The sequence below is a fragment of the Coffea arabica genome, chromosome 4e (genome assembly GCF_036785885.1).
Source record: "Coffea arabica cultivar ET-39 chromosome 4e, Coffea Arabica ET-39 HiFi, whole genome shotgun sequence".
Classification (NCBI taxonomy): Eukaryota; Viridiplantae; Streptophyta; class Magnoliopsida; order Gentianales; family Rubiaceae; genus Coffea; species Coffea arabica.
Window position 1 is genome coordinate 38,654,786 of NC_092317.1, and position 72,089 is coordinate 38,726,874.

At 39.3% G+C, this 72,089-nt stretch overlaps 1 protein-coding gene across 1 annotated transcript; it reads left to right on the top strand.

The window, feature by feature from the left end:
• The first annotated feature begins 32,866 nt into the window (after positions 1 to 32,866).
• LOC113740971 (uncharacterized) lies at positions 32,867 to 34,180 on the top strand. Its single transcript, XM_027268477.1, has 2 exons — positions 32,867 to 33,590; positions 33,708 to 34,180. Exons 1-2 carry the CDS (start codon positions 32,867 to 32,869, stop codon positions 34,178 to 34,180), a joined length of 1,197 nt encoding a protein of 398 aa, XP_027124278.1.
• The last annotated feature ends 37,909 nt before the right edge of the window (positions 34,181 to 72,089 follow it).

A 72,089-nucleotide genomic window follows, 5' to 3' on the forward strand; every position in this document is an offset into this window, starting at 1 on the left:
ACCAGCCTATGTCCAACAAGCTAATAAGCACAGGCGCAAGCTTGTCTTTGAACCAGGTGATTGGGTCTGGTTACATTTGCGCAAGGAGAGGTTTCCAAAACAACGGCAAAGCAAGCTGTCACCACGAAGAGATGGGCCTTTTCAAGTTATTGAGCGCATCAACGACAACGCATACCGCTTAGATCTGCCTGGTGAGTATACTGTTAGTGCTACATTCAATGTTGCTGATCTAAGTCCATTTATTGCAGGGGACGAGTACGATTTGAGGGCAAATCCTTTTCAAGAGGAGGGGAATGATGCGGTTGAGCACGAGGCCCAAAGTGTACAAGTAGACCCTGTGAAGGTGCCCCAAGGCCCAGTGACACGAGCACGAGCTAAGAGATTCAAGGAGTCCCTCCAAGCCTTGGTACATGCCATCCAAACCCAAGAGAAACCGGGCATTGAAGGAATTGAGTTGGAATATCCTTGCACGACTACTAAAATGCTGCTTACAATTGAAGATGCGAGTGTTCAAGCTCCAAACGGCGGGCTGAGCCGCAGTTAAGTACCCTCGCTGAGCCGTACGGGGATCTATAGTTAGTTGGGCTAGCTTTCGGTCAAGTGAAGGCCCAAGGGGCTGGCCGAACTTTCCTTGTTATTTTTCCAGTTTATTATGTCTTAGTCACGGCTATTAATAGCCTCAAGCCGCATGTTACATTCAGTTTTTGAGAGTATTGAATAAAATTTCCAGAATTTCGTCCATTCCTTGTGGCAAATTCCCTTAGCTTGTAAAAGTTAAGTTGAACATCCTAGAGTTGATCCTAGGCTGTTCTTGACTTATCAATCAAGCACACATACTTGATTGTGGCGTCCTCTACCGTTAAATCTGTTCTTGAGTGGTCCAAGTTCGGGTTCAACTCCGTCAAATCTTCATCGTGTTCCTCTAGATCCGAAGTAGCTTCCGCGTCTCGCATCACAATTGGTATTTTAGAAAATGTTCTCATAGGATTAAGGAAATCTATTATACCTGTGAATTTTGTGGTCTTAGATATTGAGGAAGATATGAAAATGCCAATTATTTTAGGAAGAACGTTTTTAGCCAATGCACGAACCATAATTGACGTGAAAAAGGGTAAACTTATATAACAAGTTAATGGTGAGGAATTGAAATTTAATTTGGTTAATAAAGATGGTAGTATAGAGCCTATTGCTCTTGTTTCTAATATGCCATATGACGAAAAGGTTAACCAGGAAATGAATGAAAAAGTTAAATCTATAAATTTTCTTGGTACTAACTGTCATGATGTAGGAGTAAGGGATGCGAGGATAAGGTGTTAATCTTGTCCCTAACTTTTGATGTTTACAAAATAAATGGATGATATTGATATCTCTTTAAGAATTACTTTCAGTTATGAAGCAAATCAGATTCAAAGATCAAGTGCAATTGAAAGAAACAAAGGTTACTGAAAGATGTCGAACACTTGTGAAGACAGGGTCGGACGTCCGATATTCATTACGCAACTTCGGACGCATGATGAACTTGACCACCGGACTTTCGAAAGAATTAAAACATTTCCTCTAACTCACTAACTTCGATCGGACGCAAAACATTAGAGCATCGGACGTCCGATAAACAATGCGACACTTCGGATGCAAAGCATTGGAGGTACCGGACGTCCAAAAAGATTGAAGAAGATTTCTCAATTTCACTATCTGCTTTCGGACGCAAGCATTAAAAGTACCGGACATCTGAAAAAATTGAATAAAATCTCTCAAGCACACTGCCTGCTGTCGGACGCAAGCATCGGAAGTATCGGACGTCCGATAGAATCCTTCAAACTCTTTGTCTACTATCGGACGCAAGCAACGGTAGTACCTGACGTCCGATACTTCCAACGGCTAGTTGATTTTTCAACTACTTTCTATCCGTTGAAAGTATTAATAAAGCACTTTCTTGGTCTCATATAAATAGAGTATCGTCAGAAACTTCAAACAACTTTTGCACACTAAATATACAAAAGATATAGAGTAGTTTTAGTGAGAAAAAACTCTTCGAGAAAGATTTGTAATTTTGGTGGTGTGAAGTTCATTGTAAGTTTTTCATTTGTGAGTGAATACTTCAATAGTGTAGCTCTGTGAGGGTTGTCTTGAGGGATAGTAAAATTTCCTAATTTGACCGAGTGAATCTTGGGGCAAGGAGGAAGTGTGTTTTCCTTTGTACACAAGATTAGTTGTATTTCATTAACTTGAAGAAACTTGCTTTGTGAATTGGTCTTCAAATTTAAGAGGAGTTTGGTAGTCAATTGATTTGCAACTCTTCTTTTCTTATTTATTGATTATTATCTTGTGATTCTTAAATTGCATATCTCTTCTACTTCTCTCAAGTGATATTGTTCCTTCATTGATTGATTCATTGTGTGATCACTTAGAAAAGAGGATAAATTTCATATTGAGCAAAAAAGTGCCCATAACTTAATTAACTTTTTAATCAACCTAATTCACCCTCCTCTTAGGTTGACTTCGATCCTTACAATTGGTATTAGAGTTTGGTCTCTTAGAGATTAAACTCAATCGGTTTAGGAGTAAAGATGACAACCAACAATGCCATGTTTTTTGAAGGGCAATCTGTGATTAGACCTCCAATATTCAATGGGTCAAATTATGTGAGTTGAAAAGAAAAAATGATTATCTTCTTGTAATCGATTGATATTGAATTGTGACTTATTGTTAATGAAGGTCCATACGATGCCTCTATAGTAGATGAAAACACTCATAGATCTAAACCAAAAATAAGAAATGAATTGACTACAGAGGATAGAAATTTGGAATAAAGGCTATGAATATGTTATATAGTGTTTTAGACTCCAATGAATCTATTAGGGTCAAAAGCTGCAAGTAAGCTAAGGAAATTTAGAATAAACTGAGACAAATTCATGAAGGTAGTGAAAATGTTAGAGAACAAAAGAAATCTATCTTGGTTACTAAGTATGAATCGTTTAAGATGGAACGTCATGAAAATATTGATGAAATGTATTGTAGATTCAATGATCTTATTAAGGATTTAGAGGTGCTTAAAAAGGAATACTCCTTAGGAGAGAAAAACAGAAAAATCATGAATACTTTGTCCAAGGATTGGGAAAGTAAGGTGACTGTTATTGAAGAGACTAAAGATTTGAATTCTATGCATATTGAATCTCTTATAAATTCTCTAACATCTTATGAGTTGAACCTTAAGATCAAAGTACAGGAAGAAGAAGATGCAAACGTAAAAAGGAGTATTGCTCTAAAAGCATCTCAAGATGAAGATGACTCAGTTTCACTGGATGATGAAGATATGGATGACAATGATCTAGCTCACAAAAAGTTTCAAGAGAATCCTCAATAAAAGAAAATTCAGAAAAGAAGGTCCTAGCAATTCGAATTTCAATCAATTCAACATTGTAAAAAATAAAGGAAAACAAGAGGCCAACAAAAAATAAGGTGACAAATGTTATGAAAAGCGGTCAACTTGGACACTACATGAGTGAGTGTCCAATGAAGAAGAAGAAATAAGGGAAAGCTGAAAGAAAATCAAGATTCAACAACTTCCAATTTACATGGAATGAGTGCAACTCCGATTTTGAAATTGAAAAGGAAGAAGAATCTGCTCAATTGGCTTTTATGGCTATTAGAGATGATGAGGTAACAGCTTCTAACTCTCAATTTGAAAGTGATGATGAAACTGATGATGATCTTGAATCTTTCATTGAAAAATTGCATGATAGTTTGAAAGAATCTTATGCTAGAAACAAGGAATTAAAACACAAAATTAGTTTTCTTCTTCAAGACAATGCACGTCTTTTTCAAGAAAGTAAAAAGCTGAAAACTAAAAATGATTACTTTAAAAATGGTGAGACTGATCTACAAAATGAGTTTGGTAGAAAAACAAGGCTTTGTGAAATGTTCGAAAAAGAACAGGGTGATTTGAAAAGAAGAATGGATAATTTTAATGAGTTGCTCTAACATAAAAAATAAAATTGCTTTCAAGGAAATGGAACAAAGTCTCATTTTGGCACTTATGAGAAGAAGATAAATTCTGGTGCAAATGATTTTGCTGTTTATAAGAGAAGACAAGATTTATTAAACCTATTTATGCAAATAACTCGTTGGTTATGCATAATTTTTGTTGTCAAAAATGTCACATGAAAAATAATTGCCTTGTGAGGAAGAACATGAGAAGAGGCATGAAATACATGTGGATAGTTAGACATGATACTAACTCTCAAGAACCCAAAAATTAATGGGTACCAAATATTAGTTCTTGAACTCTTGAGTAGGTAAATCTGGTGAACATTATTAAGAAATCAAAGTAGTTCATAGACAGTGAATGTTCAAGACATATGACCGGTGATCCACCACAATTCATCAAAGTCAATCCAAAGTCTAGTGGCATAGTGACATTTGGAGATGACGTGTTTCTACTTCAAAACCATTGTAATTTTTACATCTTGATTTGTTTAGTCTTACACAAATTGTTAGATTGAGTGGTAAGAGATATTATTTAGCCAATATTGATGATTATTTTAGATACACTTGGGGGATTTTTCTTACTCACAAAGATGCTACTTTCAAAAAATTTTCGTTTCCCTATTTGTAAAAGTTCAAAATCTGTTTGGTTGGAATATTGTTAAAATTAGAAGTGACAATGGTTCGGAATCTAAATGTTGTGACTTTTCGAAATTTTGTGATTACACTTTAGGCACTCTAGGGTCATTTGCACTTCATATTAGGATGCATTTTCACTGTTCTTTTGTAATTTTCTTTTGATGTTTATGATGCTCTGAACTGAGTTTTCTTTGATTTTTTTGAATGATTAGTGTATTTTAGTTGATATTACTGAATTTGTATGATGACAAAAAAAGGGAGAAAAGAATAATGCTGATCTAATGATGCTAGATCTTGACTGATGATACTTGCTGGGTTTTAGTGTTCTTAATGATTTTTGTTAATGATTTTTGACTAATGGATGCTGTATGACTTTCCATTGTTATGATGACAAAAAGGGGGAGAATGGATAATGGATTGGATGATGTATGTGTGATGCCCCCACCTTTCCCTAGGGCGAATCCTAGGATATCAGCAGGACGCCTGCCTAACTCTCGTTAGGACTCACTCACTCGTTCGAAGTTAATAAAGGATCACAATTAACCATCGACTTAATTAAGAAATATTTCAAATATACAAGTTGTGACGCCTCGAAAAGTATAAGTGTGAGAACCCGGAAATTTTCTAATTTTCTAGGGTTTATTTTTTTAATCGCCCGCCTTTTCTACATTTTCTTTATTAGAAAAATTCCCCAGATAAAGTTTATGAGCAAAGATAGTTTGAAAATGATTTTTCTAGTATCGGTTAGTTTTTGAGACATTAAACGCGTATTTTGAACGTGGGACCCGCAAGTGCGGTAAATGCATTATATTTTTGACAACTTGTTGGAATTTTGTATTAAGTGATATTATTTTACAAAGTGTTAAGATATTTGTATTGGAGAGACAAAAAGATAAGTTTTAAACCTAAAGGTGACAAGTGTCACCATAAGATTTAGTCTTGAGTTTGACTACTATTCATAACTTTACCATTTAATTAAAATTGGCCAAAAATCTCTTCATTTTGCAAGCTTCTTGGCCGAATTCTCTTGCTCAAAAAAGAAAGAAAAGCTCTCAATTTTCTAGTCTCCAATCTTGCCCAATCTTTCAATTAAACCGATTAATCTTCCAATTACTCCATAAAACCTCTTAGTTTGGTGGAGTTGAGCTTGGTTGTGAAGTTGTTTGGAAAGCTAAGGTGACTAATTGCTCTATCTCTTGTATTGCTAAGGTGAGTTGTGAAGAACCACTTTCCTTCCTCTAATGATGTTCAATTCATGATTGGTGGTGGTATAAGATGCATTTTTATGGATTATATCTTGATTTTTGGTTGAATTTGTGAAGTTTTATAATTATTGGGGATTTTTCTGTTTTCATATGGATATGATTGTGTGGTTATATATGATGATTGGAAATGATATATAATGACTCTATGAGGTGGAAAAAGTGGTTATTGCAAACAATTTCTGTTTTGGAAGAAATTTTGGAAAGTTAGGGTTTATGATTGTGCATTCTGCCTGAATTTATAGCTCATAGATAGATGCCGAATTGGCCTTGGCTTAAAACATGAAAGTTGTAGGGAATGATATTTTAGAGGTGCCTGCAAAATTTCAGGTCAATCGGAGTAGTTTAGAATGAGAAAAGTCGAAATTACTATTGCTGTTCTGGTTTTACCCGAATGTAAGAATTGTGCCTGTAATTGGTTGTTTTGGCTGGAATTTCTTCCGAATGGGTTGTTGAGGTCTTCTGATGAAATTTATCCCTGTTTCTTAGCTTTCAGTTGGTTTTGGAATTTCTGGATTTGGACTTGGATAGCCTGCTTTATGATGTTTCCGCTAGAATGCGTTCTGTGAATCTGTTTTTGTGATTCTGGTGTAGTATCTTGCATTTTTGACCTGGTTACACTCGAAACTGGGTTGAGTGACCTTCTTCAATATTGTAACCCTATCTCTTAGCTTCGAAACGGTGGGTCTTTCACCTTCATCCGACAATCGTAACGCCTTTGGTACCATTACCGCAAAATGACGTCAAAACTGTTTTTCTGGTTTTGAGCTTAACTTTCATTTCCGGACTTTTCCCTAGCTTGACTTGTACTAGTACTACTTGGAGCTTGCTGAATGGCTATTGGATGAACTTGTTGTTGTGTGTGTACCTTTGGGTTGGAATGAGGAAATAATGAAGCCATGATGGCTGGAAAAGTTAGCAAATTCAGGGGAAGTGCTGTCCGAACTTTGAAGGGATTTGTTTGCATTGAGTTTGTGATCTAAGACTTGGATTTGAGCAAGGCAATGTTATATGCTGGATGGTTTCTGAGCCATGGAGGTGAGTGACCCTAAACTATTTCCAAAGTACTTGTGAAACGTTTCTTGCATTATTTACCTTTGAACTGTTTCCAAAGTTACTTTTGAACTGTTTTCTTGCATATCATGTGTGCTTATATGAGAGTGTTCCTTGTTTGATATATTTCCTTGACTTATTGGCTTGTTATTATGGGTTGATAATGTGTTAAGTGCTTTTAATGATTGTTAAAACGAGTTTTCTGGGCGAGTGTGTACTTTATCGCACTCGACCTAAATAAATGTGAAAATTTTATGATTAATGATTAAATGCTACTTGCGCATGAATGTAAGCCTTTTGGGCTGAACTGGCCATTGCCCCTTGTTACCGGTCGTCTCGAGCCAGAAGCGGACTCGGTCGGGCGATTAGGGACCTGGGTGAACGTTTGGTATACTCGAGTATTACCTTTGTAGGTTGGTGGAGGTTGGTGGAGCCTGGACGATGTCCGGGAAAGGTTGAATGAAAAAATGCAATTTCAAATGAAAAAAAAAGGGAAATGACAGGAGAACGAACGTATCCTTTTCATGAATGTTACTATCGCTTTCCATTGTACATGTTTCTTGAATTATTGATACTCCATATTTAATGTTTTGTAAATGTTGTAATTGTTTCTGGACTTATCATTTGATTTATGACATCATTGAAATGAACTATTGTTAAACCGATTTGATTACTGATTTTACCGGTTACTCGCTGAGCTTCTAGCTCACCCCAAAAATATTTTATTCCCCTCCACAGGGCTCGTAGCGAAGGAAGGACTTGTTGTGCTTATTCATGTGTTTGGATGGCCTATATCTTGTACAGTTTGGATTTGGAATCATTTTATGTATAGTTGGGAATTGTTTCCGCTTCGCTTATGACATGTAATTTTTGTAGAATTTGATGTATATTGGAGATTTATCTTGTAATATTTGCGGTTTATTCTTGTAATTCATTTGAGGATTGTAGTGAACGACTGAGTCCCGGCGAGAGCCGGGCAAGCGGTCCGCCAAACCCTCTGGTTCGCCTTAAGGGGAGGTGGGGCTGTCACACAAGTTCAAAACTACCAAGTATACCATTTTCAATTACAACCCATAATTTCCAAGTATAACAAAATTTACACTTCAATGGTCCCCAATAACTTACAAAAGTATACTAGGTTCAACCAAAAGTTGCTAGTTTAGAATCTCCAACTTTCACCTCCAAAGCCTGCTAAGGAAAACAAACTTAAAGGGATGAGTTAATGCTCAGTGAGGCCAAGAAAACAGGTAAACAAGCAAGCACGTAGGACCAATTAATCAAATAGCATATTTGAAAGCATCTTTAACATGAGCTTTCATTTAAATGCACAAGTAGGAAATAAACACACAAGGAAGGATACAGGAGCTTTCAAGAGCTATTTTCACGTCTCGACCGTTTCAAACCATCTGGGGTTGACTCTCCGTCAACTCAAGTAGTAACATGATCGTAGTGCTCCACTTACTTCCTTCATCCAACATAACACCCTCTCGAATTTGGAACCAAATACGCATGAGGTGGTAATACTAATCGAGTATGCCAAACAAGATCTCAAAAGATCAAGTTATAAAATTTTTCATGGTTCATCAAGCTTCTCGACCAAACCCTTGCTGGCTCGAGTTACGAGGTTAACCAATGGGTTGGGGTGTCCCCAAAAGTATAAATGGTCGATGAGACTTCACTCCAATCGACTTAGAATTGTTTAGGGCAGTGAGTCGGTATGAGAGGCACCTCCCACCCGATTAGGGTGTGGTACATCTTGCCGCTCATAGAATCGATCATAGCACTGAGTCAGTATGAGAGGCACCTCCCACCGACATATGGGCCCATCCTAGTAGGTAAGTACACGACTTATAGGCCCCTCAAGGTGCTCCTGGCCTTGTACCTAGAATGGTGAGATTCCTCCTGATCGGTGAGATTCCTCCAAAATCTCTTTTTTCTGAAATTGGAAAAGATTCTATCCAAACTAGGAGTATGAGACTCCGTTTACGAAACTATTCAAATTTGCTCCTGAGTTGATAGCTACGGAGCAAAGGAGGGTAAGAAAGTTTGTACAGGGACTCAAAGTAGAAATACAGCAGGCCTTGGCGGCAGCCCAAATTAACACTTTTACGGAGGTTTTGGAGAAGGCCCAAAAAATAGAAATTACCAGGGCACAAGTAAGGACTTTCCAAGCAAAATGGAGAGGGGCGTCTGGTGGAAATCAAGGGCCGGCACATAGTAATCGGAACATGCCACCCCCTAAAGCCGATCGTGGAGCTGGAGGTAGAAGGTTTATGGCTACATCCAGGGAAGGTATTCCGAGGGGAGCCTAAAGTGGAAGGGGACAGGGGAGAGGTGTCCCACAGGGAGGCCAGACCTCCGCCCCCCAGTATCGTGTGGGGTATTGTGGAAAATTGAACCATACCGAGGATAATTGTTGGAGAAAAACTTAAAAATATTTAAGGTGTGGAAGTACTGAACACCAGATTGCCAATTGCCCACTAATTAGTGATGCTCAGTCGGTTGGCAAATCGAACCCTAAACCAACCAATGTAGGAAGGACCAGGTCAAGGGTGCCAGCCAGGGTATACTCTTTGGACCAGCAATCGGTACCTGAACCATTGGAGGTAGTGGAAGGTATGATTTTTGTTTTCTTTCATCTAGCCAAAATTTTGATAGACCCTAGTGCAACCCATTCTTTTGCTAGCCTCGCATTTATGTTTAGAATTGATGTGAAAGCCGAAAGGCTATCACATGACCTAGAAGTGAAGACACCTATGGGTAACCAATCTTTACTTGCCAATGAAGTGTATAGAAACTGCGATATTTGGATTGGTGAGCGAAAATTAGTAGTTGACCTTATAAGTCTATCCATTAAGGGGTACGACGTTATTCTAGGCATGGATTGACTAGTTCATTATCATGCTCAGGTAGATTGTCGTATGAAGGTGATCGAGTTTTGCATACCGGGTGAGGCAACTCTAAAACTAGATGTGAGGGGTATTCTAGCCTCATCTGCCCTCATTTCGAGAATAAGGGCTAGGAAATTGCTTAGTCATGGGGCACGGGGGTATCTAGCTTTTGTAGTAAACACCCCAAGAGAAAAGATTAAGTTAGAAGATATGCCAGTGATAAATGAGTATCCAGATGTGTTCCCGGAGGAATTGGTGTCATTGCCACTCGAAAGAGAGATTGAATTTAAAGTTGATCTCGCACCTGGAACTACTCCTATTTCGAAAACCCCTTTTCGAATGACGCTCCCTGAATTTAAGGAGTTAAGATTTTAAATGCAAGACTTGCTAGAACGGGGATTCATAGATGAGAGCGAGTCGCTCCAGTGCTATTTGTTAAAAAGAAGGACGGGAGTTTAAGGTTGTGCATTGATTATTGAGGGTTGAATGCCGTAACCATTTAGAACAAATATCCTTTGCCCGTATCGATGGGTTGTTTGATCAATTACAGGGGATCGTGGTGTTTTCTAAGTTGGATTTTCGACAAGGATATTACCAATTGAGAATTAGAATGGATGATGTGCCAAAAACGGCCTTTAACACTAGATATGGGCATTTCGAGTTTGCGGTAATGCCTTTTGGCTTAATCAATGCCCCAGCGGCCTTCATGGATTTAATGCATCGGGTGTTTAAACCCTACTTGGATAGGTTCGTGGTGGTATTTATCGATGATATTCTGGTGTATTCTAGGACAAAGGAGGAGCATGAGCAACATTTGAGAATAGTATTGCAAACCCTAAGGGAGCACCAGTTGTTTGCCGAGTTCAGTAAGTGTGAATTTTGGTTAAAAAAAGTGGCGTTCCTAAGCCATATAATTTCAAAAGATGGACTTACTGTACACCCGGCTAAAGTGGAAGCTGTTGCCAAATGGAAACGGCCAGAGAATCCTACCGAAGTTCGAAGTTTTCTAGGTCTAGCAGGGTACTACCGCCGATTTATAAAGAATTTCTCAAGAATTGTGAGACCTCTAACTAATTTGACCAAGAAACAAGGAAAATACATTTGGGATGTTAAGTGTAAAAATAGTTTCCAAGAGTTTAAGAAGCAATTGATCATGGCTTCAGTGTTAGCTTTGCCCAACGGGAAGGATAGCTATACGATTTATACCGATACTTCGAGAAAAGGGTTAGGGTGTATTCTAATGGAAAATAGGAATGTAATTGCCTAAGCTTCTCAGAAGTTAAAGTCTCACGAACAAAACTATCCAACCCATGACTTAGAACTTGCGGCAGTTGTATTTGCTTTGAAGAATTGGCGGCATTATTTGTACGGGGTGACATTTGAGGTATACACGGATCATAAGAGTCTCAAATACTTATTCTTTCAGAAAAAGCTAAATCTGAGACAACGTCGGTGGGTGGAGTTTTTAGAAGACTATGATTGTACGATTAATTACCATCTACGAAAGGTTAATATTGTAGCAGATGCTCTAAGTCGAAAAGCTTAATTAGCAAGTTTAATGGTGGGAGAGTGGAGCTTATTAGAGGATGTATGTGAATGGAACCCTCGTCTTGAGCCGCGGAAGGTTATTTTTGAAAATATTGAGGTGAAATCAACACTGTTGGATCGGATTAAAGAGAGCCAACGGTACAAAAGTGGGTGGAAAGAGTAAAGAAAGGACAATTACCTGATTTTAACCTAAGTCTTGATGGGATTCTAAGGTTTCGAAATCGCGTCGTTGTACCCAAGAATGAAGAACTGAAAAGGGAGATTTTGAAGGAATCTCACCATTCTGGGTACACGATGCATCCAGGTAGTGGCAAGATGTACCAAGATCTCAAAAGTCTGTATTGGTGGGATAATATGAAGGCAGAGATTGCTCGATTTGTGCAAAAATGCCTTACGTGCCAACAAGTGAAAGTTGAGCATAAAAAATAGTCGGGTCTGTTACAGCCTTTAGAGATACCTGAATGAAAATGAGAGCACATAACAATGGATTTCGTATCAGGGTTGCCAAGAACCCAAAAAGATCATGATACAATTTGGGTGATAGTAGACCGATTAACTAAGACTGCACATTTCTTGCCAGTTAATATGAAATACTCTTTGGAGAAACTTGTTAAACTCTATATGGATGAAGTGGTGAGACTACATGGGGTACCAGTGAGTATCGTATCCGATAGGGACCCTAAATTTGTATCTCGATTCTGGCAAAAGCTGCAAGAGACTCTAGGAACTAAGTTAAGCTATAGTACAACGTATCATCTTCAAACCGATGGACAGTCTGAGAGAACCATTCAAACTCTTGAGGATATGCTGAGAGCCTATATTCTAGATTTTGGTGGGAGTTGGAGCCAATACCTAACCTTGGTTGAGTTCGCGTATAACAATAGTTATCACTCTTTTATTCAAATGGCTCCATATGAAGCATTGTATGGACAATGGTGCCAATCACCTATTCATTGGGATGAAATAGGAGAGAGGAAGATCATAGATCCGGCCACAATAATATGGGTTGAGGAAGCTACGAAAGGGTAAAAGTAATTCGTCAGAGGCTTCAAACGGCCCAAAGACGACAAAGAGCTATGCCTATCATCGGAGGAAGGATTTGGAGTTTGAAATAGGAGATAAAGTGTTTCTTAGGGTTACACCATTGAAAGGAAAAATTAAAGCAGGAAAAGGGAAAAAGTTACAACCGAGATACATAGGACCTTTCAGTATACTCCAGCGGATAGAAAATGTGGCTTATCGATTAGAGTTACCAGCTAGTTTGTCTCGGATCCATGATGTTTTTCATGTTTCTTTACTTAAGAAATATCATCCGGATCTGACTCACATTTTGCCACCAGAAGATATTGAACTGGACGAGTCTTTGACCTATGAGGAACGACCCATTCAAGTACTGGATAGGAAGGTGGAGGACTTGAGAAATAAGCAGATTCCACTGGTTAAAGTTCTATGGAAACACCATGAGGTGGAGGAAGCAACCTGGGAGTTGGAGAAAGACATGCAAGAGAAGTATCCCGAGTTGTTTCGACTAAAGGTATGAATTTCGAGATCCAAATTCTCTTAAGGAGGAGAGAATGTGAGGACTTGTAAAATCCCTCATATGTTTCTTAAAATCCCCTTTTATTTTGAATCCATTACTTTATGCTAGCTTTACTACTCATTCACCCCCTCAATAATTGCAATCAAACATAGAATCAAGGGTTTTTCTTTTCGTTTTCTTGTTATCGTAAATTAGAGTTTTTACGTCTTTTGGTAGAGTGAATAATCGGTGTGGAGTGTGTACTCAATTTGGTGATTAACAGTGAGTTTTAGATAAGAAAAAGTGTATGTTTAGAAGTGATAATAATAAGTTAGTGAACCATAAGTTAAAACACTAGTACATTCGATTCAAGAAAAATCAGTTTGAGTGAGTTTTAGATAAGAAAATGTGTATGTTTAGAAGTGATAATAATAAGTTAGTGAATCATAAGTTAAAACACTAGTACACGCGATTTAAGGAAAATCGGTTTGAACCGATGTGTACCATTCGCTACCGATTGAATGCACCACTTGACCACCACTTTATTATCTTAATATCCTTGTTATTATTTCAGAAATATCAGCCCTTAATTATCCTAGAGAGGGCCGAAAATGTTGACCAAAAAGAAAGGAAAAAGAAGAAAAATTAAAGACTTAATCTTGTAGTGACAAGTGGCAACCATCCAAGGGTTGTTTGACCAACTAATTTTCTTCATTTTTATCACCAAATTCACTTCATTTCCTCTTCATTTTTGTACATTTTGGCTGAGTTTGAGGAGAGAAAACACCAAGTGAGAAAACTCCAACTTCCACCTTGAATCATCTTAGTTTGAGAGAAAACAACCAAGCCAAACCGATTAACTTTTCCTTTTAGTGATTGGAAGACTTGGGGTGCTGAAAGTTTGGGAAGAAAGGGGTGTGATTTGCACTTACAAGCAATTTTTGGAAGGTATCATGGCTGCCTTTCTTTTTCCTCTTCTTAATTTTGCTAAAATTTGGATAGAAGCTCTTAATTTTGGTTTATGATGGTTAATTAGTGAGTTTTACATGATATGGTGGAATGTTAGCTAGGGTTTGATATTTTCAGTTGTGATTCTTGTTTTTATCTAGTATATGATGTTGATGATCTTAGATAGGGACTGGGGGTAGTGATTCAACACATAAACGTGATTTTCAAGTATTGAATCATCAAATTCCAGAAATTGTGAAATGAAACTCTTCTTTTATTATAACTTACCAAGAGCATTTTCTACCAAGAAACTACGAGATTCAGAGAGGGACAGTTAGATTTTGGTACGATTGATATGGCTATTATACTTATTTCGAATCTTGAAGAAATTTCTCTAAACAAAACTATTGCATCCTACTGTCAACTCGTAAGCAAATGAATGCCTGAAGGTGGGTCAATTTGGTGGTGGAAGTGCATCACCAAACTCGAAAAGCTACTTTCATTCTTGCTGAATAACTGAACATCAATCTTTCCAAGGTTAGAAACTCAATTTCCTCACGTTTGCTGCTGTTGGAATTTTAATTTTCTTTGCATCTGTTGCTGCTGTAAATTGGGCTTCCTACCAAACTTTAGTCGTTGGTGTTTGAATTCATTAGTGTAACCTTGCACCTCAATTGTTTGTCAATTTGCTTCAACAAAGTTTATTCCAAAATAGACATCAGCTCTACGTCCCTACTTGTCGGAGATGGTGGCTTGTGGGTCGTCTGACAAGCTTCCGGCCAGTGGGATTTCAGTTTTTAGGTCCTTTGCATCAGTACTGGCAGATGGTACGAAACAAACTGATGCCTTAGCCTTGGGAGAGGTCTCAACCTTTAGAGGAGAGCTAGCCTTGCACATCTCTCGCAGGGAAATAGAGCAGCTTTCTGTTCCGTTTCAGAACTCTTTGGTGGGGCGCTTCTCGTTCAGCAGACCACCCATGGAAGTTATTAAGAAATTCTTTCTTTCGCTGGGTTTACGAGGTGACTGTAAGGTTGGGCTCCTTGACCAGAAACATGTTCTAATCCGTCCGGTGTTGGAGGAAGACTACACCCGTCTTTTTGCATGTAGAATCTGGTATGTTAGCAGCTCGCCAATGTCAATTTCCAAGTGGTCGCTAGAGTTCAAGGCAGACTAGGAATTATCGATAGCTCCAATTTGGGTCTGTTTCCCAGAGTTGCCAATTTCATTTTTTCAGCAGACCCAATTATTCAAGCTTGCGTCTACTTTGGGAAGGCCTCTTAAGATTGATGCATCTACTAGTGACATGCGCCGTCCTTCCGTAGCCAGAGTTTTAGTGGAGCTTAACGTTGCGTCTAATCCTGTGCGGCGTATTTGGATAGGTGATGAGCACTTCGGGTTCTGGCAGGCTATTGAGATGGAAATATGGCTATCTTACTGTGGGTTTTGTAGTAGGTTTGGCCATGCAGAGGAGCAGTGCTTTCATAAAAATCCTTTCTTGCGATCTGATCCGCCAATTCACGAAGTCCCTTCTAAAACTCAGAAACAGCGTCAAATCTATGTTCCAAAAGTAGTGAATGAGAAGAAGAATGAGTTGGAGGTGATGACAGTCCAGAGCAAACCGGCCGCAGATGTCAACAAGGAACAAGAAATGTCTGCTGCTCATGCTCAGAGAATTCCAGAGGCTGCCACTTTAGGGAATAATTCACAGTTTGTTTTGGATAGTATTAATCCTGATGATTTTCAATCGAATATTGGGCAAAATCATAAGGGTAAGGAAAAGATGTCCGATGTTCAATCTTTGGTTTTACCAAACTTGCAAATGAATAAGCCGTTGGTTATACGGGGGCCTCAAGGGTCTGCTGTGGATCAAAATTTGAGTGGGGTTGTATCGCTGATAGGAAAAGCTGCAAAGTCTGTTATTGTCACAGATCGGGTTGTAGTGCCGGAGCATCGAACAGATGTTGGGCTGCAGACTTCGACTTCGAATCCACTTGAGGATGGGGAATTCACTGATTCGGAGTTTGAGAATGACCATTCCATTCAACCAGCTAATGGCGCATTCACAGAGGCTGCATCGGAAGAGAAGGCGATAGCGGCTGGTGACTCCTCATAGCAAGGTAATGGAATTACGTCTGATGTGGCAAACGGTGCATTCGTGAAGGTAGACCAAGTTCATGACCCACGTGATATGGTGTCAGTTGGAGACACACCCCCTGTGGGTGCAAGTACAAGTACAAGAACAGACACAAAATCCTCTTTGCCTCAAGATCCACGGTTTAAAAATGTGCCACAATTTAAAGATGTGTTCGAAGAGTTTAAATGGGAGAAATTACATGGTAGGATCCCCCTCGTATATCAAAAGCCTTTTCTTCATTCAAATACAACATGCAATGGTGACAAAAATGAAGAAGAAGATGATGATTCACAACGCGATAAAGACAAATACCAAGACCAGAAACTAGTTCACAATCAATTTACTCAAGTGATTTCAAAGAAAGGGAGGAAGCAGCATTTAAAAAAAGGTAAAACAATGCAAACACGTCTAGATGTTAAACCAAATTCCCATGCTCACTCACAATCCCACAAATGTGGGGCACCATCATGTGGATGATTTTGTTTGATTCATCTGTTATGTGTTTAGATTCGCAGATTTTTTCATATGTGCATATTATTATTGATCCTTAGTTGTCCCTTTTACTTTAATAGAGGTCAGGTTTGGCCCCCCTCTAATTCGCTGTACTCTTTTCGGATATAAATAAATTAAGGGATGGATCCCTATTTAAATAAAAAAAAATTTCTAGAAATTGTAGGCCAATCTGTCCTGTTTCTGACCTGTGTATCCGAGTATGATAGAGGCTGAATCAGATCTAGGCCAAAACATGAAAGTTGTAGGGAATGGATTTATATAGCTGCCTGTAAATTTCAGCTCAATCGGAGCACTGTAGCATGTGAAATGACAAAATTACCCCTAACTGCTAAATGCCCTATTACGCAGGCAGTGTTCTGTTTTCTCAAAAATTGCATATTTTGACCTTGAAAATGAATGAATTGGCTATCGATGTTGTCATAAGACTTGTAGGTCTATGTCTTAGCTTCGAAACGACATAAAGTGTACCCCAATCCGATAAGCGTAGTTTCAGTTGTGACCAAAATGCTATAAGACGTCAAATCTGCTGTTTAGCTATTTGCCTTTAAAATTGGTTTTCGGTCGCATTGCTAGACTTGTCTTGTAATTGTATGACATTGAGCCTATTTGAAGGGCTATTGTATTAAGATTGTTTATGTGTGAAGTTGGGGCTGAATTGAGGAAAATAATGAAGCCATAAATGGCTGAAAAATAGCTAAATACAAGGGGCATGCGCCCAAATTTTCACTCGAGGGTTAGGCGTGTTACTCGTGACTTGAGCGAAGATTTGAGGACGAATTGAACTTGATTGGTCTAAGGTATTCGAGTCTTCTTTCGTAGAGGTATATAAGTTGGAATTTGACCGAAACTCATATCCTTGGAAAAATAAAAGTAGCGACTAATGGAAATACGTTTTCCTTGTTTTTTCGACTCAAATGGGAATTCCAAAGTTTTAATCGCTTCATTACCAAAACTAAAAGAGCGAGCATGAGATTTCTAGAACATGATAAGTAATATGAATATTCCCCAGATGAGTTTCAATTACTTGATTTTTGTTAAACGAAACGCTTAAGTTTCGAACCTTAATTGATTTCAAAGATCTTAAACGATGTTTTATCGCAGATTTGGACTCCAAACAAGGAGTAATACCTGAACGTGACCCGTAGAAGCACTACATCTTTGGTGAGTGTTTCCAAATACCTGATTGAACTTGATACTTGTGTTCAATACTTGACCAATGTGATTACATGATATGTGATTGGTTTGATCGGGCAAGAGTGTAGTTTATCACACTTGCCCTAATGTGATATGTTCTTGTTCATTGATTGCAATTGAATTGATATACACGCCCATGATTCGTATCTTGTCTAGAATTCCAGAAACCCTGTGGCTAGTTAATCGAGTCGAGCCGGCAAGGGGTTGGTCGATATGATAACGAACCCTGGGTCTTTAGTTTGTCGAGTGGAGTGTTATCTTCTCGACTAATCAGTATACTCGAGTATTACCACCAGTATTTGTCTTGGAGTTCGGGTTCGGTAAGGGGTTTGGTTGGTGGACGGAGATTGGAGTTAAGTGGTGTACTACTGGACTAATTACCTTCCTTGAAAGTTGATGGAGTGTCAACTACTATTTGATCAAACTATGGTGAAACTGGTTTACCAAAGCAACTGTATCCTTTTACGTGAAATGCTGAATATTTAATGTTTGGCCATATGAAGTGTTATTGCTCATTTTTTCGACTTGTTAAGCTCGCTATTTCACTATTATGATACTTTCGCTTTTAAGTAATGGTCAATTTGCTATTTGGAGTATCACTGAGATTTAGTTCACTCTATTAGTTTTGTTTTCCTTACAGGCGGTACGAGCGAGGCGTGGGACTTGTACAGGCTAGCGTAGTCTAGTTTTTGTATTTTGCAATTATACTCGCGCTAACACTCGACTAGGATTGATTGTACTTGGATTGTAAACACTTTAAAGTATTTGGACATATATAAGCCTTGTAGCTAGATTTGAGTATCAATGTATATGTAAGTTTGGAATTGTGTTTTATTGTTTTTCTTTGATTGTAAGTTCTTTTATCGAGTTAAACATGAGTAAGTCCTGGCGAGAGTTGGGCAGACGACTCGCTAAACCCTAGGGTGCGGCCTAGGGGGAGGTAGGGTCGTCACAGGTGGTATCAGAGCCTAGGTTTGAATTGATCAGGGTAGACTGAGTGATTTATACCTGATATCGCTTGGTTATAGCTTGGTTATGATAGTCTAGGGTTTCACACTCGAGAATAGGTGTTTCGCTTAGTTTTATTTGTTTAACTTGCTCATTTTTGTGATGTTACTTGTAATGTAGGTTATGGAGGGTAAAGATGCGAGTAGGGGTGCCGGGCCATCTCGGCCTGTACCTACCGGCCAGGAGCACCTTAAGGGGCCTATATGTCGTGTACTTATCTACCAGGAGAGTCCCGGTGGGCCCGTATGTCGGTGGTCTCCAGCACGCAAGATCCGACATTGTGACTGTTGGAAGACTTACTCCTACTCCGATAGGGTAGTACTTGCAGTTGACGATGAGAGGAGAGGATTGGGGAGCGCCAATCGTAGGTACCAGACGGAGATAGATTGAGTAGCGCCAATCGTAGGTGCCAGACGGAGATGGAGTTTCTTCGGGTTTTTCATACATCTTCACTCCTCCAACCCCTTTTTCCATTTTAAAGGGTTGGGTAGACTTTCGGACGGTTTAGAGATATCACTTGGGTTACCCCTCTTCCTAGCATGAAAAACCTTAGATTGAGACTTAGCATTCTCTACCCTCTGTGCCTTATCCAAGGCATCCGTAAAAGTGGTAATCTGGGCAACTGCTAGAGATTCTTGAATTTCTACATTTAACCCCTGAATAAACCTCCTTATCCTTTTTGGTTCGGTGAGTACAAGCTCAGGGGCAAATTTGGCAAGTTTGGTGAACCGCTCCTCATACTCGGCCACACTTAATAACCCTTGTTTTAACTTAATAAAGTCGTCCTCCCTCTTTTCTTGTATAATTGGCGGGAGGAACTTGACATTAAATTCCCTCTCAAAGTTTATCCAAGTCCAGGGGATTTGTTATCTTTCCCACTTTGCACTAACAACATTCCAGCACAAGCGTGCTACCCCCTCAAATTGAAAAACGGCAAAATTCACTTGCCTTTTCTCGATATAATCTAGAACGGCAAAAATGTCAACCATCCTTTCAAATCAATTTTCCGCTACTTCAGGATCAGACCCTCCATGGAACTTAGGTGGAGCGAACTTCAAGAATCGCTCTAGGGCTCTATCCTTACCCCTCTCTTGGTTCGTAGGTTGGTTGACTGGTTCAGATCCTTGGCGCTCAACTAAGCGCTCGAGAATATCAGTCATGCGATTAATGGCCGTAGCCACTTGGTCACCCTTTTCGTTTCTAGGGTTTTGCTTTGGTCCAATCGCGGATTCCTCACCTCTCTCGGGAGTGCGGGTTTGCCGAAACCTACGCCCAAGCCCCCGTTCACGTCCTCGCCGATTCATTTAGCAAGCTTCTAAACGCATAATAGAAATAGAAAGTATAAGCATGTGAATCAAAAAATAGGTACATATTGCAAGAACACTTTAAGTCAAAGCATATCTATTTGCATAAGTTAGAAGTCATGTCACATGTCGATGTGCATACAACGAGTTAATAGTATCAACTACAGGTCATAGGCAACTAAGTGCCACAAATATAGTACTTGCAGGCAAAATACAAAAGGTCTCACGGTGAGCACCACCCCTACTATACTAGGCAGGATCAAAAGAGAAACCATAAGCCTAGTTAGGAACAAAACTAGAAGAATCCATGCTACCAAGCCACATCATTCAAATTATTATACACTCCAAATTGCATCCAAAAGCCTGAGCTACTTCCTAAATTCTCAACCTCCTCGCTAGATTCAAGGTGAAAGTTCTTGTACAATTAGGGTAATAAGTCAAACCAAATGGAATACAAAGATGTCTCATTTTCAAGTTCAAAATGGAGCCCAAAATTGTTTAAATGGTTCAACTTTTCTTTCGAAATGTTCGACAAGCAAAAGAGTGGGGAAAGCAAGGTTTCTAACCCTTAAACTCACTGGATGGCTATTTAGATTTTCTAATCTTGACTCACCTCCAACCTAACTTAAAGAGTAAAGTCTTATAGTATTTTATGAGTAAAAATGGTGCTACTACCTCAAACACCAAGATCACATTGCACGCAATACACAACCAAATCCCACAGTCCGACATCCTAAACTTTTAAGCCTAGAATACTCTACAAAGATCTAAAGCCTAAACTCTGATACCAACAGTGACGTCCCATTTCTCCCGAGGGCGAACCCAAGGATATCGGCGGAACGCCTGCTCAACTCTCGCCAGGACTCGATGCTAAATCAATTTAAACTCAATAATAACCCATCGATACTAAAAATCGAAGAGATACAGGAAGGTCAATTCCTTTATAAACGTTCAAATATTACAACATAATCTACCCAATTACTTTACATTCCCAAAATATACAGCTTCCAAAAGTCAAATTCTAAACAATTATATTCACAATTCTAATCAAATGGAGCATCAAGTAAGCTTCTCCAGAATTCCTCCCATTTCGGTTCCTGTTAAGGAAAACAAATCTAACGGGGTGAGCGGATGCTCGTGAGGCCAAGAAAATATGCAAGACAAGTAATTCAATAGCAATAGCACTTGAACAATAGTTTAAACTATAACATTCAAGGAATTTCACAATTTATAATAAACACCCTTGAGTAGGATGCAGAAGCTCTCCGGAGCTAATGATTTCTTGCTTTGCCCAAATTCAGTTTTAATACCTTCTCGTGACGACACCCCGTCCCACGGGTAGGTAATTGAGTTCGTAGCTCTTCACGTATTCCATGTATGTTTCTAAGACGACTCGAGAGGTACCTCCTACCCAGATCGGTGTGGTACTTACTATCGTTCAGTTTATAGTTCTGAGATGATTCGAGAGGTACCTCCCACCCGGATCGATGTGGTACTTGCTATCGTCCAGATGCCGATGAGACATCGCTCCAATCGACTTAGAATGCTTTAGGGTTCTGAGACGATTCGAGAGGTACCTCCCACCCGAATCGGTGTGGTACTTGCTATCGTTCTGAGGTCTAGGGTACTGAGACGACTCGAGAGGTACCTCCCACCCAAATCGGTGTGGTACTTACAATCGTTCAGTTAATAGGTCTGAGACGATTCGAGAGGTACCTCTCACCAAATCGGTGTGGTACTTCCTATCGTTCAGAGGTCGATGAGACATCGCTCCAATCGACTTATGCAGCCATAGGATGTTTACCAAGTCAAGTCATGTCAGGTCAAGCAAGTCAGGTCAGGTCAAGACAAGTCAGGTCAAGCATGAGTCATTTATTTCAAATGAGAACGAGTGCGATAAAGTACACACTCGGTTCGGCAAATTTACGTATCATGTATAACACTTGTACAACTAATATCTCAATCACATAAGCATTTAACACATACTTGACACTCACCAAATAAACAAAGAAGAAATGTCACTTGACGTTCAGGCGTCCACCGTGGAATCCTCTCGAAGGTCCTCGTGCGAGCCTGAGCAATTAATAGTGAACTATCATTTATATACCGTAATTATCACGAATGATTGTACGCTTGTACAATCCAAGAAAATCTCACGAAAGCGAGTCTAAATTACTCGCGAATCAAGGCTCAAAAATGGGGTTTTTAAAGCACAAGACAAATCGAGTTTTCATCTTCGAAATCAAGTATAAAACGTTCAAGTGATTTCGAGGGAAAAAGGAGAATTCGAAAAACTCCATTTCCTTAAGTTTCTAAAATTTCAACTTTGATACAAGATCTTTGAAAAATCGTATCTCACTCATTACAAATCCAAAATTGGAAAACTTGGTATCGTTGGAAACTTTTTCCAAAGTAATAATACTTCCTAGAAGACAGTTTTCCATGATTCCAAATGGATGACATTCAAAATGTGGCTCAAAGTGGCTGTTTTGGAATACCAAGACAGATTTGGGTTGATTTTCGGCAAAGTTTGGAAAATCGGTAAAATTCACACAATGCGAATTAGCCTATGAAATTTGGAAATCAATTAGAGTTACAATCAAAGTTTTCAACACAATAACCGGAACAAGAATTGGAGTTTTGAATATTGAGAGACATCAGTCCAAAGTTGGTCACATTTCGCAAACTGTTCCGTCAATTTTCAGATTTAAAGACTATCTTTGAAATATCATTTGGCCATTGATTTGGCATTAGAAATACACCAAAATTGGTACACTAAATCTTCCATGTGTGAACAACATTTCTACCAAGTTTCATACAAAAATTCCCACGGGAAGGCAATCATTAGAACAACCAAAATTCAAGAAATATTTCAAGGCTAATCTGCCTTCTCACTTTTCTTTTGCTTGCAAACGTTTTGTGCAATGAAATCAGTTCTAAATCACTCCATTTTCAAAACCAAGAGTCCATAAACATCCACTAAGCAATTTAAAGGTAATGGACGTCACAATTTTCGAAATATAACTCCCCAAATCAGGTTTGACCATTCGGCCAAGAGAAAAGGAAAAGTTTTCCAGATTCAAAGAGCAACTTTGGGACATCATTTGTATATCGAAATTGTCTTAGATTGACACCAAAATTGGTACAATTCAACTTCCATATGAGGACTACCCCTCTATTAAATTTCATAGAAAAATATGTACGAGAAGTGGGTTAACAAAATCATTAAAACTCCAAGAACTTCCAAGGCAAAACTGCCTTGTGGTCCCGTTTTTTGTTTTCAAAACGTTTGGCCAACAAAATGTCTCAAACATGGTCCATTTGTGCAGAAAATGTCTAAGAAACATCCAAGATATATTCGGTAGGTGATCAACACCAAAAATTTCAAAACAACAAGTCCCAATCAAGATTTAGGCATTTACTAGCCAAAAAGAGGGCTTCAAATCATTGAGTCAGTTTTGGATTTTGGTCACAACTCACTCAATTCAACTTGGAATTGAATGTGGTTAGTGGCGTTGAAAACTACATTCATAAATCTATAATTTTTTAGAAGAAATCGTTCTCAAAATCTGTCCACAGCTAGCTCATATTTGAGCATAAATGTGCTGCTCAAAACAGAGCTCCCAGTGTAGACGCAAAACAGGACAGTCATGTTCAAACGATTGGTATGGACTACTCAGGTGGAATCCGAATGTACATTTTATATTTTTGGAAATCTGGGAATGTCTAGTTTCTATTACCACAAACGGCACTCGATTTCGACATCGGAGCAAAAAGTTATAGCCAAAACAAAAACACTGCCAGACCAGTTACGGAAAAATTTCCAGTTTTTGCTGACTTCCGAAAACACAACATTTGTCCAACCAAATCATGAAATTTTTTTATAAAACTTTCTACACAACCCACACAACATGTATACATCATAAAAAAGTCATTGGAACCACAAAAATTTGCTCTAAGGGCCACGGCATGTACAGGGGCAGAAATGGAAAAATTCCCTCATCACTTCCTTTGAGTTTTCCTTCAACAATACAACCTATTTCCACTAGATTAAACACTAATCCAACATTAATAACATCAAAATATAACAAATCAGTCCATCAAGCCAAAGTTGGAGTTCATAGAGCCCCCACATCCAATTTCCAACAAAAATAAAGCTACCCACATTACTATATGAGCTTATAAGTGCAAGGTAGCTTCCATAAACTAAGAATTGAGAGGTTGATCGTTGATTACCTTTGTTGGTGACTCAAGCAGAAATTTTTGACCCTTGATAGCTAAAGAAAACCATGGAAAGCAAGCTCTTTTCCTAGCTTAGGTTGTTCACCAAGTGTTTAGCAAGTTGTACGTAAAATTTGAGGTGATTTGAGCAAGAATTGTGAGGTGAAATGAAGAGAATTGTTAGTCTTTTTCTTCCATGGAGTGCACGGCTGCTAAGAGGAAGAAAGGAAGAGTTGCAGTGCCACTTAAGGTGATGAAGAGAAGGGTTTTGATCTGGTGTGATGCTTCCATGAGAAACTTAAGAATGTGTGGCCCAAAATGCTCCAAAAGTCAACTAAGGATAGTGCGCGTTTCGTGCTCGATTCCTTTCGAGTTTGTTTCATTTGTGCACTAAACCTCTAATGCACTTGTATTCATACTATTATTATTCACTCTTAATGGTCTAATAATAAAGGTCTAAAGTCCTTCAATTAATCGCGCGCGTAAAAACGCGTATTCCCGAGTTGTGCGTGATAAAGTGGAATCTCTAAGAATTTCTTATAACGATGGTATAACTAACTAACACTTGAGCACTTAAACATAAAAGTACCTATTTTAAGACTAATGTACAAGTCTCCAATTTTCCAAGGTCATTGTACTCTCAAATCGGCTATTGTCTCCAAACGCGTATTCACTATTCTCACTTAACGAGTTTTCAAAAATTAAATATTGGAATCAAGTCATTTTAAAAATACATGTGAGCCATAATTCTATGTAATTGAATATAAGAAGGTTGAAATAAATTATTTGGAGAAAATAGGGGAATAAATATTTAAATAAACAAATAATATTCAATGAAAATAAGAAATTTTACGGGTCCTCACATCCTCCCCTCCTTAAAAAGAATTTCGTTCTCGAAACTCATACCTTGATTTATGAATAACCCCAAATACTTCTTTCGGTCTCTTCTTTAACTTCTCAAGTTGCTTCATTGATTCCATAATCTCTCTATAAAACCTTCATTAGAGGGACTTGCTTGCGTTTTTAATCTCTTCACTTTTCGATCAAAATGTTTACCGGTCCTTTCTTACTTGACTAATTTTCATCTCTTTTACTTCTCCCATTCAAAACTCACACTTATGGAAGTTAACTATTCTCAGGTGCCATTCATGATCTTATTATAGGTCTTGAGACATGGAGCAACAGATTACAGATACATATAAGCCGTAAAATTAATTAAAAGCAAGGTAAATTTTCATATACCATAAAAGATCACAATAGTTACACTAAATTATAATAAGTTCATCAAATCATTTCAAAAAATAGGGGAATCAACAAGATCAAAATGTGTTAAGTTGCAATATACATCAAAAGGATGTCATCATCTATACAAAAGATTACAACCTCTAAAAGTGCCAGTTTATTCTAGGGTAAAACTACAACTCCTATATGTCGAATGGAGTTAGATTTACCCCTACTCATAGAGTTTCTACTAATTGGGTCCCTCTTACAATCATTAGCATTAATCACTCCTTCTTGCACTCGACTGATTTTGCAGTGAATTTAGCAGGTTGTTGAGAATTTCCTTTTCCCTTAGAAGCTTTAGGGCAATTCGAAAACTTATGCTTGGTACTACCGCAGCTCAGATATTTTCTTTGTTTTCTTCAGCACTCGGCCTCAGTGTGGTTAATCTGGCCACAGTATCCACAAGTTACGTGAGGAATCACGGTTTGACCAGTTTGAGATTTCCCTTTTTGTTGACCTCATCTACTCCTATTTCCTTTTGGCGGGGCTTTGCTTGATGGAGTTTCTCCGAATTTTTCATACATCTTCACTCCTCCAACCCCTTTTTCCATATTAAGGGGTTGGGTAGACTTCTCGGACAGTTTAGGGATATCACTTGGGTTACCCCTCTTTCTAGCATGAAAAGTCTTAGATTGAAACTTAGCATTCTCTACCCTCTGTGCCTTATCCAAGGCATCCGTAAAAGTGGTAATCTGGGTAGCTACTAGGGATTCCTGAATTTCTACATTTAACCCTTGAATAAACCTCCATATCCTTTTTCGTTCGGTGAGTACAAACTCAGAGGCAAATTTGGCAAGTTTGGTGAACCGCTCCTCATACTCGGCCACACTTAATAACCCTTGTTTTAACTTAATAAAGTCGTCCTCCCTCTTTTCTTGTATACTTGACGGGAGGAACTTGACATTAAACTCCCTCTCAAAGTTTATCCAAGTCCAGGGGATTTGTTATCTTTCCCACTTTGCACTAACAACATTCCACCACGAGCGTGCTACCCCCTCAAATTGAAAATCGGCAAAATTCACTTGCCTTTTCTTGATATAATCTAGAGCGGCAAAAATGTCAACCATCCTTTCAAACCAATTTTCCGCTACTTCAGGATCAGACCCTCCATGGAACTTAGGTGGAGCGAACTTCAAGAATCGGTCTAGGGCTCTATCCTCACCCCTCTCTTGGGTCGTAGGTTGGTTGACTGGTTCAGGTCCTTGGCGCTCAACTAAACGCTCGAGAATATCAGTCATGCGATTAATGGCCGTAGCCACTTGGTCACCCTCGTCGTTTCTAGGGTTTTGCTTTGGTCCAATCGCAGATTCCTCACCTCTCTCGGGAGTGCGGGGTTGCCGAAACCCACGCCCACGCCCTCGTCCACGTGCTCACCGATTCATTTAGCAAGCTTCTAAACGTATAATATAAATAGTAAGTATAAGCATGTGAATCGAAAAACAGGTACATATTGCAAGAACACTTTAAGTCAAAGCATAACTATTTGCATAAGTTAGAAGTCATGTCACATGTCGATGTGCATACAACGAGTTAATAGTATCAAATACATATCATAGGCAACTAAGTGCCACAAATATAATGCTTGCAGGCAAAATACAAAAGGCCTCACGGCGAGCACCACCCCTACTATACTAGGCAGGATCAAAAGAGAAACCATAAGCCTAGTTAGGAACAAAACTAGAAGAATCCATGCTACCAAGCCACATCATTCAAATTATTATACACTCCAAATTGCATCCGAAAGCCTGAGCTACATTTCAAATTCTCAGCCTCCGCGCTAGATTCAAGGTGAAAGTTCTTGTACAAACTAGGGCAATAAGTCAAACCAAACGGAATACAAAGATGTCTCATTTTCAAGTTCAAAGTGGAGCCCAAAATTGTTTAAATGGTTCAACTTTTCTTTCGAAATGTTCGACAAGCAAAAGAGTGGGGAAAGCAAGGTTTCTAACCCTTAAACTCACTGGATGGCTATTTAGATTTTCTAATCTTGACTCACCTCCAACCTAACTTAAAGAGTAAAGTCATATAGTATTTTGTGAGTAAAAATGGTGCTTCAACCTCAAACACCAAGATCACATTGCACGCAATACACAATCAAATCCCACAGTCCGGCATCCTAAACTTTTAAGCCTAGAATACTCTACAAAGATCTAAAGCCTAAACTCCGATACCAGCTGTGACGCCTCACTTCTCCCGAGGGCGAACCCAAGGGTATCCGCGGAACGCCTGCCCAGCTCTCGCCAGGACTCGATACTAACTCAATTTAAACTCAATAATAACCCATCGATACTAAAAATCGAAGAGATACAGGAAGGTCAATTCCTTTATAAACGTTCAAATCTTACAACATAATCTACCCAATTACTTTACATTCCTAAAATATACAGCTTCCAAAAGTCAAATTCTAAACAATTACATTCACAATTCTAATCAAATGGAGCATCAAGTAAGCTTCTCCAGACTTCCTCCCATTTCAGCTCCTGTTAAGGAAAACAAATCTAACGGGGTGAGCGGATGCTCGTGAGGCCAAGAAAATATGCAAGACAAGTAATTCAATAGCAATAGCACTTGAACAATAGTGTAAACTATAACATTCAAGGAATTTCACAATTTATAATAAACACCCTTGAGTAAGATGCAGAAGCTCTCCGGAGCTAATGATTTCTTACTTTGCCCAAGTTCACTTTTAATACCTTCTCGTGACGACACCCCGTCACACGGGTAGGTAATTGAGTTCGTAACCCTTCACGTATTCCATGTATGTTTCTGAGACGACTCGAGAGGTACCTCCCACCCAAATCGGTGTGGTACTTACTATCGTTCAGTTTATAGTTCTGAGACGATTCGAGAGGTACCTCCCACCCGGATCGGTGTGGTACTTACTATCGTCCAGAGGTCGATGAGACATCGCCCCAATCGATTTAGAATGCTTTAGGGTTCTGAGACGATTCGAGAGGTACCTCCCACCCGGATCGGTGTGGTACTTGCTATCGTTCAGAGGTCTAGGGTACTGAGACGACTCGAGAGGTACCTCCCATCCGAATCGGTGTGGTACTTACAATCGTTCAGTTAATAGGTCTGAGACAATTCGAGAGGTACCTCCCACCAAATCGGTATGGTACTTGCTATCGTTCAGAGGTCGATGAGACATCGCTCCAATCGACTTATGCAGCCATAACATGTTTTCCAAGTCAAGTCATGTCAGGTCAAGCAAGTCAGGTCAGGTCAAGACAAGTCAGGTCAAGCAAGTCAAGTCAGGTCACATTTATTTCAAATGAGAATGAGTGCGATAAAGTACACACTCGGCTCGGCAAGTTTACGTATCATGTATAACACTTGTACAACTAATATCTCAATCACATAAGCATTTAACACATACTTGACACTCACCAAATAAACAAAGAAGAAATGTCACTTGACTTTCAGGCGTCCACCATGGAATTCTCTTAAAGGTTCTCGCGCGAGCCTGAGCAATTAATAGTGAACTATCATTTATATACCCTAATTATGACGAATGATTGTACGCTTGTACAATCCAAGAAAATCTCACGAAAGCGAGCCTAAATTACTCGTGAATCAAGGCTCAAAAGTGGGGTTTTTAAAGCACAAGAGAAATCGAGTTTTCATCTTCAAAATCAAGTATAAAACGTTCAAGTGATATCGAGGGAAAAAGGAGAATTCGAAAAACTCCATTTCCTTAAGTTTCGAAAATTTCAACTTTGATACAAGATCTTTGAAAAATCGTATCTCACTCATTACAAGTCCAAAATTAGAAAACTTGGTACTGTTGGAAACTTCTTCCAAAGTACTAAAAGTTCCTAGAAGACACTTTTCCATGATTCCAAATGGATAACATTCAAAATGGCGCTCAAAATGGCTGTTTTGGAATACCAAGACAGATTTGGGTTGATTTTCGGCAAAGTTTGGAAATTCTGTAAAATTCACACAATGCGAATTAGCCTCTGAAATTTGGAAATTAATTAGAGTTATAATCAAATTTTTCAACACAATAACCGGAACAAGAATTGGAGTTTTGAATATTGAGAGACATCAGTCCAAAGTTGGTCACATTTCGCAAACTGTTCCGTCAATTTTCAGATTTAAAGACTATCTTTGAAATATCATTTGGCCATTGATTTGGCATTAGAAATACACCAAAATTGGTACACTAAATCTTCCATGTGTGAACAACATTTCTACCGAGTTTCATACAAAAATTCCCACGGGAAGGCAATCATTAGAACAACCAAAATTCAAGAAATATTTCAAGGCTAATCTGCCTTCTCACTTTTCTTTTGCTTGCAAACGTTTTGTGCAATGAAATCAGTTCTAAATCACTCCATTTTCAAAACCAAGAGTCCATAAACATCCACTAAGCAATTTAAAGGTAATGGACGTCACAATTTTCGAAATATAACTCCCCAAATCAGGTTTGACCATTCGGCCAAGAGAAAAGGAAAAGTTTTCCAGATTCAAAGAGCAACTTTGGGACATCATTTGTATATCGAAATTGTCTTAGATTGACACCAAAATTGGTACAATTCAACTTCCATATGAGGACTACCCCTCTATTAAATTTCATAGAAAAATATGTACGAGAAGTGGGTTAACAAAATCATTAAAACTCCAAGAACTTCCAAGGCAAAACTGCCTTGTGGTCCCGTTTTTTGTTTTCAAAACGTTTGGCCAACAAAATGTCTCAAACATGGTCCATTTGTGCAGAAAATGTCTAAGAAACATCCAAGATATATTCGGTAGGTGATCAACACCAAAAATTTCAAAACAACAAGTCCCAATCAAGATTTAGGCATTTACTAGCCAAAAAGAGGGCTTCAAATCATTGAGTCAGTTTTGGATTTTGGTCACAACTCACTCAATTCAACTTGGAATTGAATGTGGTTAGTGGCGTTGAAAACTACATTCATAAATCTATAATTTTTTAGAAGAAATCGTTCTCAAAATCTGTCCACAGCTAGCTCATATTTGAGCATAAATGTGCTGCTCAAAACAGAGCTCCCAGTGTAGACGCAAAACAGGACAGTCATGTTCAAACGATTGGTATGGACTACTCAGGTGGAATCCGAATGTACATTTTATATTTTTGGAAATATGGGAATGTCTAGTTTCTATTACCACAAACGGCACTCGATTTCGACATCGGAGCAAAAAGTTATAGCCAAAACAAAAACACTGCCAGACCAGTTACGGAAAAATTTCCAGTTTTTGCTGACTTCCGAAAACACAACATTTGTCCAACCAAATCATGAAATTTTTTTATAAAACTTTCTACACAACCCACACAACATGTATACATCATAAAAAAGTCATTGGAACCACAAAAATTTGCTCTAAGGGCCACGGCATGTACAGGGGCAGAAATGGAAAAATTCCCTCATCACTTCCTTTGAGTTTTCCTTCAATAATACAACCTATTTCAACTAGATTAAACACTAATCCAATATTAATAACATCAAAACACAAAAAATCAGTCCATCAAGCCATAGTGGGAGTTCATAGAGGCCACACATCCAATTGCCAACAAAAATAAAGTTACCCACATGACTATATGAGCTTATAAGTGCAAGGTAGCTTCCATAAACTAAGAATTGAGAGGTTGATCGTTGATTACCTTTGTTGGTGACTCAAGCAGAAATTTTCGGCCCTTGATAGCTAAAGAAAACCATGGAAAGCAAGCTCTTTTCGTAGCTTAGGTTGTTCACCAAGTGTTTAGCAAGTTGTACGTAAAATTTGAGGTGATTTGAGCAAGAATTGTGAGGTGAAATGAAGAGAATTGTTAGTCTTTTTCTTCCATGGAGTGCACGGCTGCTAAGAGGAAGAAAGGAATAGTTTCAGTGCCACTTGAGGTGATGAAGAGAAGGGTTTTGATCTGGTGTGATGCTTCCATGAGAAACTTAAGAATGTGTGGCCGAAAATGCTCCAAAAGTCAACTAAGGGTAGTGCGCGTTTCGTGCTCGATTCCTCTCGAGTTTGTTTAATTTGTGCACTAAACCTCTAATGCACTTGTATTCATACTATTATTATTCACTCTTAATGGTCTAATAATAAAGGTCTAAAGTCCTTCAATTAATCGCGCGCGTAAAAACGCATACTCCCGAGTTGTGTGCGATAAAGTGGAATCTCTAAGAATTTCTTATAACGATGGTATAACTAATTAACACTTGAGCACTTAAACATAAAAATACCTATTTTAAAACTAATGTACAAGTTTCCAATTTTCCAAGGTCATTGTACTCTCAAATCGGCTATTGTCTCCAAACGCGTATTCACTATTCTCACTTAACGAGTTTTCAAAAATTAAATTTTGGAATAAAGTCATTTTAAAAATACATGTGAGCCATAATTCTATGTAATTGAATATAAGAAGGTTGAAATAAATTATTTGGAGAAAATAGGGGAATAAATATTTAAATAAACCAATAATATTCGATAAAAATAAGAATTTTTACGGGTCCTCACAGTTAGGGACAGAGTGGGATGACACGTCCTCTTTTGTTTTTGAATTTGACGTGTTAAGGTAGATGTATATAGGGTTTTCTTTTGTTCTATGTCCCTTGGCTTGTGCAGTACTTTCTAACTCGTTGGCTCTGTGTATAAAGGACATGTTTATTTAAAATGTGTGTTATTGCCTCTGCTTTATGTTTTGAAAATGTTTTATTTGAGCTGTACTTTATTTTGTTTATATTTATATAGTTGATTAGTCAAGAAGCATGGAAGGTAGAAGAAGTCATGATCAGGGAGCTACTTGAGGGCGCGATTCTAACCGTGGCCGTGGGGGTAGACAGGCACAGGAATCGGTGCAAGAACCGAGAGAGAAAAGAGGTGAAACAGTTGAGCCGCAACCTGGACCCCAAGCGGAAGGAGGCGATTCAATAGATGACTAATATCCTTGCTCGATTGGTAGAGCAATAGGGTCAAGCCCCTGTGAATCAACCTAGGGATCCTGAAATGGGGCAAGATAGGGTCCTAGAGAGATTTCAAAAGTTTTTCTCTCCTAAGTTCCTGGGAGGGCCGGACCGTGAAGTGGCTGAGAGGTGGTTAGAAACAATGATCAATATATTCGCTGTTTTAAATTTTGCGGAGGATTGGCATGTGCAATTTGCTATCTTTCAGTTTGAGAGACCAGCGAGAGCCTGGTGGAACGTAATTAGGGCTAAATGGGAAAGAGAGAGAACCGCATGGACCTGGCTGAATTTCATGCGGGAGTTTAACGAGAAATACCTTCCACCGATAGTTCAAGAAAAGAGGGAAGATGATTTCATTAAATTCGCCAGGGAACCCTAAGTGTAGCTGAGTATGATACTCAGTTTATGAAACTATCCAAATTTGCTCCTGAGTTGATAGTTATGGAGCAAAGAAGGGTAAAGAGGTTTGTACAGGGACTCAATGTAGAAATACAGGAGGCCTTGGCGGCGGCCCAAATTAACACTTTTACTGAGGTTTTGGAGAAGGTTCAGAGAATAGAAATTGCCAGGGTACAAGTAAGGACTTTCCATGTAAAACGGAGAGGGGCATCTGGTGGAAATCAAGGGCCGGCACATAGTGATCGGAACATGCCACCCCCTAAAGCCGGCCGTGGAGTTAGAGGTGGAAGGTTTACGGGTACATCCAGGGAAGCCCAAAGTGGAAGGGGACAAGAGAGAGGTGTCCCACAGGGAGGCCAGACCTCCGCCCCCCGAGTATCGTGTGGGTATTGTGGGAAATTGAACCATACAGAGGATAATTGCTGGAGAAAAGCTCAAAAATATTTAAGGTGTGGAAGTACTAAGCACCAGATTGCCAATTGCCCACTAATCAGTGATGCTCAGTCGGCTGGCATATCGAACCCTAAACCAACCAATGTAGGAGGGACTAGGTCAAGGGTGCCAGCCAGGGTATACCCTTTGGACCAGCAATCGGTACCTGAACTATTGGAGGTAGTGGAAGGTACGATTCCTGTTTTCCATCATCTAGCCAAAATTTTGATAGACCCTGGTGCAACCCATTCTTTTGTTAGCGCCGCATTTATGTTTGGAATTGATGTGAAAGCCGAAAGGTTACCATATGACCTAGAAGTGAAGACACCTACGGGTAACCAATCTTTACTTGCCAATGAGGTGAATAAAAGCTGCGATATTTGGGTTGGTGAGCGGAAATTAGTAGTTGACCTTATAAGTCTAGCCATTAAGGGGTATGACATTATTCTAGGTATGGATTGGCTAGTTCATTATCATGTTCGGGTAGATTGTCATATGAAAGTGGTCGAGTTTTGCTTACCGGGTGAGGCAACTCTTAAACTAGACGTGTGGGGTATTCTAGCCTCATCTGCCCTCATTTCGAGAATAAAGATTAGGAAATTGCTTAGTCATGGGGCACGGGGCTATCTAGCTTTTCTAGTAAACACCCCAAGAGAAAAGATTAAACTAGAAGATTTGCCGGTGATAAATGAGTATCCAGATGTGTTCCCGGAGGAATTGGTGTCATTGCCACTCGAAAGATTGATTGAATTTAAAGTTGATCTCGCACCTGGAACTACTCCCATTTCGAAAACCTCTTATCGGATGGCGCCCGCTGAATTTAAGAAGTTAAGATTTCAAATGCAAGACTTGCTAGAACGGGAATTCATACATGAGAGCGAGTCGCTCCAGTGTTATTTGTTAAAAAGAAGGACGGGAGTTTAAGGTTGTGCATTGATTACCGAGGGTTGAATGCCATAACCATTAATAACAAATATCCTTTGCCCCATATCGACTTAGGTGAGATTCTGAAATCGCGGCCATTTTTTTCTTCTTTTTTTCTTTTCCCCAACCATTTGTCACTTCATGCCCCTAATCTATATCAAGATCTTTCCAAAATCAAGAGCCATCTAAGGGCTCAAATTCTGGCCAGAAAAATGCAGCAAACAACTACCATTGATGCTAGGTTTTGGGGGGTATCTGGTGCCTATAAAAAGGCCACAAAATGAGAGGGTTTGGGGAGGACAATTTGGAGTGGCGGCTGGAGAGAAAGAAAGCGAGAAAGGCAAGCAAGAAGGCTGGGGTTTTCGGGGAGAAGAAAAACTGAAAAAAAAGAAAAGAAAACGAGGGAAGAGAGCTTAGGAGCTTAGAAGAAAGCTTTGATCTTGGGGGGCACTGGAAAAGGGCGACTGAAAAACTAAAAAAGAAAAAAGAAACAGGAGGTTCTGGCGAGTGCTTGAGGGTTTCAGGTCAAACCAAAAGAGTGAGAGATAGAGCTTCGGGGAGAGACAAGAATCTAGGGAGGGAAAGGAGGTTTTTGGCTAAGGTTGAAGGGGGCTATGGGAAAGAACCAAGGAATGGAGGAAAACAAAAAACTAGAAAAAGAAAGGAGCTTTTGGAGAAGAAAAAGAGCTCTCGGCTGAGGAAAAGGAAGAAAAAACAAACGGGAAGAGCTTCGGGGGTTTGCTGAAAAAAATGGGAGAAGGGATTTCGGAAGACTGGGAGCAAGAGAAAGAGAGATTGCCGAGGGTTTTTGGGCAAAGGAAGCTACAGGGAAAGGAACCGAGGGAAACTAGAAAAGACTAAGGAAAGAAACGAGAAAAGGAAAACAAGGGAAGAGAGCTTCGGCAGTATGGGCTGAGAAAGAAAACTGAGAGCAAAGGATCTGGGAAAGTGAGAGAGGAAGGGGGAGGCTAGAGAGAGGGCAAGAGAGGTAGGGGGTAGTTGAAGAACAAGAAGGGAGGAAAAGAGGGAAAGGAAAGGAGAGAAAAATCAAGGAAAAGACCGAACGGGAAAGTGCAGAAATTTCTTGACAAAGGGGTGAGCCAGGGTTGGTGGAACCGTCAGTTTCTTTGCCGGATTCTGGTCTATCAAGGGTTTTCGTGATAAAATCTTGCTTTCTAGGTAAACTACGTCAGTTAGGGAAGCACTTTCATGCTATACATTTTTGTAAAAACCCATTGTAACATCCACAAATCGAGACCTCAACCTGCTGCCTTCACCAGACTTAAGGAACGGCGAACGAAAATTTCTGCTCTGTGTCTGACACTCCAGGCGCGAGTTCCTCATTCTCCTCACGTTGATTCAGTCCTCAACTACTTGCAGGTAATGAACACCTTTTAAGTTTGTTAATCCAATACTTTTTATGAGATTTGATTGAGCTATCGCATGAGTTTGTTTCAGTTGTATATGGGTTTGCTAGCTACTCTTTTTATGAGCTCTGTTGCAAAAAAATTTGGCCTGTGATGGTTTTAGCTTACCCACAGGGATTGAAAATGGTTTGATGTTAGATGATTTAGGTAATGTAGTTGGGAAGTTTTGATTCCTGATGGTTCCATCGCTGGTTTCATCCGAAGCCAATTGCATCATTCTTTTTCTTGCCATTTCCCGCATGATTTTCTTTGTTTGATCTTCAATGGCTGTGTATTCATAATAAGATGGTGGTTTTATGGAGTCCAATGAATGTTGGGTTCGAAGCTATGTTTAAATCTATCGCAAGCTTCCTGGGCTACTAATTTGCTGCAAAGTTGCAGTGAAAGGAAACCAGGAAAAAGAAGAAAGCTTCGAAAGCTGCATGTTCCTATTCTGAAATTTTTTTTGCTTGTTTGGATGTTAAAATTCTGTGTTTTGTTACTTAGATTAAAGTTTTGATGTTTGGTTGAGATTTTATGCGAAAGGAAGTTTATATCATGAAACCCAAAAAGGGGCCGAAAATGTTTCCAGATTTGCATGTCCTTTTTCTTGGAATTTTTGTATTTAAGCATGAGAGTTTATGGTCAAAAAGTGAAGAAAGGCTCGGTGATCTTGTTGCTTTGGTCCAAGTTGTTGTTAGTTGAGACATTAGTTTGCATTTGAATAAGAAGGAGATTGCATTTGAGAGCTTAGTTGCAGAGAATTGTTGCTGAAGAAGATGAAGTCGTCGAACCAAATGCATGAAAAATGTCAGAAATTGCACATTACCCCCTAATTTTTCAAGTAATGCTACTTTGGCCCAAAAATTGGAAAAATCAATCAAATTTGGTCCCTTTTAAATGTCAATTTCCTTTGGTATATTTTAATGTGATTTCTGGACAGATTGTTTAGGAATTTTAGGATGGAATTTGAGGATTTAGTGATTTTTGATAAATTTTTAGTTTTGATTTGGATTTTAATGAAATTTTGAGTAATTTTGTTGTTTAATTATAGCAAATAGGTTTTCATTTATTTTTGGCGAATTGTATCATTTTGTTGGTAGGTTTCATCTTAATCCATTAATTTTAATTTATTTTAATTTAGACCCCTAATATTTGTAATAATAATAATTTGACCTCTCAAACTTCTTTAATTCTTTCAATTGAGTCCTTGTTTGTTTTAATTTGTTGAATAGGGGTTGTTTACTTTCATTTGAATGCTTTAATTGATTTAATTTTGTGTTTATTTCCATTTCATGTGATTATTGTTAATTAAAGTGATGCCTTGACTTTTTCTTTTTGTTTTGGAGGGTAAATAAGAAAATTTTCATCCCATTAGGTCACTAATTCTAGGGAGGTACACTCTAATCCTTTATTTTGAATTTACCTGATACTGTGTGCTCCTATGTGACTTTATGTGTGTAATTGCATGATTTTTGAATTTTTTATTTTATTTCCTTTATTTATTTATTTATTTAGTCACGTTATTTGTTTTAATTTTGTGCATTTATTTTAATTTAATTTTTGGTTATTGGAAAGGCATTTAATGCCAAAATTGTAATAGTTAGCTTATTATCTAATTTATTTCATTCTTCACCCCTTTCAGATTGTGGTAGGGCCCCCTAATGTAATAGTTAGGTCCCAATTTGTTTTTATTTGCTTTATGTGTTTTGCATGCTTGTGTGTTACGTGTTACTCGCTTTCTTAGGGTCTTGCATCTGGATATCATGCCTATGTGCTATGTACTATATGTGATCAATGTGTTATTTGCTTTATTACATTTTACATAATTTATTTGATTGTAATAAATGCATGACGTCACCACACTAGTCCAATGCTAGTTGTGGCCCTCGTTTTCCGATTCCACACTAGTCCAACGCTAGTTGTGCCCCTCATTTTCTAATTTCTCACTAGTCCAACGGTAGTAAGAACTTATAGACATGGGCTAGTCCAACGCTAGACCCTTAGGGACCGTTCGCGCGTTAGATCATGTCTGTGTGACAATCAATACACTCATGCATATTTTCAATTTTTTAGGGTTTTTTATCATTTTTTGTGACAGCCCCACCTTCCCCTAAGGCGAACTAAAGAGGTTAGCGGACTGCCTGCCCAACTCTCGCCAGGACTAACGGTGCAGTTAAACACGATCTAAAACGTTCCGGGAAAATAAAAGCGCGCTCAAACAAGTCAAAACCATTCCCAAACGTACAAAAATGGCTGGCTAAAGTTCTTTCCCAAGTCTACCATTCCCTATCCATCCTATATACAATAGTCAAAACCATAAAAAACCCTAAGACTAACTCCTCAGTTCGTTGTCGGGCTAGTGGACCCACCCGACGGGGTGGATTCACCTCCAACCTCGCCCCCCGCACACGAAGCCTCGTCACTCTCCTCCTCGAGCAAATCGTCGCAAAGGTTCAAGATCGACTCGGCTCGAACCCTAACCTTCCTAGCTCTCTTAGTCATACGCTCACGTGCCTCTCCAAGTTGGGCGCAAAGGTCGTCCACCCTATCTTGACCTTCGATCACGTCGTACTCTAGCTCCTTGATTCGCTCGGCTTGTTTCTCGTTAGCTGCCCTTAGTTGGTTCACTTCGGCCTCAAGCCTAGCGTTATCCTTCGCCAACTCCTTTCGTTCCTCTACCGCAGCCAACACTAAGGTGTTAGGGTAGGCGTAAGTGTGACGGCACTCACAACGTCGGAGGCAGTTAGCCGGACTCCAACGTACGACGACCCCTCTTGGCCGAATCTGGTACTTAATCGTCGGAAGCACTCCACGGGGTCGCTCACCAGTAGGGCTACCACTAGGCCCACTATGCCTGCCCATCCTACACCAAAAGAGTAAATAGTCATAAATAATCTTAAGGGACACAATCAAAATAATCCTCAAGTCGAGCATTTCTAACACGCCCAGGCCAATTCAAACCTAGGCTCTGATATCACCTGTGACAGCCCCACCTTCCCCTAAGGCGAACCAAAGAGGTTAGCGGACTGCCTGCCCAACTCTCGTCAGGACTAACGGTGCAGTTAAACATGTCTAAAATGTTCCGAGAAAATAAAAGCGTGCTCAAACAAGTCAAAATCGCAAAATAGTCAAACGAAATTCAAAACCGTCGATGAATAGTGGGTGCCATGTCATATAACTCGAAAAATATTTCCAAACCAAATTGGACACATAAACAGGGTTAAATAGTGTTATACACATATGTTTGTAATTTACAAAACAAACGGAAGATAATTAGATCAAAATATATTTAGGATTTTTCCAACTATCGAGGAGCTTTACAAAATATATTAAAACTAGCTCAACTCGTGCTTCAAAACATCATAGTCCCCGAAAGTGGTTCCTTGTAAGGAAAATAAAATTTAATGGAGTGAGCTTATGCCCAATGAGGTACACTCATGCAGATCAGTAAAATTCACATAAGCACATAGTTGCTCAACCCAAACGTTCAACAAGTAATCTGAACTAACATTACATTTAAAATTCAATAAAAGGATACGGACGGCTCTCAAGAGCCCTTATCCTCGCTTGCCGTACTTGATCTCGCCCTGTTGACCCTCCGTCAACGCTTAAAGAAGTAACCAATACCGTAGACCCCACTTTCTCCACTTTCCATCCACCTCACATACCCCTACTGGGGCCGAACTCCAAACAGTAGAAAATTGGTAATACACGAGTATACCGAAATCGAGAGTCTCATACTACAAGATTTCATATAATAGTCCCCATGGCTCGTCAATTTTCACGACCAAGCCCTTGCCGGCTCGATTCAATGGGCCACCAATGGGGTTGAGCTCAGTGATAACAGTAATGGCCGTTGGATACTCGTCCAAATGACACCAATTCCAATATATTCATATACCATTCCAGTAACACAGTAAACAGTCATATGTAAGACATAAAGTGTGAGAGTGATCAAGTACACCCTCACTTGAACCAATTTCAACGGTGCAAATAAGCATTCAAGGCATCAATTTCAAGTGTAACAAAGCCACATAGTAACAAGCAAGTGAGTGGTTCACTCACCAAGCAAGCAAATGAAATTTCATACACTTCCGCCCAAAGAGCGTCTTGAATCACCGTCACGCCCTAAAACATTCAAACAAGCACAATGAGACTCGGATACGAGTCATAAACCGAATCCACATACTACCAAAAATAAGGCTCCATTAGAAAATATAAGTACCAAAGTAAGCTAGGGAAAGTCCGGAAATGAAAGTTAAGCCCTAAAGCCCAAAAATAGTTTTGACGTCGTTTAGCGTATTGGACACAACCGGCAATACGATTATCCGATGGATGTGCAATTTATACTGCTTCGAAGCTAAAACAGAGGGATACAACTTTGATGAAGGCTACTAAGTCCAGTTTACAATGTATCTAGGTCAAATTTACCAAAACAACCCCAGATTTTCCAGTTCGAAGTTTACGGCGAAATTCATCCAGCAGTCCTGATTCATTCAATCATATCTCAGCACATACAACTCCAATTCAAGTGATTCAAAGCCATCTGAAAGCTAAGATACCAAGCTATAATTCTTAAGAAGACATCGACAACCAAATCAGTAGTATTCCCGGTCAAACTAACCAATTACAGAAGCTAATTATCAGTTTCGGACAGAAACAGGGCAGCAGGGGTATTTCGGTCTTTTTATAGGTTACGCTGCTCCGATTGAGCTGAAATTTTGCAAGAAACTATAAAACATCATTCTCTACAACTTTCATGTTTTACACTAAGGCCAATTCAGCCTCTAACTAGGAGAAACAGTACCGGACAGAATGGGGTTAATTGAAACCCTAATTCCGAAATTTCCTTTCAAAGCGGAAATTTTCCGCAAATAGCCACAATTTACGCACTATAGCTTCATTCTAAACCATTCCCAACCATCATACATGGCCAACCAATACTAAACATATAAAAATAGAAAAAATCATGGATAAATATAAAATTCACCAATTTCTACCAAAAGTCAAGAAATAACACCTCAAACCATCTCTTTAACTCACATAAGCCACTAATTACACATTATTGAGAAGAAAAGAGAGGTTCCTTAGCTACTCACCTTACCAACTCAAAAAAGGAAGTACTTAGCACCTTGGTCTCCCAAATCACTTCACAACCAACCTTAATACCACTAAACTAAGAGGTTTTATGGAGGAAATCTAAGTTTAATCGGTTGAACTTGAGGATTGAGCAAGATTAGAAGCAAGAAAGTTGGGAGTTTTCTCATCTTTTCCCCTTGAAGATAGCCGGCCAAGAAGCTTGCAAATGAGGATGATTTTTGGGTAATTTTTTATTTAATTGGTAAAGTAGTGAATAGTGGTCAAAGTCAAGAATTAACCACCAAGTGACACTTGTCACTACCATTAATGCATGGCTATCCTTTTGTCTCTCCAACTCTCATCCATTGCGTATCCTCTAATTATCTCTTAACACCTACTAAAATAAACCCGGTATCCAACACTTAACCTAACTGTCCGAATTTTACCTAACTTTCCGCACTAGCGGGTCCCACGTCCGGTATACGCTCTTAATTTCTCAAAAACTAACCGATACTAGAAAAATCATTTTAAAACTATATTTACTCATAAAAATTATCTAGAAAATTTTCCTAATAAAGAAAATACAGAAAAACATGCAATTAAATAGAATAAAACCTAGAAAATAAGAAAATTTACGGGGTCTCACACCCTCTCCTCCTTAGAAGAATTTCACCCTCGAAATTTCTCACCTTAACTCACGAAAAATTCAGGGTATTTCTTTTGCATTTCTTCTTCCACCTCCCAAGTAGCCTCCTCCACCCCATGATTCCTCCACAGTATCTTAACCAACGGAATCTGCTTGTTTCTCAGTTCTTTAACTTTCCGGTCGAGCAATTGTACAGGTTTCTCTTTGTAACTGAGCGATTCATCTATTTCGATTTCCTCTGGCTGTAAGATATGGGATGGGTCGGGATAGTATTTCTTAAGTATCGAGACGTGGAAGACGTCGTAAATTCGAGAGAGACTGGATGGTAGTTCCAGGCGATACGCTACTTTACCAACCCTTTGGAGAATCTTGAAAGGTCCAACGAACCTCGGTTGGAGCTTCTTTCCTCTTCCCGCTGTGACGCTCCGTAACGGTGTGATCTTGAGGAAAACACGGTCCCTGACTTCGAACTCCAAGTCTTTTCTTCAATTGTCCGCATAGCTCTTTTGCCGGCTTTGAGTTGTTTGGAGCCTTTGTCGTATCAACTTGACTTTTTCTCGTGCCTCCTCCATCCATGGAATAGTCGTTGGATCTAGGGCTTTCCTCTCGCCTACTTCATCCCAGTAGATCGGTGACCGACATTTCCTCCCATAAAGTGCTTCGTATGGAGCCATTTGAATTGACGAATGATAACTGTTATTGTACTCAAACTCCACTAAGGTCATGTGTTGACCCCAGTTACCCCCAAAATCCAGAATGCAGGTCCTTAACATGTCCTCAAGAGTTTGGATTGTTCGCTCCGATTGTCCATCCGTTTGCGGGTGATAGGTGGTGCTTAAGTTGAGTTTGGTCCCCAGAGTCTCTTGGAATTTCAGCCAAAACCTAGATACGAAGCGGGGATCTCTGTCTGAAACGATGCTCACAGGAACGCCGTGTAGCCTTACGATCTCGTCCATGTACACCTGAGCCAATTTCTCCATGGGGTATTTCATGTTTACCGGTAAGAAATGGGCTGATTTGGTTAATCAATCGACGATCAACCAAACGGCATCGTGTCCTCGTTGCGTTCGTGGCAAACCTGAAACGAAGTCCATTGTGACGTTTTCCCACTTCCATTCGGGTATTTCAAGAGGTTGTGGTAAGCCCGATGGTTTTTGATGCTCCGCCTTAACCTATTGGCAAACGAGACATTTTTGTACGTACAGAGCGATTTCCTTCTTCATGTTATCCCACCAATAGGCTCCTTTTTGATCCTGATACATCTTGCTGCTACCCGGATGGATTGTATACTTGGACCGATGAGCTTCCTCTTAGATCTCCGTTCTCACCGCTTTATCTTTAGGCACCACCACTCGGTTTCGGTATTTTAGAATACCCTCGGGACTGAAGTTGAAGTCGGTTGATTCCCCTTTTTCCACCTTCTCTCCCCACTTTCGCACCATCGAATCCTCCTTTTGTGCTTCTTTAATTCGCTCCAGTAGGGTGGATGTTACCTTAAGATTACCAAAAACCACCTTATGACTCCCAAGGCAGGGTTTCCACTCGCAAACGGATTCTAACAAATGCCACTCTTTGATCATTAACCCTGCTACTTGAGCCTTGCGACTTAAGGTATCAGCCATCACGTTTGCCTTCCCCGGATGGTAGTTGATAGTGCAGTCGTAATCCTCCAGAAATTCCATCCACCGTCGCTGCCTCATATTCAATTCCTTTTGTGAAAAGAGGTACCTAAGGCTCTTGTGGTCTGAGTAAACCTCGAAGGTCACCCCGTAAAGGTAGTGTCTCCACTTCTTCAGAGCAAAAACAACGCGGCTAGCTCAAGATCGTGGGTTGGGTAGTTCTGCTCGTGGGGTTTCAACTTCCTAGAAGCAAAGGATATCACATTCTGGTTCTGCATTAGCACAAACCCCAGACCTTCCCGCGACGCGTCGCTATAAACGGTAAACCCGTCTACTCCGTTAGGCAAGACTAGAACTGGAGCCATGGTCAATCTTTTCTTTAACTCTTGGAAACTTGTCTCACATCGGGCATTCCATACGAACCGACCATGTTTCTTTGTCAGGTCGGTTAAAGGACCGGCTAGTTTGGAGAAATCTTTAATGAAATGCCGGTAGTACCCAGCCAGCCCTAGAAAGCTGCGGATCTCTGTGGGGTTTTCTGGCCTCTTCCAATTGGTCACGGCCTCTATTTTCGCCGGGTCAACCGATATGCCTTCTTGGGAAATTACGTGCCCTAAGAAAGAGATTTTCTCCAACCAAAATTTACACTTACTGAACTTGGCGTACAACTGATGCTCCCTTAGGGTCTGCAAAACAACTCTCAAATGCTGCTCATGCTCCTCACGTGTCTTGGAGTAAACCAGAATGTCATCGATAAAGACTACGACAAATCGATCCAAATAGGGCTTGAAAACCCTATGCATTAAGTCCATGAAGGCGGCAGGAGCATTGGTTAGTCCAAAGGGCATAACTGCGAACTCGTAATGCCCATATCTCAAATTAAAAGCGATTTCGGAATATTCTCTCCCCTAATCAACAACTGGTAATACCCCTGTCGGAGGTCCAATTTCGAGAAGACCACTGCTCCTTGCAACTGGTCGAACAACTCATCAATGTGGGGCAGTGGATACTTATTTTTAACCGTGATATTGTTCAAGCCCCGATAGTCGATACACATCCTCAAACTTTCGTCCTTTTTCTTTACAAACAACACAGGGACTCCCCAAGGAGACCCACTCTCTTGAATGAACCCCCTCTCCAAAAGGTCTTGTAACTGCAACTTCAACTCCTTAAGTTCAGCAGGGGCCATCCGATACGGGATTTTTGAGATAGGCGAGGTTCCCGGTAACAGGTCGATCTTGAATTCTATCTCTCTCTCCGGAGGTAGGGCTACTAACTCATCAGGGAATACATCCGAAAATTTCCGTACTATGTGCACATCCTCTACCTTCAATTTATCCGTGGGGGTGTTGATTAGAAAGGCTAAAAATCCTTGCACCCCTCTATTTAGCAGTTTTCTAGCCCGAATGCCTGAGATCAGGGCAGATGAAGCTAACCTTCCCCTTATATCTAACCTCAGGGTCGCCTCCCCAGGAATGCGGAATTCTACCACCTTCTTCTTACAATCCAGTTGCGCATTATACCTGGCTAACCAGTCCATGCCCAAGATTACATCATACCCCTTAATGGACAGGCTAATCAAGTCCCCAAACAACTTCCTCTCTCTTACCCAAACCTCGCAGTCCTTATACACCATACTAGTAACCAAGCAATGATCCCCCGTAGACATACTAACTTCTAGGTCGTAAGGTAAACTAGCAGGTTTTATGTCAATGCCACACATGAAATTAGGGTTAACAAAGGAATGGGTGACACCGGGATCTACTAAAACCTTTGCAAAGCGGTGGAATACAGGGATCGTACCTTCTACGACCTCAGAGGAATCTGGGACCTGCTGTGGCTCTAATGAGTACACTCGAGCAGCGACCTTAGGTTTCGTCCCATCTCCCTTAGCTGGTCCAGCGTTGGTCTTCGACGGTGGTTGACTTCCTTTTCCATCTTGCTTTAGGATTGGGCAGGTGGCAAGCTGGTGGTCTGCACTTCCGCAACGCAGACATTTCCCATCTTTCTTCTAGCAGTTGTCCTCAGAATGATTTGGCTTTCCACAGTACCCACAAGGTTCACAGGACGCCGAACCTGAACCCCTCTGGAAATTTCCTCCATGGCCTCTCCCAGCTGGGCCACCCCTGGACGGAGCCCCTCTGCCTACTTCCGACTGTCGTCCACCTCCGGCTCCCCGTCCGAACTTGGGAGGGGTACCCTTATCCCCCTGCCCTGAACTGCTCCCAGTAAAGCCTCGTTTCTTTGCCTGAAAGTTCCTTACTTGGAGCCTAGCGCTTTCCACCCGTTGGGCTTTCTCCACGGCCTCGCTAAAAGCATTAATCCGGGTCACCGTGAGGTCCTTCTAAATTTCTACGTTCAAGCCCTGAATAAAGCGCCTTATTTGCCGTTGCTCGGTCATGATCAGCTCGAGGGCAAATTTGGATAGGCGGGTGAACTGACTCTCGTATTCCGCTTCAGACTGGGCCCCTTCGTGAAGTCAGATAAACTCATCTTCCTTCTGTTCCTGGACTAGAGGAGGGAAGAATTTAGCTTTGAACTCTCGCATGAAATTCACCCAAGTCCGGGGCGTTTGCTCCCGTTCCCACTTCTGCCGGATGACGTTCCACCAGGAACAGGCCGCCCCTTCTAGCTGGAAGACGGCGAAGGTTGTGACGGCCCCACCTCCCCCTAGGGCGTACCCCAGGGTTCGACGGGTCACCTGCCCAACTCTCGCCGGGACTCAGTCGTTCACTACAGTCCTCAATTAAAATCGGAATAAATCACAAGAATAAATAGGGCAGCGATCCAAACTTAAAGCGGAACTTATATACATTGCCATCCCAAAAAGGAGTATAAAGATCGAATATACAAAGGTTCTCAATCCTTCATACGTCCAGCCCGTGCCAAGTACTAGGGCGAGAACCATTACAAAAAAAAAAACAAAAGAACTGGACTAGGCTAGTCTATGCTCTCATCCTGCTCGCCGTCTCCTGTTAAGGAAAACAAAACTAAAGGGGTGAGCTAAAAGCTCAGTGAGGTTCCGAACGCATAGTCAGATAGTCAATTCAATACGTTAAACATGGAGTATCAATAATTCAAGAAATTTTTACAATGGAAAGCGATAGTAACACATTCATTAAAAGGATACGGGCTCACATGGAGCTATTTGTTCGTTCGTTCGTTCCCCTGACATTTCCCCTTATTCCTCCAATTATTTGAAAATTTCCTTTTTGAGAAGTAAAACCCTCGTGCCTTCGTTCGTTCGTTCATCCCCTTCCGGACGTTGACCGGACTCCACCTATCCGGACGTTGGCCGGACTCCACCCATCCAGACGTGGCCGGACTACAAGGTAATACTCGAATATACCAAATTCACCCAGGGTCACCATATCGCCCGACCGAGTCCTCTTCTGGCTCGAGTCGATCGGTAACGAAGGGCAGGGCCCAATTCAGCCAAAAGGCTTACATCATGCGCAACTAATGTTTCAATCGTTAAATCATTGAAAATTTCACATTTCTTTTAGGTCGAGCGCGATAAAGTACACGCTCGCCTAGAAAATTCGTTTTGAAAATCCTTGAAAACACTTAACACATCATCAAACAACAACAACAAGTCATGAAGTCATGGAGAATATAACAAACAAGAAACACTCACCTATGTACGCAAAAGAACGGGTAAAATATCCTTCCGGATATTATCCTCAGTCACCGGGAAAACCTAAATTAAACGAGAAAGAATATTACAGATCATCTAGCACAACAATTAGGTGCAATCAAAGAAACTCGACAATTATTGAGTAGAACGTACAAAAAGACTTTAAAGTGAAACGAGGACATTTGGACCCGTGGACAAAATAACTAGGGTTTCATAGACCAAACGTAAGTATATCAGTTCAAATAGAAACTTAGTCCTCGAGCGAAAAATTGGGCAGCATGCCCTTTGTATTTTCCTATTTTCCAGCCATTTATGGCTTCATCCTTACTCAATCAAACCCAAGGTTATCCATAACACAATTTCAGTTCAATAGCCATTCCATAGGCTCAAACAATACAAGAACAAAATTAAGCTAATATCAAGTGTGGAAATGAAGTTTACAAAAGACAGTTTTGACATCATTTTGCGGTTTTGGCACCATTGGCACTACGATTATCGGATGGAGGTCAATACACACCGTTTCGAAGCTAAGATATAGAGCTACAATGTTGAAGAAGGCCACTCAGTCCAGTTTCTAGTGCAACTAGGTCAAAAATGCAGGAGACTAAACCAGAACCGCAAAAACAGGTGAGCAAACCGCATTCTGGTTAATAAACTGTAAGTCAGGCTACCTAAGTCCAAATCAAGTGATTCCAAAGCCATTCGAAAGCTAAGACATCAGGATACATTTCTTTAGAAGACCTCAACAACCAATTCAGAAGTATTCCCAACCAAAATAACCCAATACAGAAGCAATTCTCAAATTCGGGTAGAAACAGGGCAGCAGGGGTAATTTGGTCTTTTCTCAGGCTACGTTACTCCGATTGAGCTGAAATTTTGTAGGAACCTAGAAAATACCATTATATACAACTTTCATGTTTTATTCCAAGCCTAATTCGACCTCTAACATGGTGCAATAAAACCGGACAGAATAGAGTTGAAATTTTCCAGAAATCTGGAATTTTGGGATTCAATGCAACCTTTCTTGATTTCTTGCTTCACTTGCTACCAAAAGCCCCTATACAATCTTGGATACAACATATATTAATCATAAATCAAGTTTGGCAGCAATTCATCAAACCCTAATTCATGTATCCACAAGGAAAACAACACCCAAGACATGATAACAACCATTATTCACCACAAATTTGAGATGCTAATCTAATTTGAACAAGATTAAGAGTAAAAAATGGGGAAATCATCATCCTTACTTTGCTTAGTGTTTACCAAGAGCAACTCTTGCTTTCCCCTTCAAAATTTCACCAACACCTCACTAGATAAACACTCAAGGATGACTTTAATCGGTTTAGTTTTCTTTCTTCCTCACTTGGTGACTAGATTTCAAAAAGAAATGGTGAACTCTCTCTTGGGGATTTTCTCTCCCTCTCTCTCAGCCAAGACCAGAAAAAATGAAGAAGAAATATGGCTGAAATGAAGGATAAAAAGGCAAGAAAAAAAATTAATCAAGGAGCCATGAGGTGGTGACACTTGGCACCACCAAAGCCATGCAAATTTTTCTCTCTCTCCCTTGCATTTTTGGCCACAAATTTCGGTCAAAGGCAGCTGGAAATGAGGGGATATTTTGCTCAAATATCAATGAGCTCATGTGGTAAGAAAGTGGTGGTTCAGTGGTGCGTTCAATCGGTAGTGCACGGTACCCGTCGGTTCGCACCGTTTTTCTTAAAATCACATGTAATAGGGTTTTTTCTTCCTATTCACTAACCTTAAATCATTGCCCCTAACCACATATTATTTCTCACTTAAAAGTCACTTTTAATCACCAAATTTGATCCTTGTTCCATACCGAAAATCATCCTTCGGAAAATCGCGAAAACCCTAACTTGCTCCAACTGAAAACGAAAAATGAAACCCTACTTTCTAGGTTCATTTGCACTTATTGGGAAATGATTGGGTAGTAGGGCTATAATAAATGAATAATTTCTAAATAAAAGGTATTTTTGAAAAAAAAATATAAGAAATTTGCGAGTCCTCACAAAGGTCACCTGCCTTTCCTCGGTGTAGTGCAAGGCAGCAAAAATATCCACCATTTTCTCTAGCCATCTTTCGGCTATATCTGGATCGGGCCCCCCAATGAACTTTGGTGGGGCAAACTTCTGAAATCTCTCGAGAGCCCTGTCCTCGCTCTCCATGTAGTTGCCAGGGTTCCCAGGGTTGGGGTTAGGGTTTTGACCCTGTTGCTGCACCACTTGGGCCAGTAAATTAGTCATTTGCTGCATAGCAGCAGCTATTTGAACGTTGGGGTCAACCCTAGGTTCAGGTTTGGGCCCAGACGAAGTTCCCCCAGTGCCCCCATCCGACGTGGGTTGCCTACTCCCGCGCCCACGTCCCCTTCCACTACGTGTGTCTTCCATAGAATCTATTCAATCTAGACAAATGTAACTAGAACAATACATGTACGTAAGAAACCAAAAGCTTTTACAATAAAGCAAATGCACATTCCAAAGCAAAGTCACCAAAACAAAGTCAAACAAGGCACATATTAACAGTCAGTCAAGTACAACAAAGACAATCCACAAGGGAACGGCATCATCAACAGTAGTATATACATCGCTAGTCCAAACGTACAAAAATGGCTAGCTAAAGTTCTTTCCCAAGTCTACCATTCCCTATCCATCCTATATACAATAGTCAAAACCATCAAAAACCCTAAGACTAACTGCTCAGTTCGTTGTCGGGCTAGTGGACCCACCCGACGGGGTGGATTCACCTCCAACCTCGCCCCCCGCACACAAAGCCTCGTCACTCTCCTCCTCGAGCAAATCATCGCAAAGGTTCAAGATCGACTCGGCTCGAACCCTAACCTTCCTAGCTCTCTTAGTCATACGCTCACGTGCCTCTCCAAGTTGGGCGCAAAGGTCGTCCACCCTATCTTGACCTTCGATCACGTCGTACTCTAGCTCCTTGATTCGCTCGGCTTGTTTCTCGTTAGCTGCCCTTAGTTGGCTCACTTCGGCCTCAAGCCTAGCGTTATCCTTCGACAACTCCTTTCGTTCCTCTACCGCAGCCAACACTAAGGTGTTAGGGTAGGCGTAAGTGTGACGGCACTCACAACGTCGGAGGCGGTTAGCCAGACTCCAACGTACGACGACCCCTCTAGGCCGAATCTGGTACTTAATCGTCGGAAGCACTCCACGGGGTCGCTCACCAGTAGGGCTACCACTAGGCCCACTATGCCCGTCCATCCTACACCAAAAGAGTAAATAATCATAAATAATCTTAATGGACACAATCAAAATAATCCTCAAGTCGAGCATTTCTAACACGCCCAGGCCAATTCAAACCTAGGCTCTGATATCACCTGTGACAGCCCCACCTTCCCCTAAGGCGAACCAAAGAGGTTAGCGGACTGCCTGCCCAACTCTCGCCAGGACCAACGGTGCAGTTAAACATGATCTAAAACGTTTCGAGAAAATAAAAGCGCTCAAACAAGTCAAAATCGCAAAATAGCCAAACGAAAATCAAAACCGTCGATGAATAGTGGGTGCCATGTCATATAACTCGAAAAACATTTCCAAACCAAATAGGACACACAAACAGGGTTAAACAGTGTTATACACATACGTTTGTAATTTACAAAACAAACGGAAGATATTTAGATCAAAATACATTTAGGGTTTTTCCAACTATCGAGGAGCTTTACAAAATATATTAAAACTAGCTCAACTCGTGCTTCAAAACATCATAGTCCCCAAAAGTGGTTCCCTGTAAGGAAAACAAAATTTAATGGAGTGAGCTTACGCCCAGTGAGGTACACTCATGCAGATCAGTAAAATTCACATAAGCACATAGTTGCTCAGTCCAAACGTTCAACAAGTAATCCGAACTAACATTACATTTAAAATTCAATAAAAGGATACGGGTGGCTCTCAAGAGCCCTTATCCTCGCTTGCCGTACTTGATCTCGCCCCGTTGACCCTCCGTCAACGCTTGAAGAAGTAACCAATATCGTAGACCCCACTTTCTCCACTTTCCATCCACCTCACATACCCCTACCGGGCCCGAACTCCAAACAGTAGAAAATTGGTAATACTCGAGCATACCGAAATCGAGAGTCTCATACTACAAGATTCCATATAACAGTCCCTATGGCTCGTCAATTTTCACAACCAAACCCTTGCCGGCTCAATTCAATTGACCAACAATGGGGTTGAACTCAGTGATAACTGTAATGGCCGTTGGATACTCGTCCAAACGACACCAATTCCAATATATTCATATACCATTCCAGTAACACAGTAAACAGTCATATGTAAGACATAAAGGGTGGCAGTGATCAAGTACAACCTCACTTGAACCAATTTCAACGATGCAAATAAGCATTCAAGGCATCAATTTCAAGTGTAACAAAGCCACATAGTAACAAGCAAGTGAGTCGTACTCTCACCAAGCAAGCAAATGAAATTTCATACACTTCCGCCCAAAGAGCGTCTTGAATCACCGTCACGCCCTAAAACATTCAAACAAGCACAATGAGACTCGGATACGAGTCATAAACCGAATCCACATACTACCAAAAATAAGGCTCCATTGGAACATATAAGTACCAAAGTAAGCTAGGGAAAGTCTGGAAATGAAAGTTAAGCCCTAAAGCCCAAAAATAGTTTTGACGTCGTTTAGCGTATTGGACACAACCAGCGCTACAACTATCGGATGGATGTGAAATTTATACTGTTTCGAAGCTAAGACAGATGGATACAACTTTGATGAAGGATACTTAGTCCAGTTTACAATGTATCTAGGTCAAATTTACCAAAACAACCCCAGATTTTCCAGTTCGAAGTTTACGGCGAAATTCATCTAGCAGTCCTGATTCATTCAATCATATCTCAGCACATACAACTCCAATTCAAGTGAATCCAAAGCCATCTGAAAGCTAATATACCAGCATATAATTCTTTAGAAGACATCAACAACTAAATCAGTAGTATTCCCGGTCAAACTAACCAATTACAGAAGCTGATTATCAGTTTCGGACAGAAACAGGGCAGCAGGGGTATTTTGGTCTTTTCACAGGGTACACTACTCTGATTGAGCTGAAATTTTGTAGGAAACTATAAAATGTCATTCTCTACAACTTTCAGGTTTTACACTAAGGCCAATTCGGCCTCTAACTAGGAGAAACAGTATCAGACAGAATGGGGTTAATTGAAACCCTAATTCCGAAATTTCCTTTCAAAGCGGAAATTTTCCGTAAATAGCCACAATTTACGCACTATAGCTTCATTCTAAACCATTCCCAACCATCATCCATGGCCAACCAATACTAAACATATAAAAACAGAAAAAATCATGGATAAATATAAAATTCACCAATTTCTACCAAAAGTCAAGAAATAACACCTCAAACCATCTCTTTAACTCACATAAGCCACTAATTACACATTATTGAGAAGAAAAGAGAGGTTCCTTAACTACTCACCTTACCAACTCAAGAAAGGAAGCACTTAGCACCTTGGTCTCCCAAACCACTTCACAACCAACCTTAATACCACTAAACTAAGCGGTTTTATGGAGGAAATCTAAGTTTAATCGATTGAACTTGAGGATTGAGCAAGATTAGAAGCAAGAAAGTTGGGAGTTTTCTCTTCTTTTCCCCTTGAAGATAGCCGGCCAAGAAGCTTGCAAATGAGGATGATTTTTGGGTAATTTTTTATTTAATTGGTAAAGTAGTGAATAGTGGTCAAAATCAAGAATTAACCACCAAGTGACACTTGTCACTACCATTAATGCATGGCTATCCTTTTGTCTCTCCAACTCTCATCCATTGGGTATCCTCTAATTATCTCTTAACACCTGATAAAATAAACCCGGTATCCAACACTTAACCTAACTGGCCGAATTTTACTGAACTTTCCGCACTAGCGGGTCCCACGTCTGGTATACGCTCTTAATTTCTCAAAAACTAACCGATACTAGAAAAATCATTTTAAAACTATATTTACTCATAAAAATTATCTAGAAAATTTTCCTAATAAAGAAAATACAGAAAAGCATGCAATTAAATAGAATAAAACCTAGAAAATAAGAAAATTTACGAGGTCTCACATTTTTGCATGACATTTCCCCTATATGTATATCCCTTGTCCCATATTTTCCCTATATGTATATCCCTTACCCCTACGTGTGAGACATGACATAGCTTTGCATTCCATTTAAGAATTAGAACTAGGTTAGTGCATTTGCATGATTAGATAGGAGAAATACCCCTCGAATATAGGATATGGACGAGTTTGGCTTTCTAGCCTTAGCACGCTCGTATTCCCTCTATTAAAGGGAATATTGAAGTCACGAGTATTAACCCCCCTGGCACCCGTTATGATACATTCTTCTAGGTCATGTATATTTGTATAATTATTATTTTCTTTTCTTTTCTTCGAGTCTCATACTTTGCACATTCGTGACCTCTTTAAATAATTACTTTTGTGCATCGTAAATAATACGATTTGCACCAACTAAAATTCGAAAAGACATGTTGACCCCGAAACATTAGGTCTAGGGTTTGCATTCATATAGTACGTCCAAATGTGATAAATTCTTAGGTTAAAATGAGAAAATCTTTGACTAAATCACGCAACTAGCCTTGGCTAGGTTGAAAGGGTGCCTTGGACTTTTGTCCTTGCCATCCCTTTCTTCAAATGTGACTCCCGAACGTTTTTCTTTGATTTTCAAAGATTTGGAGTCATTTAAAAAGGGTTTTTTCTATTTTTTTTTCTTTAAAAAATTCATTTTTGGTGATTTGGTACACCTTAACTCAATGCCAAGTGACGACTCCGATTTTTCATTCAAAAAAATCCTTTTTAAACTATAATTTGGGCCAAAATCATCGCACTTTTAAACCCCATTTTAGGCCCATTCCTTTATTCATTTGTTCTAAAAAATCAAAAATCATTTTCAATCAAAATTAAATCCAAATTCATATCTTCATTCACTTAAAAATTCATTTTTCTCAAAATTAATCAAAAATTCATTTTTATAAACACTTTATTTTTATTTATTTAAAAATGGGGCGCGACAGCTGGCGACTCCGCTGGCATTCGAAACTAGACATCCGTAGTTTTCTAACAGTGTAAAATTTATCTCCTAATTCGAACTGAGAGAACCGTAGTAGTTCGCCAAAGTTTCCTATTCTGTTCTGCTGTTATGTTCGAATGGCAGTGATAAGCTTAGGCTTGTCGCTTGAATTTGAGCTATCTATGAACTGATTTTCAGAATGATTTCTTCTGCTGAAATGTAGCCTTTTGAATCTAGTTTCCAACGCCACTGACCATTCTCAATTTCAATCTGTATTGAGTGAGATATGGTACAATTTGTAAACTGCAACAGAGCTGGAAAACCGTTTCTTGTGTTGGCCGAATGGTTAGGCTAATTGAGGGATGCTTTGCTTTGCAAATTTTGATGTCAATTGACTACCAATTACTTGTTAAGTGTTTCTTGGACATTGGTTTCACAAATGAACTGAAATGGGACTGATTTCATTTTGCAAAATGTTCGGAAACGAACTAAAAGCAAGAAGACAGATTTACTAGGAAATATTTTCCAAATTTTGGTGGTCTTGTTAATTGTCTTTCCATACTAGTTTTTGTGTGAAATTCGATAGGAGAATAGTACTCATATGGAAGTTGAATTGTACCAAATTTGGTGTTATTCTAAGACCATTTTGATACCCAAATGATGTCCCAAAGCTTGCTTTTCAAATCTGGAAAACTTTTCTTTTTCTCTTGGCCGAATAACTTGTTTTGGAATGTTCTGTTTCGAAAACTTTGATGTAAATTACCCCTAAATTGCTCATTAGATGTTTATGGAACATTGGTTTCAACATTTGAGTGAATTGAGGTTGATTGTGTGGGACAAAACTTTTAAAAGGAAAGAGAAACTCGAATAGGCAGATTAGCCTTGAGAGTTTCACGAACTTTGGTTATTTCGTTAACCACCTTCCCGTACGAGTTTTTGCCTAAATTTTGGTAGAGATATAGTTCACATATGGAAGATTTAGTGTATCAAATTTGGTGTATTTTCAATTCCATTTTGATGGCCAAATGATACTTCAAAGATAGTTTTTCAAATCTGGGAACTCTTGTTTAGTGAGTAATTTTCAGCCGACTTTGAGCTACTATATCCTGATGCTCAAAGCTCCGAATTTCATTCCGTTTATTATGTTTGAAACCTTGATTGGAATTCATATTGAGTTACAAATTTCATGGGCTAGTTCACGTTTTGTGAATTTTTTCTATTTTTTCTTTAAAAAATTCATTTTAGGTGATTTGGTACACCTTAACTCAATGCCAAGTGACGACTCCGATTTTTCATTCCAAAAAACCTTTTTTAAACTATAATTTGGGCCAAAATCATCGCACTTTAAACCCCATTTTAGGTCCATTCCTTTATTCATTTTTTCTAAAAAATCAAAAATCATTTTTCAATCAAAATTAAATCCAAATTCATTTCTTTATTCACTTAAAAATTCATTTTTCTCAAAATTAATCAAAAATTCATTTTTATAAACACTTTATTTTTATTTATTTAAAAATGGAGCGCGACAGCTGGCGACTCCACTGGGGATAAAGAGGGTCCAAGCATTTGATTTAATCAATCTTTTTCTTCTTTTAACCTTTTTATATATCACATTTGGAGGTTTAGGATTGCATTTTTCCTTTTTTAGGGTTTATTGCATCTAACACACAATCATCTCAAATATCTTCGTATGCAATCGTTTATGTGTTTACTTTTCATTTGTGTTTGTATATCACGCTTGCATTTTGGGTGGGGGGAAATAGTCACCCTAGAACCTTCACCCGCTTTTAAATGGTATTGAATCCCTCCCTTCAAAAAGGGCAATTCATACGTGCATACGTTTTACTTTTATAAACCCTCATTTTTTTTTTACTTTTAGTGGTTGTCACACCACTCCACCCATTAGGATTAGTATCGATCCACTTGGACATGTGGCCGTGGCACGACGTGCGCATAGCAATGTCCGAGGGATCACTCGAACCACCAACTCTTAGGCCTTGGGATTGATGACCCTCCGCCTTTGGTCTGAAGGTTTGGGAGTCTGAAAATCTTATCGAGTCTAGATGCATTAGTGAGCCCAACCTCATGCATCCATATTAGAAATTGCCTAGGGTAGAGTCAGCCGTACCCAACAAGGAAAATTAGGCACGAAGAGAGGGATTCCACCCCTCTTTTCTTATTTTTCTTTTACTTTTTGTGTTATCTAAATTGCCCAACGTGTTATGTGGTTAATTATTGAACTAACATTTTCTTGTTTTCTCGTCTTTTGCATTCACAAACGTCAGGAAATAAGAGTTCTGGCATGACACTCTTTTAGAACCTACCCTCTTAGATAGGCTATTGCACGTTTAAATTCCAATGTATTGCATTCGTAAGTTAATAATTATGCATGATTTTAGGCCCACCCTGGCATACGAAGGGTCCCTTAGGTCATGTTTTCATATTTAAATCGCTTTGATAAATTGGCATCATGCATGAACCTTAGAGGGAATGTCATTTAGGGAATCTCGTCGTAGGAATAAACCACCTCGCGTCTCGGATATGTAATCCAATGAGACTTGCACGTCTATATTTCTTGTACCATCCAAAGGGGTAGTACACGAGGTAAGATAGGATCCGATCTTTCCCTTGATAATTGAGCAATTTTTGCACATTAGAATATGAACATCTAACAATCATCTTTTGGCCATTTTATCAGAATTGGTAAAAATCCCTTGTGTAAAGGACATTAAGTTGAAGAAATTCACAAATAATTCCACATTGCTGAGACAATAAATATAACCGAGGCCAAATCTTGATTTTAGAAAGCTCATAGACTAATGCATCGCAATAAATTTTTTGAAACTACTAAAGGGCAGACAATTCAATTCATTTTTGAATAAACCATCCATTCATCTCAATCCATTTGAACTGGTTATTCACTTTTTAGGACATATCTAATTCAATCCATTCGGCCAAATTATTCATCAATCTCATCCAATCCATTTTATCCATTCATTCATTTTTAGGACAATCTAGTTATTTTTGAACAATTTAATCATTTTTTAATAGTTCATTAACTCAATCCATTCATTCATTTTTAGGGCAATCTAGTGAATTTTCAAATAAATCATCAATTCCATCCATCCCATTTTTACAAGTTTATTCGCATTGAGGATGATTGAGTCGATTATTTGGATAAACCATTTGCTTCATACAATCTATTTGATCAATTCATTTTTAGGATAATTTAGTCAATTTTTGAATAAATTATCACTTCATCCGGTCTATTTGATCAATTGATTTCATTCAATTCATTTGATTAGTTTATTCATTTTTAGGGTGATCCATTCAATTTTGAATAAATAATCAATTTCATTCAATTCATTTGACCAATTTAACCATTTTTAGGGTGATCTAGTCATTTTTTAATAAATCGTCAATTTCATGCAATTTGTTTGACCAAATGTATCCATTTTTAGGGCAATCCAGCAAAGCTCACCAATTTCATCCGATCCATTTGACAACTTAGAGTTTCGATGTCAAATTTAGAACTGGAATGGCCAGTTGTTTTCGAAAAATCACCCATCACGTTCATTCCATTTGGATAGATTAGGTTTTCGATCCATGTTAAGAAATTGCAATCTCTCCAATAGCAAGTTCGTCAAAGTTAAATCGATTTGTACGAATTCCTGTGTCAACCAAAACCATTCATTCATTCGGATTTGTCCTCATTCTGTTAGAGGTCTCCCGCTGTTCAATTGGCCCAAAATTTTCAAATTGCTTTGCACTCAAATATCAGTAAGTTGATCGGATTCATTAGGTATTGTATAATGCTTACCTTAGAGGATTGCATTCTCATTCTAGGCCAACCCTTGGCACAAAAAGGGCTCCCCCAATAGGACATGCATCCGAATTACCTCAATATATACTAACTCGTGTCTTTTTCTTTTTCTTTCTTTTCTTGCTTTGCCAACAGCCGGTCAAGAGATGATGCTAAATAGGGTTTTCTAAAATGTCAGGTGTTTTTCAAATACAGCTACAAGAAGAAGCCCCATCGTCACACGATCTCGGCGTCGAGCTTTGAGAAATCGTGTAAACATGAGCGCACATCCGGAATCGTCTGATAGATTCACCATGGCACCTCCAACAGACGCTGCAAATTTGGGAGGTCAATTGAGCGAGATGTTACACAAATTTAATGAATTGAACGTGGAAATAATAGCACAATGGCGCGTGATCGATCAGTTAGTCACTAGTAGCAGTAGCGGTGCCTAACATAAGCCCTTACCAACTAGTCTAACTGAACCACAACCGATACTTTTAGCCTATACTCAAACCTCCTTTACTCCACATTTTGCAAATCCGCCTGAAGAAACTTTTACCTATTCCACTCATGGCCTACCACATACCCATGCAGTGGCTATCCAAGCCAATCCTTCTCATCCCCAAATTCCCCAAAATTACCCACCTGTTAGTCTGAATATGCCACTTGAACCTCAAGAACCATATTACAATTCCACCGCCGAACCATTCACGTTAGACACCGTTGCACAAGGAAAAGTTGAAGTAGGGGAATCCTCCGCGCCAATTGACAAGAATTTGCTAAAGAGGTTGGATCGGTTTGATGAATTTATAAGAAAAAGCCAAAGTTTGAACAAGCAAGGAGGTTTGGATTATAACGAGTTGTGCCTGTTTCCTGATATGCAACTGCCGGTGGGTTTCAAAGCACCCAAATTTAGTAAGTATGACGGAACGAGCAATCCCAAAACGTATCTCCGAAAATTTGCCAACAAATTAGGAAAGCCGATAGATGACGAGAATCTGCCAGTTCGGTTGTTCCCTGAAAGCTTGGAAGGCGATTGGTATTCTCAATTGAAGCCTGAGGATATGAGGACATGGCTGGATTTGTCAACTGCTTTTGTGAGACAATATGAGTATAATTGCGAGCTTGCTCCCACAAGAGCCACGCTTGAAGGCACTAAAAGTAAACCATCTGAAAATCATAAGGCATATGCCAAGCGATGGTGAAGACTGGCAGCTAAGGTGGAACCTCCGATGACCGAAAAGGAAATTGTCCGTACTTTCATTAAATCTCACGATCCACCATATTTTGAGGAGATTTTTCGCATGATCGGGTGTTCATTTGCATCAATTATCAATAAGTTGGAGGAGTATGACGAATATGTCAAAGCAGGGAAAATCGTCAATGTATCGGCTTTAAAATCACAGTTGGACGCCTTGCAAGGTCAGAATAATAACAGAAGGGAACCTCAACTCAAGAAGAAAGAAGAGGAAACTGCTTTTGTGTGGGACCAAGGACCGTCTTCAAGACCAAGGTTCCAACGTTACCACACATATTCATCTCGCTACCCAAACCCACGCCCTGTTTATCATTCTACTGTCAATCACCCTAGCCCTTGGCCAAACTATGCAAACCCACCTACAATGCCCTTCCCAATATCTCAAACCAACCCTCAAATTCGACCTCGTCTACCTTATAATCCCAGACCTGCTCCACCAAACAAACAGACCTACAACCATTCTCAAACCAATAAAGTACAAAACCTTGGCCGATCTCGAACTTCTACCAACTTAGGCAGGCCTATTGACCAACTGTATGAACAGCTCAAGGCCGCGGGTAAAATGGATGACATACCTCCTCCAAACTACCATTGTCGAGGCTTCTCTACTGGGTACGACCCTCAAGCCACTTGTGCCTACCATTCTGGAGCACCCGGTCACTCGACTAGTAACTGTTGGGTACTAAAGCATAAGATCCAGGACATGATCGAAGCAGGAGATATAGTGTTAAGGAAAATGGAAGAACAAGGACCGAGGTCAAGTACGAATCCTTTTCCTGAACACAAGGACACCATCACGGCATTTACCCCAAGGAAGAAATTTGAGAATCCTGGAAGGGGCGGAATTAGTGAGATTTCTCCCTCTTGAAGGAAGTTTCGGTAAATTTGGGGAATTGTTTTGGTTAAAGCCAATGAAAAATCGTTCATACGTGTGTCTTTTGTTTAACTGTGTTTTTGTAAATAGTTTTCAATCAAGTGGCTTTTGAAGACATATTTCGTTTAGCAAGTAACATGATATTAAGTTTGATTTTTTTCTTGAAATGCAATAAAATATACAGTCTTATATATACTGTGTTACTTACGTATTCTTTTCAGATGGCCAAGAATAAAATCCTCTGACCCTTTTGGATATCGCTGTTTCGAAGTTTGATGGTAGCAATATCTCACGAATGTAAATTTAGATTTCAAGAGACATCCGAAAATATTTCAAAGAGGCTCGAATGGTATAAAGAGAAACTCAAGCCGAATTGGGATCAAGATTAAGGAAATAAAAATCAGTGGTTACTCGATAAGAAGCAGCTAAATGCCATTTGTCATGGTTAGTGGAATCAAAAGAGAATGGCCCGTACTTACAACAAGAATGTCAAACCACGACTATTCGAAAAAGGAGATAAAGTGTTGAAATGGATTTTGCCAGTGTAAAGAGGAGACTGAGGGCAAGTTTGCACCAAACTGACAGGGCCCTTTTATCGTCAAGAAGGTATTGTCTGGTGGAGCACTTGTTCTCGCAGAAATGGATGGACAAGTTTTTCCTTAGCCAATCAATTCGGTTATGTGTAAGAAATTCTTCATCTGATAAATGGAAGTTTCCTTTTAGGGTTAATGCGAAGAACGGAATGAAAGTCAGGCCCTCTTCCTTTTCCATTGAGACATTCTATCCCTAGTTATCCCTTTTGAGCCTTCGAAATAAATTATTTCGTTTGGCAACCCCTGACAATCGTAAACCCCACATTGGGGCAAATGCAATTTTTGAAGGAAAGTCGAAAGAAAAAGAAATGAACAAAAGAAACCTCAATTAAAAAATGAATTGGGGCAAATTGTGAACTTTTAAAAAGATGAATGGAATGACAGACAAAAAAGGAAAATGAAAGAGAAGAAAACCTCAGTTAAAAAATGAATTAGGGCAAATTGTGAGCATTTCAAAAGATGAATGGAATGACAGAAAAAAAAGGAAAATGAAAGAGAAGAGAACCTCAGTTGAGAATAAACTGGGGCAAGTTTTGATTTAACCCTAAAATAGGGTTGGCGCAACAATGCGATCTCAGACCATTTAAATCACTTTTGAAATCTGCCTTCAAACCTTAACCTTTTCTTAGCACCTCACCAGAGCCCATTACAAAAACCGAAAGTCCTGACTTCCGTTCTTGGCATCACCTCTTTTAAGGAAATTTTCTAAGTCACATGGCAAATGATGTTCATACACCTTCACCAATTTTGCAAGGGAAGGATCGTCGCACTGATGCCATTATTTCTTAAAACACATTTCTGAATGGATGAAGGCTATCGGCAGGATTGGTTCATTAGTGAAAATCTGAAAGGGTACATTTGAAAAGAAAAAAAAGAAGAAGAGAAAAATGATGAAAATGAAAATAAAAGAAAAAAATAATAAAAAGGTGGGGGTAACCTTAGTGAAAACCCGAAAGGGTGCTAAGGTAGGGTTTTATGAGGAAAAGTGCGTTTGGATTTGAAAGGCTGGTGACTCAGTTGGTTCAGATTCCTCTTCACATTGTGATTTTTCCGCTGGCATTGAATTTTGGACGGACGATATCCAAAGAGTCAAACGGGGCACTTTGTTAGAGGCCAAAGTATTTTGGTCATCAACATAGATTACTGGATTTGTGATTCATTTCTCTAAGCCATCTTTTTCTTTCAATGCAAGTCGATGGTTATTTTTTGCATTACTTTGGTTTTTGACATTTTTGTATAAAAATTTTTTGGGTGTTGCATAGTTTCATTTGTCTCATTGGATTTTATCAAATGACAGTTTCCTCGATTTATCGAAAAATGCAAATGTATAAGTTTTCATATTAAGTTAGCATTCGAAGCTAAGGCAATCGAGATGCAATTTGCAGTACAAGGTTGGGTTTTGCAGCATCGAGGGAAAAATATTAAAATATTCATGTTTACATGTTTTTCGAAAGCTGGACAGATCGAATGGTGGTGGCATTATTTTGATTGTTTCACATAGCAAAATTGGGGAAAATTATTTTTGTAATAAAGTCATGGAATGTCGCCCAACAATTAAACATTCAGGGTTCAAATAGAAGAGGAAGTACGAATCAAGATCTTAAGGAGGAGCACCAATGCCACAATGCAAAGCAAATGATTGATTGTACAAAAATTGATTCAAATTGGGGCAATTTTTTGAAAGATTTTTTAGGTAAGTATTCAAGAACTTTTTCATGCAATAACGTGTTCTTTCTTTCACCGTTAGCATCGAGTTTATCTCACTAACGGGTTTTTTCTATCGCCGTTAGCATTGGGTCCAACCCACTAATGTGTTTTTCGTTTCACCGTTAGCATCGAGTTTATCTCACTAACATGTTTTTTCTATCGCCATTAGCATTGGGTCCAACCCACTAACGTGTTTTTCGTTTCACCGTTAGCATCAAATTTATCTCACTAACGTGTTTTTTCTTTCACCGTTAGCATCGAGTTTATCTTACTAACGTATTTTTTCTATCACCGTTAGCATTGGGTCCAACCCACTAACGTGTTTTTCGTTTCACCGTTAGCATCGAATTTATCTCACTAACGTGTTTTTCTTTCATCGTTAGCATCGAGTTTATCTCACTAACATATTTTTTCTTTCACCGTTAGCATCGAGTTTATCTCACTAACGTGTTTTTTTATCACTGTTAGCATCGGGTTCATCCCACTAACGTGTCTTCCTACTTCCATCAGGCTAGGGTTTTATCCCACAGACCTTTATATGTTTATAGGTTTCAGCTCATGGCAGGATAACTACAGGTAAGTAATTTGGTGTCTACGTCTTTGTTTCGAGTTTCGTCTAAACTCAGACAAAGAGGGGCAAGTTGTAGACACAAAAAATTTCACCATCATTTTATTTATTTTTATTTTTATTATGTATTTATTTTATTTTTTTTCATTTTTATCCCTATTTTTGTTAAGTTTTATTTATTCTTGTTTAACTTCCATTTTTTGAAAAAAATTAATTAATATTATTAGAAAAACAAGAAAAGAAAAGGAAAATCGATAAAATCAATTTTGTTAAAAAAATAAAAAATAAAAACAAATATTAATTAAAAATTACAAAAAAGGGAGGCTTCGGCAGAAGTACAGAAGCAAAAAATTGCAACGGCCATTTTTTCCTTGTTTTTTTCCTTTTCCCCAACCATTTGTCACTTCATGCCCCTAATCCATATCAAGATCTTTCCAAAATCAAGAGCCATCTAAGGGCTCAAATTCTGGCCAGAAAAATGCAGCAAACAACTACTATTGATGCTAGGTTTTGGGGGGTATCTAGTGCCTATAAAAAGGCCACAAAATGAGAGGGTTTGGGGAGGACAATTTGGAGTGGCGGCTGGAGAGAAAGAAAGCGAGAAAGGCAAGCAAGAAGGCTAGGGTTTTTGGGGCGAAGAAAAACTGAAAAAAAAAAGAAAAGAAAACGAGGGAAGAGAGCTTAGGAGCTTAGAAGAAAGCTTTGATCTTGGGGGGCACTGGAAAAGGGCGACTGAAAAACTGAAAAAGAAAAAAGAAACAGGAGGTTCTGGCGAGAGCTTGAGGGTTTCAGGCCAAACCAAAAGAGTGAGAGATAGAGCTTCGGGAAGAGACGAGAATCTAGGGAGAGAAAGAAGGTTTTCGGCTAAGGTTGAAGAGGGCTACGGGAAAGAACCAAGGAAGGGAGGAAAACAAAAAACTAGAAAAAGAAAGGAGCTTTTGGAGAAGAAAAAGAGCTCTCGGCTGAGGAGAAGGAAGAAAAAACAAACGGGAAGAGCTTCGAGGGTTTGCTGAAAAAAAAGGGGAGAAGGGATTTCAGAAGACTGGGAGCAAGAGAAAGAGAGACTGTCGAGGGTTTCTGGGCAAAGGAAGCTACGGGGAAAGGAACTGAGGGAAACCAGAAAAGACTGAGGAAAGAAACGAGAAAAGGAAAACAAGGGAAGAGAGCTTCGGCAGTGTGGGCTGAGGAAGAAAACTGAGAGCAAAGGATCTGGGAAAGTGAGAGAGGAAGGGGGAGGCTAGAGGGAGAGCAAGAGAAGTAGGGGCGGTTGAATAACAAGAAGGGAGGAAAAGAGGGAAAGGAAAGGAGAGAAAAATCGAGGAAAAGACCGAACGGGAATGCAGAAATTTCTTGACAAAAGGGTGAGCCAGGGTTGGTGGAACCGTCAGGTTCTTTGCCGGATTCCGATCTATCAGGGGGTTTTCGTGATAAAATCTTGCTCTCTGAGTAAACTACGTCAGTTAGGGAAGAACATTCATGCAATAAATTTTTGTAAAAACCCACTGTAATATCCTCAAATCAAGACCTCAACCTGCTACATTCACCAGACTTGAGGAATGGCGAACGAACGGCGAACGAACGGCGAACGAAAATTTCTGCTCTGTGTCCGACACTCCAGGTGCGAGTTCCTCATTCTCCTCACATTGATTCAGTTTCCAACTACTTGTACGTAAAAAATACCTTTTAAGTTTGTTAATCCAACACTTTTTATGAGATTTTATTGAGCTATCGCATGAGTTTGTTTCAGTTGTATATGGGTTAGCTAGCTACTCTTTTTGTGAGCTCTGTTGCTAAAAAATTTGGCCTGTGATGGTTTGAGCTTACCCACAGGGATTGAAAATGGTTTGATGTTAGATGATTTAGGTGATGTAGTTGGGAAGTTTTGATTCCTGATGGTTCCATCGCTGGTTTCATCCGAAGCCAATTGCATCATTCTTTTTCTTGCAATTTCCCGCATGATTTTCTTTGTTTGATCTTCAATGGCTGTGTATTGAAAATAAGATGGTGGTTTTATGGAGTCTAATGAATGTTGGGTTCGAAGCTATGTTTAAAACTATCGCAATCTTCCTGGGCTGCTAATTAGCTGCAAAGTTGTAGTGAAAGGAAACCAGGAAAAAGAAGAAAGCTTCGAAAGCTGCATGTTCCTATTCAGAAATTTTTTTTTGCTTGTTTGGATGTTAAAATTCTGTGTTTTGTTACTTAGATTAAAGTTTTGATGTTTGGTTGAGATTTTATGCGAAAAGAAGTTTATATCATGAAACCCAGAAAGGTGCCAAAAATGTTTCCATATTTGCATGTCCTTTTTCTTGGAATTTTTGTATTTAAGCATGAGAGTTTATGGTCAAAAAGTGAAGAAAGGCTTGGTGATCTTGTTGCTTTGGTCCAAGTTGTTGTTAGTTGAGACATTAGTTTGCATTTGAATAAGAAGGAGATTGCATTTGAGAGCTTAGTTGCAGAGAATTGTTGCTGAAGACGATGAAGTCGCTGAACCAAATGCATGAAAAATGTCAGAAATTGCACTTTACCCCCTAATTATTCAAGTAATGTTACTTTCGCCCAAAAATTGAAAAAATCAATCAAATTTGGTCCCTTTTAAATGTCAATTTCCTTTGTTATATTTTAATGTGATTTCTGGACAGATTTTTTAGGAATTTTAGGATGGAATTTGAGGATTTAGTGATTTTTGATAAATTTTTAGTTTTGATTTGGATTTTAATGAAATTTTGAGTAATTTTGTTGTTTAATTATAGCAAATAGGTTTTCATTTATTTTTGGTGAAGTGTATCATTTGGTTGGTAGGTTTCATCTTAATCCATTAATTTTAATTTATTTTAATTTAGACCCCTAATGTTTGTAATAATAATAATTTGACCCCTCAAACTTCTTTAATTCTTTCAATTGAGTCCTTGTTTGTTTTAATTTGTTGAATAGTGGTTGTTTACTTTCATTTGAATGCTTTGATTGATTTAATTTTGTGTTTATTTCCATTTCATGTGATTATTTGTTAATTAGAGTGATGCCTTGACCTTTTTTTTTTTGTTTTGGAGGGTAAATAAGAAAATTTTCATCCCATTAGATCACCAATTCTAGGGAGGTACACTCTACACATTTATTTTGATTTTACTTGATACTATGTGCTCCTATGTGACTTTATGTGTGTAATTGCATGATTTTTGAATTTTTTATTTTATTTCCTTTATTTATTTATTTCTTCAGTCACGTTATTTGTTTTAATTTTGTGCATTTATTTTAATTTAATTTTTGGTTATTGGGAAGGCATTTAATGCCAAAATTGTAATAGTTAGCTTATTATCGTATTTATTTCATTCTTCACCCCTTTCAGATTGTAGTAGGGCCCCCCTAATGTAATAGTTATGTCCCTATTTGCTTTTATTTGCTTTATGTGTTTTGCATGCTTGTGTGTTACATGTTACTCGCTTTCTTAGGGTCTTGCATCTAGATATCATGCCTATGTGCTATATGTGATCAATGTGTTTATTTGCTTTATTACGTTTTACATAATTTATTTGATTGTAATATATGCATGACGTCACCACACTAGTTCAATGCTAGTTGTGGCCCTCTTTTTCCGATTCCACACTAGTCCAACGCTAGTTGTGCCCCTCCTTTTCTAATTTCTCACTAGTCCAACGCTAGTGAGAACTCATAGACATGGGTTAGTCCAACGCTAGACCTTCAGGGACCGTTCGCGCGTTAGATCATGTCTGTGTGACAATCACTACACTCATGCATATTTTCTACTTTTTAGGGTTTTTTATCATTTTTGCATGACATTTCACCTATATGTATATTGTGAGAACCCGTACTTTTCTTAATTGCTAATATTAATTACACGTTTTTCCACATTTTATTTATTCAAAAATTGTGAAAATAATTTTTATGAGTAAATATAGTTTTTAGATGAGTTTTCTAGTATCGGTTAGATTTTTAGAAAATAAGAATGTATATCGGACGTGGGACCCACTAGTGCGGAAAGTTCGGTAAAATTCGGCCAACTAGGTTAAGATTTGGATACTGGGTTTAATTTATCGGTTGTTATGAGATATTTAGAGGTTACCAAGTGGTTGGTGTGAGAGAGAAAAAAAGTTAGGCAAGTAATTAATGAAAGTGATATGTGGCACTTAGAGATTCATTCCTACATTTGACTTACTATTCATCCTTCTACCATTTACTAAATAAACCCAAAAATTGACCAAAAATCTTCCATTTTTTGCAAGCTTGTGGCCGAACCTCTCTACAAGGAAGAAAGAAAAAAAAAAACTCTCCAAGGTTTGCTTCAATCTTGCTCCAATCTACCAAATCAACCATTGAATCTTGGTTTTGCTCCATAGGAACCCTTAAGGGAGTGATAGTGAGTTGTTTTGTGGAGTTGTTTGGAAGGCTAAAGTGATTAGTTGCTCTTTCTCTTGTGTTGCTAAGGTAAGTTGAGAAGGACCCCTCTCCTCCCTCTAATGATGTTTAATCCATGATTAGTGGTAGTATAAGATGCACTTCTATGGATTATATCTTGATTTTTGGTTGAATTGATGAAGTTTTATAATTTTTGGGGATTTTTCTGTTTTCATATGAATATGATTATGTGGTCATGTATGATGATTGTAAATGGTATTTAAAGAAGCTAGAAGGTGGAAAAGGTGGTAAATTGCAAGCAATTTCTGTTTTGGAAGAAAAATTGGAAAGTTAGGGTTCTTGGAATTACATTCTGCCCGGTTTTGTAGCTCATAGTTAGAGGCCTAATTGGCCTTGGGTTAAAACATGAAAGTTGTAGGGAATGATATTTTAGTGATTCCTACAAAATTTCAGGTCAATCGGAGTAGCGTAACTTGAGAAAAGACGGAATTACCCTTGCTTCCCTGGTTTTACCCGAAATTGAGAATTGCTTCTGTAATTGGGTTATTTTGGTTGGGAATTCTTCCGAATTGGTTGTTGAGGTCTTCTGATGAAATATATCCCTGTTTCTTAGCTTTCAGATGGCTTTGGAATTTCTGGATTTGGACTTAGGTAGGCTGATTTATGATGTTTGTACCAGAATGCGATTTGTGAACCTGTTTTTGCGGTTCTGGTGTAGTCTCTTGCATTTTTGTCCTGGTTACACTCAAAACTGGGCTGAGTGACCTTCTAGAATCTTGTAGCCCTATTTCTTATCTTCGAAACGGTGGGTCTTGAAACTTCATCCGATAATCGTAGTGCCATTGGTACCAAAACCGCAAAATGAGGTCAAAAACTGTTTTTTTCCGGGTTAACACTTACTCCATTTCCGGATTTTTCTGGTTTCCTCTAATGCTTGTGTATGCTTATGGAACCCTATTTTGGTAATCTTTGGCATTGGTTTGTGACTCGTTATCGAGTCTCATTGTACTTGTTTGCATATTTTAGGGCTTGACTTTCATTTCCGGACTTTTCCCTAGCTTGAATTGTACTTGTACTACTTGGAGCTTACTGAACGGCTATTGAATGAACTTATTTTGTGTGTGACTTTGGGACTGGTTAAGGAAATATAATGAAGCCATGACGGCTGGAAAAGTAAGCAAATTTAGGGGAAATGCTGTCCAATTTTCTAGGCCGTTTGGTTCCTTTAAGTTTGAATTGCCTTTTGGTAGAAATGAAGGGCTTTTGGGTGGTTTGAGCCTAGGTCTTCATGTTACCTTTTCATTTTCAAAAAACACATGTTTGGTACCCTTGCATTAGTAATTATTTGGCGAGGCATACGACTGGTAGTCGAGCCTCACATGTACATTCTGTATACTCGATTTTTGAAAGTGGAACCTTCAATTGTTTTCCTTGGATTATTTTAGGGTTTCTTGGTGATTAAAGCTCTCTTTTGGGAGGTATCTGTACTGACCCCGGTGAGTGTTCCACTACCTGCTACCCGTTATGTGAAATATCTGCATCTCTGAAATACTTGATTTATGACTGTTGGAGCCAAATCCGTTTTGATAAAAGGGAGGCGAGGGTGTACTTTATCACACTCGTTCTCTTGTCTGTTCATATGCCAATTTTGAGTGCGTATCTAAATCTGCTATCGGTATCTGTATCTGGATCTGTATCTGTTCTGACGTCGTTTGGAAGCTTGTATCCAACGAAATTTCTGTGACCTCTGAACTCAACACCTGTGGCCAGTTACTCGAGTCGGGCCGGCAAGGGCCTAGTCGATTAGATAACGAACCACGGTAGTCTGTTTTGGGATCTTTGGGTATTGAGACTGTGACAGCCCCACCTCACCCTAAGGCGAACCAAAGGGTTCAGCGGGCCGCCTGCCCAGCTCTCGCCAGGACTAACGGTTCAGCTTAGAGCGATCTAATATGTCCGGAACATACAAACGCGCGAACGAAAAGGGAGTCGGCCATGAATAGTAACCGACACGTCAAAATCCAACCAAGCATCAATCAAATATATATACATCTTGAAATTAAGCATATACAATCCAAAGTGGCATACAAAAGTATTCAGAAGTTGATACATATACGGTTTGCCAAATCAAAAGAGAAACGGACCCAAAAGTACATTTAGGGTTTCAATCAATGAGCTATACAAAAGATATGTCCATCTAGCTCAATTCGGCAACCAACTATCAAATCCAGTCCAAAAGGATTTATTTTCCTGTAAGGAAAACAAAAGGAACAGAAAGGGGTGAGCTTGCGCTCAATGAGGTACCAGACATATAGCAGTAAAATTATGGCATTTCACATTTAACAAATCAGGTACACATGCCAGATGTAAAGGAAAGGAACCAATGATTCACATAGGAAGGATACAGGTGGCCCTCAGGAGCCAAATTCACATTTTCGTCACCGAAGCTTGATCGAAATAATAGTTGACACTCCGTCAACGCTACAGGAGTAACCAATATCGTAGACTCCACTTTCTTCGACTCCTTCCACCTCACATACCCCCACCGGGCCCGAAATCCAATCAGATCAGAAATGGTAATACTCGAGTATACCGGAATCAAGGGTCTCAATACCCAAAGATCCCAAAACAGACTACCGTGGTTCGTTATCTAATCGACCAGGCCCTTGCCGGCCCGACTCGAGTAACTGGCCACAGGTGTTGAGGTCAGAGGTCACAGAAAGATCGTTGGACACAAGCTTCCAAACGACGTCAGAACAGATACAGATCCAGATACAGATAACAGATACAGATACAGATAGCAGATTCAGATTAGCACTCAAAATTTGGCATATGAACAGACAAGAGAACGAGTGTGATAAAGTACACCCTCGCCTCCCTTTTCTCAAATCAGTAGTTGGCTCCAACAGTCATAAATCAAGTATTTCAGATATTCAGATATTTCATATAACGGGTAGCAGGTAGTGGAACACTCACCGGGGTCAGTACAGATACCTCCCAAAAGAGAGCTTTAATCACCAAGAAACCCTAAAATAATCCAAGGAAAACAATTGAAGGTTTCACTTTCAAAAATCGAGTATACAAAATGCACATGTGAGGCTCGACTACCAGTCGTATGCCTCGCCAAATAATTACTAATGCAAGGGTGCAAAACATGATTTTTGGAAACGAAAAGGTAACATGAAGACCTAGGCTCAAACAACCCAAAAGCCCTTCATTTCTACCAAAAGGCAATTCAAACTTAAAGGAACCAAACGGCCTAGAAAATTGGACAGCATTTCCCCTAAATTTGGTTACTTTTCCAGCCATCATGGCTTCATTATATTTCCTCAGCCAGTCCCAAAGTCACACACAAAATAAGTTCATTCAATAGCCGTTCAGTAAGCTCCAAGTAGTACAAGTACAATTCAAGTTAGGGAAAAGTCCGGAAATGAAAGTCAAGCCTAAAATATGCAAACAAGTACAATGAGACTCGATAACAAGTCACAAACCAATGCCAAAGATTACCAAAATAGAGTTCCATAAGCATACACAAGTATTAGAGGAAACCAGAAAAATCCAGAAATGGAGTTAGCGTTAACCCGGAAAAAAATAGTTTTTGACATCATTTTACGGTTTTGGTACCAATGGCACTACGATTATCGGATGAAGGTGAAAGACCCACCGTTTCGAAGCTAAGAAATAGGGATACAATATTTAAGAAGGTCACTCAGCCCATTTTTGAGTGTAACCAGGTCAAAAATGCAAGAGACTACACCAGAACCGCAAAAACAGGTTCACAAATCGCATTCTGGTGCAAACATCATAAATCAGCCTACCTAAGTCCAAATCAAGAAATTCCAAAGCCATACGAAAGCTAAGAAACAGGGTTACATTTCATAAGAACACCTCAACAACCAATTCGGAAGCATTCCCAACCAAAATAACCCATTACAGAAGCAATTCTCAATTTCGGGTAAAACCAGGGAAGCAAGGGTAATTCCATCTTTTCTCAAGCTAAGCTACTCCGATTGACCTGAAATGTTGCAGGAACCTCTAAAATATCATTCCCTACAACTTTCATGTTTTAATCCAAGGCCAATTCGGCCTCTAACTATGAGCTACAAAACCGGGCAGAATGTAATTCAAAGAACCCTAACTTTCCAATTTTTCTTCCAAAACAGAAATTGCTTGCAATTTACCACTTTTTCCACCTTCTAGCTTCCTTGAATATCATTTCCAATCATCATACATGACCACATAATCATATTCATTTGAAAACAGAAAAATCCCCAATAATTATAAAACTTCATCAATTCAACCAAAATCAAGATATAATCCATAAAAGTGCATCTTATACTACCACCAATCATGATTTAAGCATCATTAGAGGGAGGAGAGGGGTCCTTCACTACTCACCTTAATAAAACAAGAGAGAGAGCAATTAGTCACCTTAGCTTTCCAAACAACTCCACAAAACACCTCACTATCACTCACTTAAGGTTTCCTATGGAGCAAAACCAAGATTCAATGGTTGATTTGGTAGATTGGAGCAAGATTGAAGCAAACCTTGGAGAGCTTTTTCTTTCTTTCTTCCTTGTAGAGAGGTTCGGGCACAAGCTTGCAAAAAATGGAAGATTTTTGGTCAATTTTTGGGTTTATTTAGTAAATGGTAAAAGGATGAATAGTAAGTCAAATGTAGGAATGAATCTCTAAGTGACACATGTCACTTTCATTAATTACTTGCCTAACTTTTTCTCTCTCTCACACCAACCACTTGGTAATCTCTAAATATCTCATAACAACCGATAAATTAAACCCAGTATCCAAATCTTAACCTAGTTGACCGAATTTTACCGAACTTTCCGCACTAGTGGGTCCCACGTCCGATATACATTCTTATTTTCTAAAAATCTAACCGATACTAGAAAACTCATCTAAAAACTATATTTACTCATAAAAATTATTTTCACAATTTTGAATAAATAAAATGTGGAAAAGCGTGTAATTAATATTAGCAATTAAGAAAAGTACGGGTTCTCACAGAGATCCTTGATTCCGGTATACTCGAGTATTACCATTTCTGATCTGATTGGATTTCGGGCCCGGTGGGGGTATGTGAGGTGGAAGGAGTCGAAGAAAGTGGAGTTTACGGTATTGGTTACTTCTGTAGCGTTGACGGAGTGTCAACTATTATTTCGATCAAGCTTCTGTGACGCAAATGGGAATTTGGCTCCTGAGAGCCACTTGTATCCTTCCTATGTGAATCATTGGTTCCTTTCCTTTACATCTG

What these genes read in the sequence shown, in the direction of transcription:
- LOC113740971 (XM_027268477.1), top strand. Translation starts at nt 32,867, where the DNA reads ATGGAGCAAAGAAGGGTAAAGAGGTTTGTACAGGGACTCAATGTAGAA. An exon ending in AGAAGTGAAGACACCTACGG is followed by an intron (nt 33,591 to 33,707) that starts GTAACCAATCTT and finishes ACATTATTCTAG; the next exon opens with GTATGGATTGGCTAGTTCAT.